Below are 72,089 nucleotides of genomic sequence, written 5' to 3'. Positions count from 1 at the left end.
CCATTTATCATAAGCTCAGGTAATGGTCACCAATCAGAACTTAGGTGTAATTTGTAAATGGTCTTAGCTAGAACATAAAAACCCACAGGAGGCCTCAGACATCAACCTACTCCTGTGTCATGACTACAGCAAACTCCTGCTTTCCCCAAACTTGGAAATGTAAGCATGAGAGCAGTTCTGATAGACAGAATCTTGTCATGTTTCCTCTGGCCGGGCAGAGTGGGAATCTTGTCGTGAGCACCTATTTAAGCAATGCTTACTAGGACCTTTAGGAATCAAGGTGGTGGTCTCTTCCCAGAGGGTCTGATGTTTGTATTATGGAAAAGTCAATACAGTTTCATTGGATGCATTGATGAGTGTGAGTCTTAGTAATGTATTGTCAGCCGTAATAAGCATACCTAATGGTAGATTGGTTTTATGCATGCACCATATATTGCAAGTTGGCAAGGGGAGTTGAGAGTTAGCAACTGGAGCTGCAGTCCTCCTCAGGAGATGTCAGGTCCCAGAACCTACAGGCCCTAGGTATGGGTATGGATTCTAGTTCTTTAAGAGAACATGGCTGGAATCCTGGGCTAGGATTTTAGCTGAACCTGAAGCTAAAGCCTGATTATGACCCAGCACTGACGCCACATGCCCACCTAAGTGGAGGCATCTAGTGATTCACTCAGCAAAGACACCACACCCTCTGCAAGGGGCAACTGGAAGACACCCTGAGAATACATGGGAAAAACAGGAGCACTAGAGCCTAGGCCACACATATTCCCAACATATGTGCTTCTCCATTTGTGAACTCCTTGGGCATCCACTTTTCCCACTAACATTCTGTGTATTTGTAGGACATCACACCATGGGTTTATGGGGGAGGTGTTTTGTTACTACTTTTCTGACTTTGTCATTCATAAAATGCCTTTGTTTTGAGCTAACTGTGTCCTCTGACTACCCCAAAGTGAAATACATTGGTGAGAGGTTGAGAGCTAGGAGGACAGAAATAGAGTATTTGGAACCTGGAGTATTTAACTCCAGGGAACCCAACTTGTGAGTGCTAGCAGGGGAGGATGGTATAGCCCAAAGGCTATAATATATCCCTCTGTTTCTGTAACTAAATACACAAGACTCTGCCTTTTGTTCAGTTCTTCGTGGACATTTTGTTGGTTGAGTTCATGTAAATGTCAGCCATGGCCAGCCTTTTGGCTCCACTCTTCGATCTCAGAGGTTTTGTGGCTCCAAGAAGCTGCAGCATATGTAAAGATGGTAAAACCATCTTGGCAGATGGGCTAAACCAAGTTTCAATTAACTGATAGGCCTCAACTCTGTTACTGAATTAGGCAGATGTGAATCACAAACATATGAAGACTTCCCCTGGCAGAATGGATAACGACAACAATTTGTTCCAATGTCCATGAAGGCAGCTGAAGCAGGCGTTAATAGAGCACTTAGAGCTTGGTCAGACACTGAAGATGCCAAGGTCATCTACTGCATCCTGGGCCCTTGCCAGTCATTCTGACATTTCTCTTGCTGCTGGACTTTGACTACTCAGGATGAGAGAGTGAGACTGATGACTTTGTACAACTCTGCCTCATTTAAATCCAACTCACATGCAACTCAAGACATGACCCCGTGATGTCATTGATCCTCTTTGAAAAGGAAGAGGTTTTGTAGGTTCCATCTGCAGGCAAACCAACATCAATAAGTCATATTTGGTAAGTCCAATGACACATCCCTATTTTCAGCCTTAACTATTGATCTCTGGGAAATGGCAGATTCTAGTATTCCTTAAACTTCTCTACCTGTTTATTATGTAATCTGAGAATAGTTCTCTTCCTTTTGAAGACAAAGCATTATGCTTTCTATAGCTTCCTTGGGGCGATGGCCCTTTGTTTCATTAATATTGTATGGATACTTTCTAAATCTGTAGCCCATCTCACTGTTTCAAAAGTGTATGTTATTGTGAAGTTATTAATTGCTCTGAATGTGTTGTTCCCATTTGGCTTTGATTGTAGGATGCCAATAAGTCTCTTGAAATATACAATAAGGGCTTAGTCCTTGATAATTTTATGTTCAATCTGTCTTGCCTAGAGAAGACCAAGGTATTAATAATAGATAATAATAAGACAAGGTAATAGTTATATAACAATAATAATTGTTAAGGAATCAAAACTCATTGATTTAATACAGATCATGTAACAAAATATAGAAAATAATCATTATTATTACTATAACTGTTACCTTATCCTCTTCTCATATTTTAAGAAATTAGATATGGATATAAATGGTCTGAGAATTAGTTGCTACATTGCTATTATTCTTTTATATTTAATATTTTATAGGTAATGGTATAGGTAAATAAATGACTTTATTGTAACTAAATTAGAGTATTGGAATGTGAGCTCATCTTCTATTGATTCACTGAAAGTATTTGAGAAAAATCCAATGGTAGATCACATGATAGACCTTGTCTTCTTCCTACATGATTTTCATTTCTTCTGCTAAGTCTCTATGTTTTGAAAGATTTTCCTTCCATGTACTGTAATTTAGAGATTATATGAGTTTTCATAGGATCACAGATTTAGAAGTAGAAGGGACCATAGAGGTCATAAAAGAGGGAGCTGAATCCTGGGAGAAGCTAAGTGATTTGCCCAGAGCTATAAACTTCAAAGTGTCTAAGAAGGGATTTGAACCCAAGTCTTCCTTTCTTAAAGTTCTGTGATCCAGCCAATGTTATGTCCAGACAGTTGTGTCTGTAAATGATGCTCAAATTCTAGTATTGTTTATTTCCTGAATTCTCAAAGATATCTTGGGGTTTGTGTTTGTAGTACAGGGATTTATCATCTGTTAGTCTATATAGGATATCAAACTTATATTATATAGTCTTAGCCATTCAATCAAGTGGTTACTTTTTAGGTATCCTCGGGGTGCTCTATTTTTGCAACCTGCAACGAAATGTACGATTTCCCCTATTTCATTACAAGATCCGTATTAATCAGTGAATCTGATTTCCTTACGGATAACCTTTCTGTCATTTCTGATGGCAGTGACAAATGATCCTAAATTATTAGCATAAACTTCTTCATTTCTATAAATAAATTTGTATGACTGAGTCATTTATTTCGTGCTTCTGGGACAGCTAGATGGTGCTGGTGGTTAGAGTGCTGGGCCTGGCCTCATCCTCCTGAGTTCAAATCTGGCCTCAGACACTAGCCGTGTGACCCTGGGCAAGTCACTTAATCCTGTTTGCCTCAGTTTCCTCACCTGTAAAATGAGCTGGAGAAGGAAATAGCAAACCACTCCAGTATCTTTGCCAAGAAAACCTTAAATGGGGCCATGGGGTCAGAAAACAACTAAAATGACTGAACAACAACAAAATCTGCTTCAATGTGTTGTTTGCATTCATACAGATATCATCCGTGGAATACCATTTCATTCCACTTTTGGATCTTAGATATTTCATAGGCACTGACTGGAGATAAAACACTTTTGGTTACATTAAAAAAATCCAGTGGGGGGGATATATGTATATATGCACCTATGACATATATGTACATACACATATACACTATACATATGTATATATGCATATATGTATATACACAGGTCACTGGATTCATTGGCATATAGCTACATATTTTATGTATATGCATATATACACATACATGCATATACATGTGTGTTTATAAATTATGTGTGTACTATACTTGTGCATGTGTACACACAGACACATACCTGTTGTCAGACTTTACTAATGTTCTATGAAGTAGGGATTGTCCCAAACATATTCTGTACATTTTAACCTATTTATTATGTGTTCTGAGAACATCCATCAATCATCTTCTTCCTTTTTGAAGTATTAATCAGTTAACAAACACTTATTAAGCACTTACTGTATACCAGGCATCGGCACTTAGGATGCCTTGTGTTTCATTAACATTGTAGGGAGCGAGTTTTTTTTTAAAATATCCTTTAAAGTTATCGTCTTCCATTTTACTGTGCCAAAAGCATCCCCTGACTGGTTTTGCACAGGCTAATTGCATTAAATGTGCATTTCCCATTATACATTATCTTCAAAATGCCTCTCAGTTTCTTAACATATACAGCCTTAGTTTTCTCCTTGAAAGACTTGTACTTGATACGTCTTTTTTCTTTCTTTCTTTCTTTCTTTTTTTTTTTTGGTGAGGCAATTGGGGTTAAGTGACTTGCCCAGAGCCACACAGCTAGTAAGTACTATGTGTCTGAGGTTGGACTTGAACTCAGGTCCTCCTGACTCCAAGGCCGATGCTTTATCCACTGCACCACTTAGCTGCCCCTTGATGTGTTTTCCTTGAAGACCATGGTATTTGTAGACAAGATACTTCACAAGTTCAATTAAATTCATATTCAAAGCCTTCAGTCTCTATCACTCCTTGGTGTATATGAACAATTTTGCACTTATCAAATGCAAATGATATTTTTATATCATTGGAGAGAGCTTTCGTGAGATGATGCTGTTTAATATGCTTTTTAGTGGAGTCATCCATGTAGTTCAAGTGATTAAAAGATATTTTGGTACAATTTCTTCTTTGTCTTGAAATCAATAATCATTTCTAGTCAAGAGGGATAATTAATAATGGATTTAAGGCTAAGTAGAACCCTACTTGGCTCAGATTGTCTCCATGGAAGATTTTACCACATTTTATATGAGTTGTTCTTAACATTACTGTATTATTAGTGTGGTATGTTTTAAATAGAGAGCAATTTTCCTTATGAACATCAAAAGCTCTAGGATTCTTGCCAGCCCTGCAATTTTTATATACTTGCAGTTGATGACTAAGCCATGAGTGTAGAACTGAGTCGAAGGCTTTTCAATGATCAAAAAAGGTAGTGTGAATGTTACGGTGCTTTCAGATGGCTTGTTCAATAATCATCGAATCACCATTATGTGGTATTTGACTCTTAGACTTGGGATTATTTCTATATAACTCTGCCCTTTCTTCCTATGATTCTTACTGTACCATGTACTCTTGTGTGCAGGTCATGAAACATTTTTACACTCTGTCAAATATTGTGGGGAAACGCATTATGGCTATAGCTGATAATGGATTTTCAAAAATAACTCTTTTAGCATAGCTGAGCTATGAGGTGGCTTCACACTATTAAACTTAAAAAAGCGTTTTTCAAAATTTCAGTTTTAATGTGTTCATCCTCTTTTCAAAATTATTTGAGACCTAGGCATTATTTTTGCAATTCATTTCACTATTGGGCAAGATTTTTGGTACTTTGTGTTAAGTGTAAGTTTTTAGTGACTTCAGATGCTTCAAATTTTCCTTCTTTGGATTTAAGTAACAAGTCAATGAGTGAATACTCATTTCATCTAATTCAGGTTGAGGCATGAAGTTATTTCTTCTACTTGTCCTGCCTAGATTTGCAATATATTGCTGTGTGACTCGGAGCTAAGGGTATTGTTGACAAAAAGTGGTACAAAGTCATTGTCTATAACTGGTAAGGTTATTTCCAAGTGTGTTATGATGTAGTAATGGCTCATAATACTCCAAAAACATTCGCATCTTCAATTCGTTTCCTGCCCACCTGCGGTTCGCCTGTTTTAGTGGCCAGAGCCATATGTCCTGAAACATTTCCTGCAGGTGGGTTATTGGTATTTCAGATTCATGCCAATATATTTTGCCTTCTCCTGAGGTGGAACCAGAATACAAAAAAGTACCACATGTTCTTCTCTTCTTGGTGTCAAAGTGATCTCCAAGATGGTTCCAAGTTGGGCCAGCCTGTAACACAAGGCCTGGGGCGCTAGCCCAATTAGTGGCATCACTAGAGCCCAACTGGCCATGGTTTCAGGTTTCCTGCCAGGCCATCATAACTACCATAGTGAGTGGTCTAGGGGCACTCAGAGACCCCACTGTCCATCATCCTGCTGGCATTCCCTAATTTTCCCATTACCCTCCCCTTACATGAACAATTGGTTGGGCTTTGAAAGGGTTGTTCTTATTCTTATTATTGCTACTGCCGCTACTACTGCTGCTGCTGCTGCTACTACTACTACTACTACTACTACTACTACTACTGCTACTACTACCACCATTTAATAGAATTAAATTGAAATGAAGGAACTAGAAAGATGAGACCAAGTTCCAGTGATTGACATTGCAACAAACACCAAGGAGGACTTGTTGGGCTGACCTGTGACTTGGTAAAAATTCTTCTTACTGTTGTTTTACCACATCTGTTTCCTTGTTGTTTGGAGCAGCCTCCTAAGAACTGAGAACTCATGTCAGGGGCAGGAAGTGAGGGGGGAAAGAAGCTGTGAGGCTGGCGCCTAGGGCCTGAGAGAAAGGTAACTTGAGTAGAAGCAAAAGGAAGGAACAGGCTAAGTGCTTATCCCGATTTTTTGACAGGAACATTTAATAAACACATACCCATAGTCCCAAAGAAAACTATAGAGCAAGCTCAGTCCTTCCTCATTTCAGGGGACATGTCTCAGAAACCCTAAGGTTGGAATATCATCATTTCAAATCAAGCATGGTCTATTTTATCTGAGCCTATGTTCAGAATCTCCCCAATTCTAAACTTTTTCTCCTGAGCCTCCTCTGCCTCTCCAGACTGGGAGCTCCCTGAGGGCAAGGAACAGGTCTGCTCCTCTGTCTCCGCAGAAGACTGGGCAGTCCCTGAGGACAAAGAACAGGTGTGATCCTCTTCTGAGTTCTGAGAAGGCATTTCTGACCCCCTACTACTGTCTGCTCTGCTCCTAGACTGTGTGGCTTCTCAAATCAGAGCCTGGGTCTGATTCCTCTCTGTCTCCCTCAGATTCTTTTCTTCAGTTTTTCCCACAATCCACCGGAGCCAAGTCTGGGATAGTAGTTTTCTCAGGGTAAATGTGATGATTGATTTACACTTATGTTCTGCCCCTTCACCTACCCTATCCCCATCTGCCCCAGCCCTTACTTCCTATCATTACATCAGTAATTTGTTACAGCAGCCATGAATGTGCTTGCTTTACCCTGTACAAGGGAGGATCAGTTTCAGGGGATCTGTGAACTTGGACGAGAAATAAAAAATTACATCCTTATTTTCATTAACCTTTAACTGAAATTTAGTATTGCCTTTGATTATTTAAAAATATCATTCTGAGAAAGGGTCTATAGGCTTCACCAGACTGCCAAAGGAGTAAATGACATTTAAAAAAAACAAACTACCTTTTGTAGACAGGAATAGGAAAAGTGGGAAGATTCAGGTTGGGATTAGAGTTAACACCAACAGAGATCAGATTTGAATTTCCAGGGTGACCCAGAGCCACCCTGGATCTGGCTTCTGGGGGAGAGAATCGGTGGAGGCAGCTCTTGCCTGGGTCAGGGTGGGCTTAGAAGGCCCCTAAATAGACGGACTCCTTTCCCTACCCCCAACTTCAGTGTCTTTCGAGAAGAGGGGTGGAGGGACCCTAGCTAGGGACCTTTCCTCCAATCGTCTTTGTTTACATTCTCTCCCCAATGAGCCCGAATTGCATTTCTATTTATGATTCAAGGGAGTTAAGGAATCAGGACTGACTGCGCAAGTCCTGCCTGTTCCCATGGTAACTTGAGAGGTTTTTTTCCTTTTCCCCCCAACTCCCCCCAACACACACACACACACACACACACACACACACACACACACAGAGCAAACCAACTTCCTCAGCCAAACCCAGCTTCTGGGTGACTGAGAGATTAAGGGGAAAGGAACGCCAGCAGAAAGGACAGCCTGGGTCCTGGCCCACTCAGCTGCAGGGAGAGCGAGGCCCCATTATTGTTAGGATAATCCTAATGAGTCAAGGATGAAAATGATGTCAAAGATCACCTAGTACAACCCCCTCAATTTATAGATGGGGAAACTAAGGCCCAAAAAGAGGTGAAGAGAAGATTGCCTATGGTTACCTAGCTAATAAGAATGGTCAGGAGTCTAAACTAGGTCTTCCCATCCCTGTCCTAGCACCCCTTTCACTGTAGCATACCACACCACACTGGCTCAGTGGCTTCCTCTCCCAGGGAGCCCTCAGTCCCCCTCAGTCCCCAGCAGGGGCAGAGCCCTCCCTTTGCCTTCCCTCCCCCATCTCCAGAAAACAATAGCTCCTTATGTTTCCCAGCTCCGCTCCTCATCTCCCACCCATTCCTCCATCCCCTCCCATTTCCAGGTCTAAGCTCCCTTTGGCAGGAATTGTGCATGCTTGAGCGTGAATCCCCTTTCTATCCAGATTAGGTCCTTTCCTCCAAAGAGGAAGAAAGAGAAGTGGATTTCCAGGCAAGCTCATCCCTCCCCCTCCCCATACATATTCCTAGCAGAGCTTGTACCTTCTCTAATCTCCCCTCAAGCTCCAGGCCCCAGTATGATTAGATCCCACGGCATCCCAGCTCCGGTCCTGGCCTTCTCCCACTGAGCTGCCTGGACCATCCTCAAGCTTTTTGCCAAGCTCAGCCTAGGGTCTGTTGATGGTGCCAGCCCCAAAGAAGATGTTTCTTAATTCCTGAACTAGCTCTTGGTCACCCGCTCTTCTCTCCCCTTGGCTCCAGGTAGGGTCTGGCTCACTGGCTCCTTGTCTACTGCTACATCCTACAACAAGATGAAGTCTCCTGGCTCCTCTTCTCCCCTGCTCTCCCTGGGGAGTGTATCACAGTGTTTTTACTGTTCCTAAGGACCAGGAAACAGACTGCCTAAAATAAATAACACACTTGGGAAAGTTAAGAGTCACATGGCATCTCTCACAGAACACTCTAGCTGTTAGTTTGGGGAATGAATGGATAGATTCCTCTGTACTAACTCCTTCTTTTCCTTTCCTGATTTGAAGACTGATTCCCTTTGCCTTTCAGAGGTGACTAAGTGAGCCTCGAATCAGGAAGAGCAGAGTTCAAATCCAGCCTCAGACAATTCCTGGCTGCGTGACCCTAGACAAGTCATTTAACCTCTGTTTGTCTCAGTTTCCTCAACTATGAAATAGGGATAATAATAGCACTTGCCTCCAAGGGTTGTTGGGAGGATTTATAAAGTGCTTAGAACAGTGCCTGGCACATAGCAGGAGCTTAGTAAATGCTTGTTTCCTTTTATCTTCTGTCATTCCCAGCAGGCCACCTGTTACTGTGAGGGCTTGATGCTCCCATTCCCAATTAGCTCTGGAGGCAGAAGAACTGAATTCGAATCCTTGATTTGCTACTTAAGAAACTTCAGCTGGGCCCTCACTGCTGCTAAGCAATCCTACTAGACTCCCCCCATCAAGTCCCTAACCCGCTCCCCACAGCAGCTCTTCCAAACCTTTTCACCCCTCCTCAAATCTCCCATGGCTCCCCTCCCCCCACCCCTCCCAGCTGAGAACTTTGCCTCACATTTTACAGAAAAACAATTGAGGCCATTCATCATGAGCTCTCTCTCTCTTCCTTATCTCCTATCACTCCCGTGCCTTTCTGTCATTATCTCTTCCTTTACCTCAGTCTTGTGTGATAATGTGGCCTTACTCCTTACCAAGGCTAACCCATCTTCCTGCTCAAGTTACCTTCTCTCCTCCAACAGATTATCCCCTGTCATCCTCACTCTTTCACTTATTTTCAGTCTCTCCCTCCCTACTGAATCCTTTCCTACTGCCTACAAACATGCCCAGGTAGATAGGAGGTGCAGTGGATAGAGTGCCAGGTCCGGAGTCAGGAAGAAGACTCATCTTTCTGAGATCAAATCTGGCCTTAGACACTACTAGCTGGGTGACCCTGGGCAAGTCACTTAACTGTTTACCTCGGTTCCTCTTCTGTAAAATGAGCTGGAGAAGGAAATGGCAAACCATTCCAGTATCTCTGCCAAGAAAACCCCAAAGAAAGTCATGAAGAGTTGAACACAATTTAAATGACGAAATAACAACATAAACATTCCCCTATCCTGAAAAAACCTTTACTTAAATCATTCTATCCCTGCTAATTATCCTATATCTCTTCTGCCCTTTGTAACTAAACTCACTGAAATGTCCATCTACAATAGATAATCTCCATTTTCTTTTCTCTCACTCTCTTCTTAACCCCTTGCGATTTGACTTTTAACTGCATCACTCTACCCAAACTACTTCCAGAGTTACCAGTGATCTCTTAGTTGGCAAAGCCAATGGCCTTTCCTTAATCCTCTTTCTCCTTGACCTCTCCATGACCTCTTTTCAGGCTTTAATATTCTTTCCTTCTTGATAGTCTTTCCTGGTTCTACTGCTACCTATCTGATCACCCCCTCTTGGTCTCCTTTAATGGCTCTCCTCCTGCATCATGCTCTCTAACTAACCATAGGTGTCCCACAGAGGTCCATCCTGGGCCCTCTCCTCTTCTCCCACTATATACTATTTCACCTGATGATCTCATCATGAATTTAATTACTATTTCTCTGATGATAATTATCAAATCTACCTTTCCTGCCTCAATCTCTCTGCTGACCTCCAATCTCACATCTCCAACTGCCTTTTAGACATCTGGAATTGGATGACCAGTAAACATCTTAAACTCAATATGTCCAAAATAGAACTCAATTTTCCTATTTATCCTGTATATAGCTTGTTGGTATGCATATGTTTACATGCTGTCTCTGCCACTAGATTGTAAGCTCCTTGAGGCCAAGTACTGTCTTTTGCCTCTTTTCTATCCCCAATGCTTAGCTCAGTGCCTGGCACACGGTATGCCCTTAATAAATGTTTATTGATTGATTGAGTTGAAATGCCTTAACCTTCCTGGGCCTCAGTTTCTTCCTGTGTAAAATGAACAGGGAAGATTAAATAATCTTTGAAGTCTCTTCTGAATCCTATTATCTACAGTGCTTGAGGACAGGGACTATCTTTGTGTCTTTGGAATATCTAGCACCCAATTCTGCAAACAGTAGGTGCTTAATAAATGTATTAAAGGAAGGAGTGCTCATTATCTTTAAGAGAATAAATGTCCTAAATTTGCTAATAGCAGGCTATTGGGGACATATCAGAGGATACTCCCAATCTGTCTGAGTCTATCTCAGTTGGTTTTTACTTCACAGGGAAGTCATTTTAGATCAACATCCTTGCCCTCCCATTCATTTTCTCATATCTAACCACCTCCATCCTTCCCTGATCACCACTTACATGCTCAGATCTGTTCCTGGAGTTTTAGGGGAGAGAGGAGAAGGGGAACCGTGAAGTCATAGAATGTCAGAGCTTTTAGGGACCACTCATTTTTAAAAATTCTTTTTTTCAGATAAAGATCCACCATCTCTCTCTCTCACTTTCTACCCTTCAAATGAGAAAGCAAGAAAAACAAAACACCTCGCAAACGTGTATAGTCAAGCAAAATAAATTCCTACATTGGCCATGTCCCCCCCAAATATGGTTCAATCTGCACTCTGAGTGCTTCAGCTCTCTCTCTGGAGGTGGGTAGCATGTTTCATCATCATGAGTCTTCTGGAATCATGGTTGATCATAATGCTAATCAGAGTTCTTAAGTCTTTCAAAGTTATTTATCTTTACCATATTATTATTTCATAAATTGTTTCCCTAGTTCTATTCACTTCCCTCTGCATCAGTTCATACAAATCTTAGGTTTCTCTGACACCATCCATTCATCATTTCTTGCAGCACAATAGGATTCCATAAAATTCATATGCCATAATTTGTTTGATCATTCCTTTTTGATGGGCACTTTCTTCAGTTTCCGATTCTTCACCACTACAAATAGAGCTGGTTGTTTCCCTCTTTTTCATATATATACTTTTGGGGTATAGACGTAGTAGTCATATCTCTGGGTCAAAGGATATGCAGCGTTTAATAACTTTTTAGGCAGTATTCCAAATTGCTTTCCAGATTGGCCAAACCAGTTCACAGTTCCAACAACAATGCTTCAATATGGAGTTATCCCTTCCACATCTCGGGACTTACATCTAATTTTCTCCTTACAGAGGCGTGGTGCCTCTGTAATCTGGAAAATCCCTGTAAAATTTCTTGGCCCTCGCTTTGTACCAGAGAAGTCTGATTTTTTTCTTTGTCTTTTGTGGGGTGTATATATAGTACCTCATTGTAAAATTTGGGTTAATTGCTATCTGATTTGGTCCTAGGCTCTGCATTGTCTGCTGGGCCTTGTGTGTTGTCTGCAGCTTCCACAAAACTCCCCCCAGATTCCCATTTAATTCTTATGTTGAACTGTGATGTATTGAAACATCAATGGGGAAAGTTGTGAAGTGGAAGGGATAACTGGACCTGTTTTCCCACAGCCCCTCCAGCATTTGCCATTTTCCCTTTTTGTCAGCTTTGCCAATCTGATGGGTGTGGGGTTGAGCCTCAGAGTTGGTTTTGTTTGCAATTCTTTAATTATTTGTGATTTCAAGGTCCCTTATTTTACAGAGAGTGAAGAAGGCTTAACGAAGGATAGGAACTTGCTCTACATTATAGAGTTAGTGGCAAAGCCAGGACTTGAAGACAGTTTGATAGCATGGATTTGGAGACAGAGGACCTAGGTTTGGGTTCCTACTTTGCTGCTCACTACCTACATGGCCTTGGGAAAGTCACTTAATCTTTCTGCTCCTCAATATCTACATCTGGATTCTTCCCTCCCCCTCATCCCACTCACCCCCATATCCAATAAATTGCCAAGTCTGGTTAATTCTACTTGTACAACCTCTTTCATATGCATGCACTTCTCTCTTCTAAAATGGCCAATGTCCTCCTTCAGGTTCTCTTTACCTCTTGCTCCACATACCTCCTAATTGGATTTCTGGCTTCTGGTTTTTCCTCCCTCCAATGGAAAGCCCTTCCAAGTTTGGCTCCAATTGACCTTCCCAGGTTTATTGCATATTACTCTATTTCTATATTCCAGCCAAAGTGGTCTATTAATAAATAGACCTGAAATTGACAGTTTCCTGAAATTGACGCCATCTTCTGCTTCTGCATATTTATACAGACCATTCCTCATGCTTGGACTCCATTCCCTTTTGGATGCCGATTCTCGGAATTCCTAGTTTCAGTAGGGGAAAGAGCCTTTCCTAATCTCCTTGGCTATTAGTGCCATCTCATTCCTCCTCAAATTATCATCTACATATTTGTCTGTTTATATGCCTCTTGAGGGCACAGACTGTACTTTGTTCTGTCTTTATATTCCCAGTGTCTAGCACAGGGTCTCGCATATAGTAGGCACATTAAAAAGCTTGTTGGATTATTAAAAAAAAGGGGGATTTGGTTAGATGATCCCTGCGATCCCTTCTAATTCACATCCTGGGATCCTACAAACCCAGGTCTCTTGACTCCCAGTTGAGGGCTCCCTCTAAATGTTCCCCGTGTTCTGAATGAAGGGTCCCTGGTCCAATTTCCCTCTCCCCCATGTCCTGCCCACAGATCCGGTGAAGTGTGGCATTTCCAGTGTGAATCCTTCCAGGCCCTTCATAGCAAACCTCAATTTCAGCCTCAGGCTCTGGAGCCCCCAGCTGCTCCCTGGGGAGCTGGCTTCCCAAATGCAGGGGATATTTTTAGTTCAGCTCAGGAGGCAGAGCTGACAGTGTCCCAAGTCAACTTCTTCACGGTGCTAGCCCTGCACACCTCACACACTCTAAACTCCATTCCCCCTCAATAGAAGGGTAAGTGCACTGAGATGCTCCCTACTTTATAGAAGGACAAACTGACCCCCAGACAAGGGAAAGGAGTTGAGCAAGGGATCTTGGTGTGCTGTGATATAGCCAGGTCCTTAAGATGGGTCCCTAATCTGTGAAGGACCAAATCATGATAATAAATTCTATAGTGCTGTAAGGTGATAAAAGAGGTACTTTCCCCACCGCAAGTCCATGAGTTAAAATAGTGTATTATTAATCCCATTTTACAGGTGAGGAAACTGAGGATCACTGAGGTTAAGTGACATGTCCATGGTCATACAGCTAGCTAAATGTTAGAGCTGGGATTGGAATCATATCTCCTGACTCCCCAAAACCAGCTCTCTTGTGTTTAAATCACAGATTTATGACCCCATTAGAAGTAGTTAGTTTGTGCAATAGATGGATACTAAGCCTGGAGTCAGGAAGACCTGAATTCAAACTTGGCCTCAAATACTTAAATAAATGGGTGACCTTGGGTAAGTCACTTAACCTCTGCCTCAGTTTCCTCAACCATAATATGAAGATAATAATAGCACCTCCTGGGGCAGCTAGGTGGCATAGTGGATAAAGCACCAGCCCTGGAGTCAGGAGGATCTGAATTCAAATCCGGCCTCAGACACATAAAACTTACTGGTTGTGTGACTCTAGGCAAGTCACAACCCCAATTGTCTCACATAGTAATAATAATAATAAATAATAATAATAATAATAATAATAATAATAATAATAATAATAGCACCTACCTCCCAAGATGGTTGTAAGAAACAAGATAATAACTGTAAAGCATTTAGTACAGTACCTGGAACATAATAGGAGGAGCTTAATAAATGTTTGTTTCTTCCCTTCCTTCCTTCCTGTTAGCATGTAAGAAGGAGGGCAGCACAGTCCACCTGGTTGAACTTTAGGTTGTGTGTTGGGGAGAGAAGGTGGAGAAGCAGAGTACACAGATTATATGGACTCTGTAGTGCTAGGCAGAAGCATTATAAACGGTGAACTATGATCAAAGGTCAGGTAGGTGGCAAAATGGAAGTGGATAGAAGATGAGTCAGGAAGACTCATCTTCCTGAGTTCTAATCTGGGCTCAGACACTTGTCAGCTGTGTGACCCTAGGTAAGTCACTTAACTCTGTTTGCCTCACTTTCCCCATCAGTAAAATGATCTGGAGCAAGAAATGGCAAACCACTCCAGTATCTCTGCCAAGAAAACCTCAAATGAGGTCCCAAAGAGCAGGATATGACTGAAACGATAATCAACAAATAAATAAACACAACAAAGATTGAGGGTCAGGAGCTCAGCTTCATATTCCCCTACCCCACTTGGACTGACAGTGAGGTCCTATGGTGGGTATCCAAGCAGAAGGACAAGACAGGATGGGACAGACTGCCCCCAGGGAACCCTATCCCAAAGCACAGCTCCCTCCCTAGTTCTCAGGATGGTTCCCCATTAACTGAATGGCTTGTCATCTCCACTTGACTGACAGGCAAATTTATTTAGCTAACAATGGCACTCCATGACAGCCCCTCCATTCCTCTTCTGCTTTCCCCCTCTACTCTCAATACCCCCGGGGCTCCAGCTCCCAGTTCTAGCTAAGTCCCAGAGCTCAGCCTGAGGCATTCGTGTGAGTGTTAGGGAGGGGGAAGGAGAGGTTTAGAAAACCCGAAAATGGAAGAAAGAATTTTTATAGGATCAAAAGATTTAAAGCTAGAAGAGCCCTTAGAACATAAACTATTAGAACTGGAAGTTTCCTTAGAAAGTCCGTCTAACCCACTCATTCTATAGATGAGGAAACTGAGGTCCAAAGAAAGGAAATTATTTCTTTTGATGTCAGATGCCTACCTTGTTTTGGTGCAGGGCCAAATCCATGCTTTTAAAAGGTCCCAGTGCAAGTCTTTTCTGATCTCTATCTCCCACCCTCATCCCATCCCATCCCATGGAAGACCAAGGGTCCTGATAGACTCAGGTACTGCCCTCTGGGAACTCCCCATATGGCTGAGGATACAAAACTGTGTGCTGGAAAAGTGAGACAAGACTTTTGAAACCTCAGCTGAGACCTAAGAGTAACATTTGAATTTATGGAAAGTAGGAAGATGGTATTTCAGTAGGGGGAACAGAGAGCAAAGTCATTGAACTAGAAATAAACCTAAAGTCAGTGGGGGGTGGTGAAAAACCCTGTCTGGCTAGAGAAGGTAAGGAAGTTGGAGGTGGGGAAGAGTGGAGTCAGGTTAAGGTTATATTGTGAAGGGAAAGGGGAAGGTCTCATTTTAGGCAGAGAGGTATTAGAAGAGGAGAAGGGTAAACAGTGCTGTAAAAAGAGCATTAGACTTGGAATCTGGGTAGACTTTAATTTTAATTGCATTTCCAGCACTTAAGTAGCCAAAACCTCAATCTTAACCTCAGTTTCCTCATGTATAAAATGAGGGTAATAATCCTTGTACAATCCACCTCACATGGTTCTTGTAAGACAAGTGTTTTGTAGACTGCAAGGTAAACTCTTTATGTTTAAGGCCCAAGGGCTTACATCCTCTTCCAGTTGACAATCGAGCCAGCAAGCATTTAATTTATTAAGCACCTACTGTGTACAAGGCACTCTGCAAAGCCTGAGCTGGTAGCAACTTAAAAATCAGGTGTTCTAGCCTTTCAGTGGTTTAGCCATTACCTTCCTTAATCAGTCCTCTCCCATTCCCAACTACTGTCCATTTTACAGATTTCCAGAGACTTGAGGCTAGGGAAGAATCTCCGTCTTAGGTTTCTGGATTCTGACAATGGTGAAACAATTTCCTTTCATAGCTGAATTTTGACAAATAGTCTGATTGGATGTTAATTAATTGCAAATTGAATGACATTACTAAAACAAAGAACTGACTAGTGTTTAGAGTAGTTGAATCTGAACTTTAAAACTGCAGGGAAATTTAAATAACAGATGTTTTTTTTTAAGCCTCCCGGTGTGTGGCAGTTCCCCCTCTGCTGGGATGTGTTACCCGAATAAAAATAGCCTCTTAATGAATAGCAGGTCTGTGCTTGACTCAGCAGTTACATAACTCTGAGGTGTTGATGGTCAGTCTTGTCCTTAGACTGACCCCTTTGCCCACCTGCATCCTCCCCCCTGCTCACTGCCACCTCAGAAACCAGGATTCTAGATGCCTGGCTTCCATAGGGTCCTAGATGATCTTCTTGGATCATTCTCTTAATTTCTCTAAGCCTCCATTTCCCTTTCCCATTGTGGAGGGTTCACTTCCCCCACCCCTTTGTGCTAGGAACCCTAGAGGCAGTAGGAGGCAACAGAGTAGAAATAACACTGGAGCATAGCCAGAAGATGTGTTCTAATCCTATCTCTGCTACTTTGGACAAGTGGCTTAACCCTGCTAGGCCTCAGTTTCCTTATCTTTAAAATACATTTGCTTCCAGTTCTAAATCTGGGGCCCAACACTGAACTTTTAAGGGGCAGAAAATAAGATGTTTGCCAGAAATGCTTCTTATTACAGAAAAGAAGGGAGGGTTCTCCAGATTTCCAAAAGGAGAAACTGAGGACCCAAACAAGGACTGATTCTCTTCCAAGGAAAAGCTGATCTGAAGAATCCAAACATGCACAATGACAAATCAGGATGGAATTGTTCCAAAGGATCCTTCCTTTTTTGGTTTCCTGAAGGGATTCACCACAGCTCTCCAAGAGCACTGGAAATATTTGGTGCTCTGCAAAAATTCCACTGATGCAGAATTCAGTTCAACAAGTCTCTATTCAGTCAGTGATTTGTTTGACAGGGGAGCTGAGCTCACCTGTGGGGGACTGAAGGGAAGAAGGAAGGCAAATGTTTGGGAAGAGGCTTGAGAGACAGGAGGCTGAAGGAGCTCATTCTAATAGCAGAGTGGTACCTGGAGCCCCCACTCCTCCCTGCCCCACTCAGGGAGCTAAGCTCACCTGTCAGGGAGTAAGGGGAAAGAGGAGGGGAGGTCTCCTGCAGGAGGCTTGAAGAAGAGCTGGAAAGTACAGAGCCTGGAACCCCTATTTCCTCCTCTGTTTCAGTGGTGATAGGGTGAGTTAGCCCCAGGGATTGGGGGGCAGCGAGCAGTGTTTCTCATTTCCTGGAAATATTACTCAGGTACCTTTCAGAGGCTGGCAGTTCTGCGGCTCTCTCTCCCCACCCCCTTAAGCCTCCAGCAGCCAGTGAGATGGGGTAGGGTGGGGAATTGCAAAGGTCAGAGCTGTCCTAAATTTGTACCCAAGGTTGTGTCTAAGAGCGATGTCAGTCAACAAGCATCAAATACTTACTATGTGCCACTGTGCAAAATGCTGGGGGTTCAAAGAAAGCCAAGCCTTCAAGGAGCTCACATTCTAATAGGGAGGACAACAAGCAAATAACTGTACATAGAAGATGGGAGATGTGGGAGATGTTATGGAGAAAGAATTAATGAGTCTTGGCATGTTGGAAAGAGGAGACATGCCCCCTAGTCTCAGGAGGAGAAGATACAATTTCTACCCATGGGGGAGATTTGAGGAGGAGTCCTTTGAAGGGGACACACAGATACCTTCAGAGAGTCACTGATCTGAAGGGGAAAGCAGGAGGCACCCATGTGACCATGCCTCAGGGATACAGTATAAGATCAACATCTATAACTAAAGCTACATCATCTTTCAGGGATCACTAGCTGGCTCCTGGAGGAGCTGTCCAAGGTAGAGAGGAGCCTGTTTGTACTTTTGGCCACAGTTCCAGATCCCAGAGATGCTCCTGAAAGGTTTCAAGGGAATGAGCAGTTTCTTCAGGCTCTTGGAGCCCGCTTTTAGTGATTTGTCCAGAGGGAAATGCAAGTTGTCTTCCTGGCCCCTCCACCAATGCCTCTCTAGTTCAGGAGGTATTTGAATATAGTTCCTTTTTAAGACTGACTTCTGAAAAAAGAATCATGGAGTGGTCCTGTGCAGAGACCAGCCTGAGACCAGTGGGTGGGATAAAGAGCTAACCCATTTCCCTGGGCCAAAGGTTAAGGGATGAAGGGGTCACTAGATCTGGGAAAGGGATTTGAGGACTATAAAGTCTGAGCTTTTCCTATTCTTCCCAGAGAATTCCCCTCCTCACTCTGAGGAGTATGTGTGTGGGAGGGGGGAACAGGAATTGACTGAGGTACAAAGCTTAGAGCAGGATTTAGAGAGGAAAATGATTCCAGAGATCACCTAGGATAGCTCCCCTTCTTTTTTTTTTTTTACAGAAGTGATAATTGAGCCCCAGAGAAGTGAAGAGACTTGACCAAGATCACACAATCCAATATATAATTATTTTATAGTATATTATAATTGCAATAATTATATTTATAACATATAATTAAGTATATACATATCATCTACTATGTTCTAGATAGTGAAGATACAAAGAAAAAAGCAAAACTAGTCCCTGCCCTTAAGGAGCTTACATTCTACTGGGGGATACACCAGTTATGTGTACATTTTACTGAGCAGAATAACACAGACTTGACTCTAGGTTCTCTAGTCCAGCCTTATTTCCACCACACCAAGCCTCCCCATAAAACATGGTCTCTACAATCATGGAACTCATTGTTAGTAGGGAAACAAGAGGAATACACATTTGCAATGCACAATATGTGAGTGCATCCAAGGGGGGCAAAGTGCTCTTTTAGCACTTGGTGAGCATTCCTTCCTCACATGATGTCCTTTCTGCAGCTTCTCTGAACCTTTGATTTCATCAGAACAATGCTGCTCACGTTGCTCGTGCATCTCGTTCCATGCTCAGCAAGGACTGCCTGCTGAGAAAATAGAGATGGTGAATACCAGGCCCTGTCCTCAGGGAGCTTCTAGTCTGGGGAAGAACTACTGAGGAGTCATAGAGACAGACCTTGACCTCTAGGAGCTCACATTCTAGGAGGAGAATAAGGAGAACCTGGCCCATGTCCTCAGGGGGCTCCCAGTCTGGGATAGACAGAATCCCTCTGCAGGAAGCATGGTGAGTAGGAGCTGGGGGAGGTGCCTGTGGAGTGAAGAGAATGGAATGATGGCTACTCAGGACCTGATTAAAATACCAAGCTATTCCATGTCCTCATCACTCCCTGCCTGTACTATTGTAATTACCTCACCAGTCTGTTGCCAGTCTTTCTACTTCTAATTCCTTGTATATAGACTCATACACAGCTCTCATCCATCCATCCATCCATGATATTTCTTTACTGAAAAAACTATCTATGACTCCCTATTACTGAAATCAGTATTACATTCAAGGCTCTTCAAGAGCTGGCCCCAAGCTACCTTTCTACCACTCCCCAAATGGAACTCTCTGCTCCAGACAGACTATCCTCTTTATACACAAACATCTTATCCTTTCCTATCTCTGAACTTTTGCTGACTCCATTTGTCCATCTACAATGCCTTCCCACTCTTTTCTGCCTATCTAACCTATCTTTCAATTCAAAGTGTCTACTATGTGTCTGGCACTGTTCTGGGCTCAGGGAATACAAGATAAAAATAAAAAACAGTTCCTGTCTTAAGGTAGAGGAAAAAACATGTATGAAGATAAATGTACAAAGTCAATACAAAATATAAAGGGCAAAAAACCCAACAACCCAATATGGCAAGGGTGGTGATGGGAAGGATAATAGTTGAGGGAATCAGGAAAGGATTAACATAGGAGGTGATATCTGAGCTGACAGGCTTTGAAGGGAATTGGGGATTCCAAGAGGCAGAGGTGAGGAGAGATATTGTCCTGGGCTTGTACAATGGTATGGAGATAAGAGATTGAAGGTTGTGTACAAGGAAAAGCAAGTAAGGCACTGGGGCTATATCATAGAGTGCATCTGAGAGGGAATAATGTGAAATAAGTTTGGAAATACAGGGTTTCATTTTGGTTAAAAAAAAAAAAGCACTAATCTGGGAGTCAGGAGACCTGAATCGAACTACAAATTAGACTACAGATCATATCTGGAGAACTGTGCCTACTTCTGGGCTCCGTACATTATTTTGGTTTAAAAAACTTTTATATTTCTGTGTTGGTTTTTTACATCATTTTTATTTCCCAATATAGCCCTCCCTTGCACAGAAAGTCATCTCTTGGAACAAAGAATAAAGAAGTTAGAGGGGGGAAAACTCCAGACAATTCAGCAAAACTAACCCCCCTCATCTAGCCACCTCAACTAACTGACAAATGTCCATACCCCCTGTGGTGCTCATGTGAGGCTCGTTGGGAAAGCCATGAACTGATCTAGGCCTCACTTTCCTCATCGGCAGAATAGGGAGAATAGATTAGATTACCTTCTCAGCCCCTTTCAGTTCTGAATCCTAAGATCTGTAAACACTTTAATATTCAAGGCCCTCCACAATCAGCCTCATCTCACATTAGTTGCTTCATGTTCCCCATATGAACCCACAAAACTGGCCTATTCATTTGCCCTCTTCCACTTCTACATATCTGCACAGGTTCCCCACATCTGGAGCTGTCTCTATCTCTTTTTGTTGAAATCCTTGTCCTTTAGGCCCAGCTCAGGCACCATCTCCTCTATGAAGCCTTCCCTGATAAGCCTACTTCAAAGTGCTACCTTCTTCCTCAAATTTTCTTGAGCACATTGTCTTGAGCTCATCATACATCTATTTGGACATGAAGTAGGAGGTTTCAGGCTTCTTGAGGACATAAATTATTGTGTTTTGATATATGTAGCCTCTCATAGAAGCCAACATAGGATCCTTTTTTGGAGGGGCTAGGGATAATGGCACTCTGGGTCTAATCAGACTTCTTTTTTTTTTGTTTTTAGTATATTTTATTGATGTCTTTTTTTTTCACAACTTCTTCATTTCCAGATATCCCCACCACACTCTGAAATAAGCCATCCTTTATAATATAGGGGGGGAAAAAAACCAAAACAGCTGACACAGTGACTCTCTAACATCATTCTGTTTTCCCAGCAGTTTTTGTCAAAGAGTGAGTTCTTATCCCAGAAGCTGGGGTGTTTGGATTTATCAAATAATAGATTACTATAGCCATTGACTACTATGTCTTGTATACTTAACCTATTCCACTGATCCACCACTCTATTTCTCAGCCTGTAATCTAACAGCATTCTGTACCTGTGGCCCCTCAACTCTCTACCAAAAGGAGATCCAGCATAGGATTCTGTACACAGTAGGTACTTAATAAATGGTATTTAAATTGAATTGACCCTTCAGGCTCTTCATTTTCAGTCTCTTCTAGCAGAGGCACCTTCTTTGGGCATACAGGTTGTTCTGAGAATGTTACATAGGACATGGGGAGCTCTGGCCCCAAAGCATCATCTTTTTCCTTCTTGAAGATGCTCTGCTAGCTCCCCGAGCCTTTCTGAAGCCCATCTCTGCCTTTCCTCGACTATGTCCTGTGATCCCCTCCTTCCCAAAAAAGTCCTTCGGTGGGAAGCTGTCTCCTCATCTGGTGACTACCTTTCCCTGGACACCCCCAACTTACAGAGTCATGGAATATAGACTTGCACAAGATCTTGGATATTGTCTGGTTCAACCCTCCTGTTTCACTAAGGGGGAAACTGAGGCTCAGAGAGAGGAAGGGACTAACTTGAGTTAAAACAGATACTAAGTTGTTGGGATTTGTATTTAGCTTCCCTGAAATCCAGTCCTCTTTCCACAATATCATGTTTTCCAATCCTGCCAAATCCTTTGCCCTCAACCTCCAAGCAAAGTGATTATCCTCAAAGGAATGACATAGTCATAGAATGTCAGTGCTGGGAGATAGTTTAGAGCTGGGAGGGACTTTAGAAAATAGAACATAGAAAACAGGATGTTAGAGCTGGGAGGAACCTTGGAGACCATGGAATCCCACACCTCCATTTTGCAGATGAAAAGACTGTCCCAGCTCTCATTGTGGCTTCCAAGAAAGAGAGAAGGGGGATGTCTAAATTCATTTGCTTGCTACTGCTTATCAGCTTTTATTTACTCAAAAATGAGGACAATGTTTTCTGGAATGCCTGCCTTCCCTAATGTTCCCTGCAGAGCTATTCCTCATTGGCAGAGCTGCAGATTGAGCTGTGGTACAAGGCAGTTACCCAAGCTGGGGAGGATATGGGGCTGGGAGGAGGGCTGCTTGGGGACCACAGTGGGTACAGCTTCAAAGACCTTTGGGCTCCAAAGCTTCTTTTTCTTCCTGTCCATCTCCCTGGGAAGAAGGTTGGCCTAAGATGGGTAGCAATCTACCCTTTGATGGAGAACATCGCACCTCCTCAGCCACCCATGGCTGGCCAGGAAGCAGAGGATGCCTATGGAGGTTGCCTGTCCTTACTATCCCTCTGCCCCTATGCTTTCCCAACCATTTTCTCAGTCCATCCTGACAATGACTCTGCTAGGTTGGGAAGGCAGGCATTAGGATCATAACAATCAGTCAGTATGACATAGTGAAGAGGGCATTGGACTTGGAATCAGGAAGACCTGGGTTCAAATCCCACCTCAGACACTTACTAGTTATGTGACTGTGAGCTATTATTCTCTTAATCTATGTGCCTCAGTTTCCTCATGCAAAATGAGGAAATTGGATTTACTGGCCTCTAAGGTCCCTTCTCGTGCTAAATCTATAATCCCATAGGAGGCCATTTGACAGACAAGGAAAGCTAAGGCCCAGGGAGATGAAGAGGTATGATAGCATAGTGAAATCCTAGAGTTGACAGCTTCCTCTTCTCTCTCTGTTTCCCAAGTATGATAGAAAAGAACACTGGAATCAGATGACCTAGATTCTAATCCTAGTGCTGACATTCACTACTTTCATTACTATGAGCAAGTGACTTCTCCTCTCTGACCTTCAGTCTCTTCATCTGTAAAATAAGGAAGTTAGGAGGCAATTAGGTGGCAGAGTGGATAGAGCACTGGCCCTGTGTCAGGAGGACCTGAGTTCAAATCTGGCCTCAGACCAAACACTTGACACTTATACTAGCTGTGTGACCCTGGGCAAGTGACTTAACTCCAATTGCCTAAAAATAATTTTAAAAAATAAATTAATAAAATGAAGGGGTTAGATAAGATAATTTTAAAGATATCATAATCCTCTTCTCCTAGCCCAGGGAGGTAACAAGGACCCTGAGGGGCTGAGTCATAAAAACCACACTTGAGCTCCAAAATTCAATAGCTGTGTGTGACCTTGGGCAAATTGTTTCGCTTCTGTCAGCCTCAGCTTCCACACCTGTAAAATGGGGATAATCGTTCTTGCCAACCTATCTCACTGCTGTGAGAAAAGCACTTGTAGACCTTAAAACACTATATAAATGGGAGCTATTATTATTAATTCTAGCCTTTCCTGTCCCTAGGGGAGCTCACAGTACCTCGGAGGCCTTTTCATAGCTTTTGCTGCTCCTAACAAGTGACAGAGCACAAAGACACATAAAAGCAGGAGGTTTCTGAGCCATCTCCAAGCTCCAGGTGACAGCCCTGGGCACATCCTGGGACTCAGAGGAGCCTCTTGGTTGAGGGTCCCCAGTTTTTCTAGTTCCCTTCCTGACTCATTTCTGGAGTGCTCAGTTGATCCCCATCTGAGGCACCTCCACCTCCTTCTCTTTGCTGCGGAGACACTAGAGATCTGAGGCAGGACCAGCATTGCAGTCAAATAGCTTGTGATGGTGCCTGATAGGCACTGGCCTCTGGAGAAGAGAGAGGAGGGCAGTCAGCAGCAGGTGTGGGAGCCCTGCAGTATCAGATTCCATGAGCCCCCAGTGACGTGCAGTCAACCCCCACCCTTTTGGAGGGCCTAATTGGGTCCCTTCCCTGGGGGGAATGCCAGGACTGCAGGGACCATCCTGGCCCAGAAAAGGGACCAAAAATGCACCTTCTTCTTGAGCAGAGGGATTTATTCATGACATTTCCTTCAGTCCCCCTAACTCAGTCCCCCATCCCCCTCACCGAGTTCCCCTGTTCCTTCACTGACCCTCCGTGTCTTCCTTGAGCCCTCATTACACCACCGAGCCTTGAGCCCTGTGCTCCCGCCGAACCCTATCTCCTCTCTTAGAACTCTCCTCATTTTTGATCCCCCTTGCCTTCATTGAGTCCCCTTTCCCTCATGGAAAGCCCATCCCTCTTACTGAGCGACCATACTCCTCACTAACTCCCCATTGTCCCTCATTCAGCCCACCACCCCCTCTCTGATCAAAAACTCTTCCTTTGAGGGTTTAAACCCTCGTCACTAAACCCCCATTTGCCTCACTGTGCCCACTATCCCCTCACTAACCCAAGCCTCGCCCTTCTCCTATCCACGGTCCGCACAATCCCACATTAATATTCCTAAGTCATAGGTCCAATCATGTTCAAAACACTCACAGTCATTCCACATTGTCTCAAGGATAAAACGCAGACTGACTCCTCTGGCATTTAAAACCCTTCACAATCTGGCTCCAACCCACCTTTCCAGGCTTATTAACATTACGCTCCTTCTTGTACTCTGGCCAAACTGAACTGCTTGCCATTCCAAGTAAGTACCATTCTATCTCCCGTCACCATGCCTTTGTCTAGGCTGTCCCCCATGCCTAGAACATCTCTCAAGATTCCCTTGTTCTTCAAAGCTTAAGCCAAGCGCCATCTTTTCTATGTAAGAACTTCCCTGATCTGTAGTCCCTCCAAGCTTTTACTGCTTTGTATTTACTTATGTGCATATGTGTTGTTCACCCTATAGAATACAACCTTCTTGAGGGCAAGGATTCCTTTGGTTTTTATCTTTCAATCAATGAATGAATCAACATTTTTGTAATGCCCTACTATGTTCCAGGTATTATGCTAGACCTTGGAAATATAAATACAAAATATACTTCCTGCCCTTAAGAATTCTATGTTACAGGGCAGTTAGGTAGTGTAATGGATAGAGCACAGGCCCCGGAGTCAGGAGAACCTGAGTTCAAATCTCATCTCAGATATTTGACACTAGCTGTGTGATCCTAGGCAAGTCACTTAACCCTAATTGCCTCCCCCCCAAAAAAAAATAATTTTATGTTCTAATTGGGGTGGAGATGAGGGTAGAAAATACAATGTGGTCACAGATGAAGTATAAGATACATACAAAATATGTTCAAAGCAAGTTGTGGGGGTGAAATGGGGGAGTGAACTCATAACTGGGACAATCAGGAAAGACCTTTTAAAGAAGGTGGCGTGATAAGTCTTGAAAATAACTAGGAGTTTCAGGACACAGAGTTGAGAAGGCATTCTAGGCATGGAGGGCCATCTATGCAAAAGTGTGGAGGCAGGAGATTAAATGTCATGGGTAGGCAAAAGCCAGTAGGAGAGTTTGGTTGTATCATAGAGCTAATGAGGGAGAGTGTTGAATAATCAACCTGGAATAAGCTGGAAACAGACCGTGAAGGACCTTTAGAGCCCTAAAGTGGAGAAGGGAAATAGTTACATGCTGGAGCTGTCTGTTTCTCCAGCAACTGTTATACATGCTTGTTATACATGATTGCCTAATTGATTGTACCCCAGTTCTCTTCCTGAGCCCCTGTCCTCTCCCTAAGCTTCCATCTGCCTCACAGAGCCCCTTCTCCTATTGATGAGCCCCATCTATGGCAGGGGCACTAAACCAAGCTCAGAGGGTCACAGTTAAAAACCGAGACAGAGGAGGAGGAGCAAGCCCAGGCCCTGCCCTCAGGGGGCATATAGTCTAGGAGAGACAGAGGAGGAGCAGACCTGGGCCTTGCCCACCCTCTGTGAGCTCAGGTCTAGGGAAGAGAAAGGAGGTGGTGCCGTCTTGTTTGGGACAGCTGCCTCTGTGTAAGTGGGACAGGGTTAAAGGGTAGTATCTGCAAGGATCCTTCCCCTTTCCTGCCCTGTGTGCCAAGGCATGTCCTTTGGTTTAAACTCGAGAACCGGGAGGAGAGGGAAGAGGGGAGGGTATGTCTGGCAGGGGTATTCAGAGAGAGAGAAGTTGACATCAAGTGCTCAAGCTTATGCTAGAATGTTAGATCCTTGAAGGTAATAACCATTTTGCTTTTGTCTTTGTATTCCCAGAAGCTGGTAAGGTGCCTGGCACACAGTAAGTGCTTAATGTATGCTTGCTGATTGATTGATACATGCATAGAGGTTTGATGCTATAGGGAAGACAGAGAGATGCAGTGTCTCATGGAATTCAGCAGGGACGATCAGACAGAAAACACATCTCCAGTGGAAGGCAGTGGGTGCTGAGGGCTATGAGGCCAAGGTAGGCACAGAGCTATGGAATAACCAAGGAAGAAGGGATTGTGCCACCCTAGAGGAACCAGAAAAGGCTTCTTGGAGGAAGCATCACTTGGCCAAGCCCCTGAAGTAGGACTTCAACAGGTGGAAATGAAGAGAGGGCATTCTAACTGTGTGATACAGGCAAGCCAGCTCTGAGCCAAAGTCAGAGAGATTGAGGAAACAGGAGCCTTCGGTGCTGGCAGGGGCCCTTCCCACCCAAGTGTCCCTTTGTGATCCCAGGCCTAGTAATCAAGGCCCCATAACTGGATGGCACAAACACATTTGCACACGGCACACTTGCCAGGGAGAGGTTTCGATCTCTCAGTTTCTCTGCCCAAATGCCCCCTCACCCTCACCCCACAGTTTGCCTAGAAGCTTGCTGAGTCCTGGAGTCTGTCCAATTTCCTAGGGAGAGGAGACTGAATTAGGGGAGACTATGAGCCAGCCTATGTTCGAACTGCACAGGCAGTTCAGGTGTGAGTGTGTGTGTGTGTTTGTGTGTGTCCTGGAATCCCTCTAGGCATCCTGCTGCCATAACTACCCGTGAGACAGCTGAGAGGGGAGGTGGAGGGCTTCCTCTTCTCTCACTTCTCTCTCTGAATCCCCCTTCCAGACATACCTTATCCTCTCCCCTCTCCCCATAGTTCTTGAGTTTAGACTAAAGGATAGGCCTTGAGACACAGGACAGGAAAGGGAAAGGATCCTGCAAGAGACTAACCTTTAACCTTATCCTACTTAGAGGCAGCTGTCCCAAACTGAAGGCAGCCCCTCCTTTGTCTTCCCTAGACCTGAGCTCACAGAGGGTGGGCAAGGCCCAGGTCTGCTCCTCCTCTCTCTCTCCTAGACTATATCCCCCTGAGGGCAGGGCCTGGGATTGCTCCTCCCCTCTGTCTCCGTTTAGTGCCCTGGCATAGATGGAGCTCATCAATAGGTGAGGGGCCTGTATGAAGCAGATGAAAGCTTAGGGAAAGGACAGGGGCTCAGGAAAGACTTGGACACTCAGGGAATAAGAGTACGATCAATCAATCAATAAGCATCGATTAACAACTGGTAGAGAAACAGACAACTCAAATTCAACATGTCCAAATGTAACTATTTCCCTCCCATTTTAGGACTTTTAGGGGCTTTTTGTTGAGTTTGGGATTAGAATCTCCAAGCCAGGCTGGGTCCATGACATTTCTCTGTTTCTCCCTCTTCCCAATTCCTTCCAATCCTCCTTCTCTGGGTCTCAGTAAAATCCTAATTCCCCATCCCCCAAAGGGTTGCCTCTATCCCATAGAGCAGGGCCTGGAAGTCAGAATCCCAGGTTCTAAATTAGAAGAAATCTCAAAGACCATGTAACCTGTACCTGAACAGGAATCCCCTTAACAGCATCCTAACAGTGGTCAGCCGGCCTCCATGAAGGAATCCCCCATTAACAAGGAGCTAACTCCCACTGGAGTTGAGACAGCTCTCTTGGGTCAAACAAAACACGTCTAATCTCTGTTCCCCATGGAAGCTTTTCAGATACTTGGAAGACAGATCATGCCTCCAATTCAGTTTCCTCTTCTGCAGACTAAACAACCTTCAACTGATCCTTGTATAACATGCCAGTCTCCAGTCCTGTCACAACATCCTGTTCTCTCTCCTCTAGTTTATGGAAATCCCTTCTAAAACAGTCCAGTATTGAAGCCCCAATCTCCAGACGTGGGTTCTAACTCACAGTGTGATCCTGGACAAGTCTTTTACCTTTCTACTTTCTTTGCCTATAAAATGGGGACAGCCTCACCTGCCTACAAATCTTAGAAAAATGGACTGGGGGAAAAAAGGCTTAATTGCAACTATTAATTATAATCATTACAATTATACTTTTCCTGCAGGCTCCACCCAGAAGTATGATGCAAATGAAATCCAGGCAGGATTCCTGACTTCACCCTCCCTCTGAAAGGTCTGGAGCACAATTTGGGAAGATCAGAAGATCCTGGGTCCCTTATTTCTTTGGTTAAGAGATAAAGTAGGTGAGTAGGGAGGGGTACATATAAAGAGAAAAGAAGAGGGAACCTTTAGGCTGAGCAAAAAGCCCTGCAGAGAGATGGTTGAAGCCAATGACAATTGATCAGGTTGTACAAATTCTGTTCATCTTGCTCCTACCCCAGCTGCTAAAACAGGTGTTTCTCTGTCTAGGGCCTTGTGGGAATTTCTCCTGTGAAAGGTAATAATTCCTCAACAATCTTGGGATCACGTGGTTTAGAGACAGAAGGGAACTTACAGATGACCTAATCTAACTCTCATCTTATAGATCTGATATTAGGAGCCCAGAGAGGGGATGGGACTAGCCTGAGAGGATGGAGCTAATGAGGAGCAGAACCAGCAATGGCTCTAAATGAGGTCCATGCCCTTCCCACATGCTTGAGTCCCATCTTGCCAACCAGAAGGACTTATGTCCTCTGGGTATCTCTCCCTGCCCAGCACAGTGCGGAGCACAGAACGGGGCATACAAAGAGGTTCTGGAAAATCTTGATGAGGAATTAACAGCCTGTTATTAAGGGCAGCATCAAAGCTAGAGCTAGGTCAGAGCTAAGCCCGAATTTATAGTTTAACGGGAAACTGCATTGTCAGGAGGATAGCTATTAAAAATGATAGCTGGAGGGCTTGGAGAGAGCTGGAGACCAGGCCTCATTCTCTTTTCATCACACTCATCCAGGATAGAGATGCAGCTGCTCCCCATGGCCTAAAGCAGCAGGCGACCTTCAGCCTTTGTAGAGCTATGCATCGATGGCCCCATGGCCTCCTTTCCCAGCCAACTTATATACCCGTGCTCCTGAACTGTGCTCTTGAGTACACTCAGCTGGTGAATGGTTGCTTCTGAGGATTGTTAATAATAATAACCGATAATTTGTTGTTCAGTCGGATCAAACTCTTCATGACCCCCTTTGGGGTTTTCTTGGTAAAGAAACTGGAATGGTTTGCCATTTCCTTCTCCAGCTCATTTTACAGATGAAGAAACTGAGGCAAACAGGGTGAAGTGACTTGCCTGGGGTCACCCTGCTAGTAAGCACCTGAGGTCAGATTTGAACTCAGGAAGACTGATCTTCTTGACTCCAGGCCTGGCATTCTATCCACTATGCCACCTAGCTGCCCTTGACAATTTATATACTGACTTAAAGGTTTTGAAAGTGTTTTGTAGACATTATTTCTAAGTAACTAGTTGATGCAATGGATGAAATATTGGGCCAGGATTAAATCTAGCCTCAGACATTTATTAGCTGGGTGACCCTGGGCAAGTCACTTGACCTCTGACTGCCTTAGTTTCTCCAACTGTAAAATGTAGATAATAATAATATAATAATAATGACTCACAAGGTCATTGTGAGGATCAAATGAGATATTAGTAAAGTGCTTCTCTGACCTGAAAGCAATAGCTATTAAGTGTCAGAGATGGGATTTGAATGTAGGTCCTCCTGACTCCAAATTCAGCACACTATACACTGTCTAGAAAAGGCTTTGGAAAATTCCACACCCTTCCCAGGCATGAGCAGACAAAGCTTAAGGGTCAGAGCCCCAGCACTAGAGCCCAAGCTTGGGTCCCAAATGCCTTAGCCTAAAATCCTATGTCTCACTCTGCCTCCTTCCTGATATCCCCAAAGAAGCCCAGAATGAAAAAAGGAATTCTCTTTGGGCTGAGATCGAGAAAGGCAGATGGTCTAACCCAAAGTCCCTCATGATCAAAAGTGGGCAAGAAGCCATTTGGTTCCTGGAGCCAGGATGGGAGGGTGTGGTGCCGTGGAGTCTCTAGGGATACAAAGAGAGGCAAAAAAAAAAAATGGCCAAACAGTCCCTGCTCCCAAGGAACCAGCTGCTCCTGGTCTAATGGAGGAGACAGCATGCAAACAAACATATACAAACAAGATCAAGACAGGATAAGTTGGGGATAGTTTCAGAGTGAAGACACTAAAATTAAGGAGGACTGGGAAAGGATTCTTGGTACAGAAGATGGGATGCTAGCTGAGACTTGAAGAAAGCCAGGGAAGGCAGGAAGCAGAAATGAGGAGGGAGAGAGTTCCAGGCCTGGGGAACAGCCAGAGAAAATGTTGCCACTCTAGAGATGGAGTGTTGAGTTCAAGAAACAATCACAGAGACCAGTGTTGCTGGATGGCAGAGTCCACTGGGGAGTAAGGTGTAAGAAGACTGGAGAGTTGGGGAGGAGCCAGGTTAGGAAGAGCTTTCCAAGATGGAGGATTTTATAATTGATCCTGGAGGTAATAGGGAGCTACTGGAGTTTATTAAGTAGGGGAGTCACCTGGTCAGACCTTTGGTTGAGGAAGATCACTTGGACAGCTGAGTTTATGTCACTCCCACTTTTCCCTCTTTGATTTGTCAGCCTCACCAGCTGTTAAGCCAGGTTGAGACCTAAGTCTCTGTCAGTGAAGGGTTTGTTCACTGCTGAGGACAGCCTAGGCCCTGACCCTGGTTACAGAACAAACCTCTGTCCTACCAACTGTCTCCAAAATGCCAATGATCTCACAAGGAAGGGTTTCAGCCAGGAACTGTGGATGGTTCAATGCACTTCACTCCTCCTGCAGGAGTTCAGACCCCACACCCTATTGACAAAGAGTCTGGGGGTCTTCTTATATATAACCTGTGACTAGGGCAATGCCCCCTGGTTAACTAGGATAATAGAATCAGACTTTTGCAGCTAGGAAGGACCTTAGAGATCAAGTCCCCCAGTGCTTTCATTTTACAGATGGGGAAACTGAAGTTTTCTTTCTTCTGGGTTTTTTGCTTACTGTCAATCAAAACAGGTTAACACAGAGGAAACCCAAGGTATGGGGTGTGGAGACGGGGGAAGACACAGCTGATCCTGAGACATTGTCTCTACCCAGACAGCTTCTGAGAAACAGCCAGGCTGTGCCAGGGATGAGAGAGCCAGGGGGTCCAGCCCAGCAGGAGATGTTTTATAAGTGAATAGTAGACTTTCTGAAATAGGTCTGGTGTGGCGATGGGGCAAGCAGGATGAAGGGAAGAAGAGGAGAGCTCCATGCTTTTTATATTTTCCAGTTATAGCCTTCTCTGCCTCACCAGCCAGCCTGAAAACCTCCCTCCCCCGTTTCCCCAGCAGACCCTTCTGGGGAAAGCAGCCATTCATGGGCCCCCAGTCCCCGCCTGGCCTGCTGCGCTGATGGCCTTGAGGCTGGTATAAATAGAAGTCTGAATGCCTTAGTTACAATGGATGGCTCACCCTCACCCTCCTCCTTCCTCTCCCAGGCCCCCCTCCCTACAGCTTCTCAGCCTCTGCCTCCCCCAACTCAGCTGAGACTCTGTGTGGACAGAACTGGGGTATGGTGCCTAGGCTAGGGAACCACAGACTGATGCCCAGACTTAGCCGGGGGAGGAGGGCCGATAGTCAGCATCCTATGGGCCCCAGGTCCAGAATCCCAAAATGTCAGAATGGGAGGGGCACCAAGAACACTGCATGTCAGAGGTGGAAGTGGCCACTTCAGTTCCTCTAGTCCACCCCCTGACTTCGCAGAGGAAGAAAGTGAGACCCAGAGGAGGGCCTGGTTCAAGACTGTACAAATGGCAGAGCCAAAGTCTTTAATCCAGGCCTTCTGACTCCGAAGGCCAATGTTATTGCCAGCATCCTCCCAGGCTCCCTTCTTTTTTTATTTTATTATTATTATTATTATTATTATTTTTATTTTTATTTTTAGGCAATTGGGGTTAAGTGACTTGCCCAGGGTCACACAGCTAGTTAAGTGTCAAGTGTTTGGTCTGAGACTGGATTTGAACTCAGGTCCTCCTGACTTCAGGGCCAGTGCTGTATCCACTGCACCACTCACCTGCCTCCCCTTCTTCTCTTCCTGTTGCCCACGTCCCTCTTGTTGGGGGAGAAGGCAGCTCCTAACCTGCTTCATTCCAAGTAGTGGCCAAGTGAATGGGAGGATGCAGTGGAATGGAGTCACTAGGGAGGCAAAGAGAGGCAAAAAAGCCAAGCAAGCAAACAAAAAACAAACAAAAACCAGTCCCCACTCCCAAGGAACTCATAATTTAATGACGGAGACAACATGTGGACACATATATATACAAACAAGACAGAGACAGGATAAACAGGAGAGTGGTATCAGAGGGAGGACACTCAGATTAAGGAGGACTGGGGAAGGATTATTCCTGCAGAAGGTGGACTCCAGAACAATCTGTATTTTCAAAGAAAGGCCAAGGGAGGGCACCGCATAACTTCAAATGAATGAAACTATAATGGTGGAAATTCAGGCAGCGGTGGGAGGAGCTACTTGGGGCCAGGAAGGACTCTCAAACACCCTCTAAGGCTAGCCCTTCCCCAGGCTGGTTGGACGTATAAAAAGGTCTCCAAAGAAATGAGGTGGTGATTACAACCCAGGGACCGCCTTCTCCTTGCCATTCACGCCCCTCCTCCTATCAGAGACAAGAAGGGAGATAGGGGGCCTGTGCTTTACCCCTGCTCCTCTGTAGGTACTAGAGCTGGTGAACGACAGCTCTGTGCCTCGGTTTTCACACCATTTGAAAAGGGTCATGTCCCTGTTCTTTCCTCAGAGGGAAGGAGGGGATGGATGACCTTCCCTGTCCCTTAATAACCAGGATTATAAGCAAGGAGCTGGGCCAGGGCTCCTGAACATGGACAGCAGCCACAAAGGGCCTTGAAATGTTTTGTTTGCATTTCTCCCTGAGCACCAAGAGCAAAGGAGCCTTGAGTGGGAGAGCCAACCGTGGGCCAGGCCAGGGGCTCTTTTTGTAGGCCCTGCTCTCTCTTCACCCAGTTTCCCTGAGCTGCCCACTCTGCGTTCCCAGGCTGGGCTCCCAGATCCAGGCTGTCTCCTCCTTTTGGGGAAGTCCTTGTCCCGACTCAGACATCATCCTTCCCAACAGCTGTTGTCATGAAGAGCTCTCCGGCGTGTGGAAAGTGAGGGGAGGGGCCGAGAGCGGCCGGGGACCCCCCCTTCGCTCGTAAGCCTCCTTTGCTTCAGCATTCTTCCCTGAGCCCTCAGGTTCTGCCTCTTCCTCCTCACTCTGGTCCAGCTCATCTTCAGAGCTGGGGCAGGGAGGCAGGATAGGGCCACACTCCAGGTTCACGTAGCCACTGTGCAAGTTGACGTAATGTTCACCCCGTAGGGAGGCCGAGACACACTCCACCTCCCTCACCAGCACCCCAAAGGCTGGCCGCTCTGAGGGGACAGGATCCCAGCACTGGAGCATCACTTTATACCTGGCAGAGGAGGAAGGAGATTGGCCCACACAATTGCCATCCCTCCCAATCGAAGCCTCCTACCCCATCTTGACAAGTGCATCTTCTCCCTGAGCCCAGGCCCCAACCCAAGTAAGACTAACTAAATACCAGATCTTGATGGGGTTCTTATGCATCAACCAGTCCCACCCTCTTTCTTTTTACAAAGGGGAAAACTGAGGCTACAAGATAGGAAAAGAATCACTCAAGGTCATATTAATTTAGGGCAGAGCCGGGTTAAATTCCAAGCGTCTCATCTCCCAGGCTAATGGTCTATCTTCCCACTCTATGACATGAGGCCTCATTTTGAATCCTGATCTATCAATCAGGCTATATGACCTTGAGCAAGGATTCTTCTGGGCCTCATCTCCTCCTCTATTAAATGAGGTGACCAGGTGGTCCCTAAAGGCCCTTCTGGTTCTGATCTATAAATCTCTGACTCCAAAGAAGAGCATTAGAATCATCTAGGGGGTGTCGAGTTTAGAGCTGAAAGGGACTTTTTCTAGTCCAACCCAGGAGGAAACGGAAACCTAGAGAGACCTGGGTATTCTGACTCCCAGCCCAGTAGCATCAGCCCCATCCCCTCTTCCCTCGAGTGAACTGTGCCCCACATCCCTAGTGCCCTCCTGGTACTCACAGGGCGTCAGGACAGTACTCAGGCTGGGGTAGGCGTCGGCCCTGTGCCAGGAAATGGGTAATGTCAAAGGGGTCGATGTTGGGATATGGGGATGCCCCTCGAGTCATCAGCTCCCAAAGTAGGACCCCAAAGGACCACTGGGGATGAAGAGGACAGAGTATTAGGAGAGTCAGTGGATAGCCACTTCAACTATTGTCTGACTCTGCAGGCTGAAAAGGGTCCTCCGAGCTCCCCACGGGATCCCCTGGCTATAGATGAGGTGTTCCCCAGGCTTACGACAGGCCTTATAACCTTTAAGTGGCCCTCTACGTTTCTTTCTCTCCTCCCCCTGGATCCTCAAATTCCATCCCCCAAAACTATCCTACCGAAGCCTTTGCTTTTGCTCTTCCACCCAGACTCCTTACAGTGAAACAGTCCCTACTTGACAGAGAGGAGAAACCGAGGCCTAGGAATGATAGCATGTGGGTTCCAGAATCAATCCCTGATTATCTGCCCGTGGGAGACAAGAAGGGAGGAGGTGAGTCACCTTGAGGACTGTCTGTGGCAACTGTATAATATTCATATTCATAACAATAATGACTCATTCTAGAGCACTGCGGTGTTTGCCAAGCATCAAGTGACCAAGTATTATCACCCTGACTCTGCCACTGATTAACTGGGTGACCTTGAACGCCAATGTACTTTTCTGAGCATCAGCTACAAAATCAGGGTACCATCACCTGTACCTCCCAACCAGAGCTCATAAGGCTGCTGGAAAGAAAGCACTCTTAAGGATGCAAAGGTAGGCGACGCTCCCGTCACCATTTTTAGCTTAGCCACGATGTGGGGATAGCCAGTGCCAAAATAAAGCAAAGGATTTACAGCTGGAAAGGACCTCAGAGATCCACTAGTCATTCTATAAAAGGGACAACGAAGGCCAGAGGGTTTAGTAATTTACCCAAGATCACACTGCCAGTAATTAGCAAAGAGAAATGAGATTCGGTGGTATGGCCCCTCGGTTGAGGTAGATGGATCTGGGAGGACCACAGATGCAGAGCTGAAAGGGATCTTGGGGCCCATCTAGTCTAAACCCTTCATTTTGCAGGTGAAGAAACTGAGGAAGGAAGGGAAGGGTCACTTGCTCAAAGTCAAACACGTAGGATTGTACCAGGCTGAGAGGAGGCACAGTCCATCCCACTTCTTACCACATCTGATTTGGTAGTGAATTTGTATGTCTGCAGACTCTCCAGGGCCATCCATTTGACTGGTAGCCGGGCATGACGGTGCCTTCTGATGCTGTAGTACTCCTTGTCTAAGATGTCTCGGGCTAGGCCAAAGTCAGCCACCTTTACTGTAAATGTCTCATCCAGCCTGGGGAGATAGGGGACAGGGGCCCCTAGTGTTTTAGTATAGGGACTGGGGCTGGCCTCTCTCCCTCCCCAACTATGGCTGGCTTGGGTCAGGTTCCCTGGAATGGAACCACAGAACTGGGAGGTAACTTAGTTCAACTCCTTCATTTTACTGTTAGAAGAACTGAGGTTTAGAGAAGGGATGTGACTTGATCAAGGTCACACAGTGAATATGTGGCAGAGCCAGGGTTCAATCCTCCATATCAGCAAAACTTCTTGGAGATTTGAAGGGACCTTTGAGACCCTGTCCACTCCCACCTTGCTCCTGGTTCTACATAAGGGAGTCAGAGAGGAGATCTTCCTAAGATCTCACATCGAGTTATTGCTGGGATGGGGGCTGGTGTCCCTGGAATCCAGCCACTTTTCCTTGGCACCATATTAAGACTCCCTGGCTCAAGTCCTGCCCCTCGGTTCTCTCTGCCTTGGCTTGGTTGCCCCCTTGTCTCTCCTGGTAATTCCCCAACCTGGCTCCTCACATGCAATTCCGAGCTGCGAGATCCCTATGAACAAATTTCTTCTCAGCCAGGTAGGCCATGCCTCGGGCCACCTGCAACCCGAAGCCAATGAGATCCTTCACTGTGGGGTTCTGAAAAGACATCACAGCAGTCACTGGGTAGAAAGGTGTAGTATTAGGGCCAGGTTCTCCTAGGATGCTCAGAGACTTTGCCTTTTGCTTTGCCTCTTAGAGATGGCCTGGGCAGCAGGATGACTGTATGGTGAAGTTTAGGGAGAAACAGACCCTCAAAGGGCTGTGCATGGAGAGGTTGAGTGGGGGAAGACCCCAAGGCCTATAGCATGTGTTGGAGACCTTGGGCAAGTAGGGGAAGCTGTTGGTTAGAGTTGAGGTCCTACATCAGGTCAGAAAGGAGCCCTAGGGCAGAGCTGTAGGCTTTTCCCTAGGGCCTTGGAAGAAGAGAACCTGGGCTCTGGCCAGGGAGCCATGGCCCTCTTGGCCTCAGGTGGATGGAGGCTGAGGCCTATAACCTCAGGGGTCACAGCGTCTAGGACTGACTGGGAGGAGCCGCAACAATCATTTCAGAAGGAAGGCTGGTGGTGGTCTGGAGGTCACTCACCCTTTTGGGGGAACGGATGAAGTGTCGCAGGTCCCCGTGTTTCATGTAGGGCAGCACCACTCGGGGGAGGCCCTCAGGGGGCAGCAGGATGCCAATAAGGGACAGGACGTGCTGGTGACAGAAGCTGCGCATAAGCAGGCCCTCCCTCAGGAACTCTTCCACCTCCTCCATCTCTGTGATACCTGCAGAACACTCAAGCTCTCAATCCAGCTGAGGCCCTGCTCAGGGAGGCTCTCCACCAAGGGAGGTCAGAGAGGACCAGCCCCCCTCCCCCAAAACAAGCATTCACCTAAACGTCTGCTCTGCTCCCTCAAAGACGGAAAGGATTGGAGTGTCACAGACTCTGGAGATGGGGTATTATGCCCATTTTACAGAGGGGGAAACTAAGGCCCCCGAGAGAGGTAGAGACTTGCCCAAGGTGACCCAGGCCGGGTGACTCCAAGTCCAGGGCTTCTTCCCCTGCACAGCAAGAGGAGAAGATGTGGTCCCTTCTTCCTCCCCTAATAATCTTCCCCGCCCCCTCCATTCCTCTCTCCACTGGGTATCAAGTAAAGACCTGACTGCAAAGTCAAAGGGATTCCAGACGGGCTGACCCAAGCACCACCCAACTGGACACACACACACACACACACACACACACCCTGAGCATACTCACGATTCAGTGATTTGATGGCACAATGGATCCGATTCTGGGAAGAGTCCACATATTCCCCATGGTAGACAATTCCAAAGTGGCCTGGGCATGGAGAACAGAGGGGATCCTAGTGAGGTTGGGAGAGGCCAAGGGCAGGAGAAAAGCTTCTCAAGGTACCAGAAAGGACCTGGCTTTAGCCCCTTCCCATTCCCCTGGGCTCTGAGGCCCAACCCTATCCCCCTGCCCTAAGTCCTCATGCCACCCCCCCCCCGCAAAGAGTCCAACATTTCCATTCCCCCAACCTTGAGCCCTTGGCCTGGCCTCCACCTACAAGATGGCCTTCCCAGCTGTTGACTTAGTCACCATCCCATCCCATTCCATTCCCTTCCCCTGGCTCAAACCCCTACCCTGACCAGACCACAAGACATCCTTGTCAGCTCACACCTTTGCCAATGATTTGGTCCTCATGTGTAAGGATCCGCTCTGGGGGAATGAGGACATCTTTCACCTCAGTCAGGAGGTCTGAACTCAGTTCCCCCACACAGATGGACTTCACCCTAAGGAGGGGAATCCCAGAAGTACTGCTGTTGCCTGTGGATGATGTAACCTGAAGATGGCCAGGTTCTCCTGTGGGGCTGAGGGCTGCAGAGAAGTGAAGAGGAAGGGAAATAATAAGGGGCTGAGGGAGCAGGCCCCCTGCCACCCCACTCCTTGTTATTACTTACCAATGCCGTTCCTGTAATCAGAGCCTGATCGGAGCAGGGGCAGGGAGACAGCTTGATGATTCCTGTCCAGAGACCCTGGTGGGTCCATGTAAAGAGAGATTTCTGTGAGAGCAACAACCCCTCTCAGAGCTATACTAACAACAGTGCACCACTACCCCCAACCAGTGGTGCAGGGCTTTCCACCCCAGAGGGGCGTGCTGGGAGGCAAAAGACTTAGATTTTAGTCCAGGCTACATTACAAACTCCATGTACAGCCTTAATTAAGCCATATCTCTCTGGGCATCAGTCTACCCATTTGTAAAAAAAGAAATAACCCACCTTCCCTGCCAGTGAGGGAAAGGGGCAGTCTTTTAAAGATGAACTGAGGGTTGCATCGATTAAGGCATTTCCCCCCAACATATAAGCACAAAATGATAATGAGGCCTGTTCTTTTTTTTTTTTCTCTTTCTCTAAGAGGGGAAAAGGAAGGAGCTACTTAGTTGTCAATCAGGAACATATGAGTCAAATCCCAAGAACTCATTAGCAACCGGGAGACAGTGTGACAGTGGTGAAGAAAGTAGGAGATTTGGAGCCAAGGGACTGGGGTTCAAACCCTAGCTGTGCTAATTAGCACCTGTACCTCTTTGGGCCTCGGTTTCTTCTTCTGTAAGAAAAAGTTGAACTTAGACGACCTCTTATGTCCCTTCCATATTTAGATCCCTTTATTGACTAAGAGGGAGCCCTAGGCAACTGGAGGTTGGGATGTATCATCTTCAAAGGGCCCCAGCCATTCTCTGGGGAGATTTTCTAGACCAGCAAACTACCTAAGTCTCCTTTTTATGGGGTGGTTCTTTACTACTCTGCTATTTTGTGTTTTCCTGGGACACTAAAAAGATTTCATAGCAGGAATCTAATCCCTTGCCAGTAAACCCAGGCCTTATGTTATTGTGTGTTCTTCTCCTGGCTCTTCTGAGCTGAGGCCACGACTAGACGATAGGGTTCTCTCTCTGTCAGTTGGTCATCCGATCGAGTGACTCACTAGACATTCGTCTCTCTACCTTTCCTATCCTCAGAGACTCCAAAGCACAGATCCCAGCAGTTGGCTCTCCCCTGTACTTCCAGGTGTATGGAATAAAGGTTTTGGCATCTTTCCTGGTGGCATTGTAGACATGCTTTAGAAAAGCCACACACTGAGTCCACTGATGCCTCAGTGGCCATAGCAGATTCAGCAGGGCACAATTAAAATGCTCAGGTTGAAGAACCCCTGGGAGATGGATGCCATAACATAATGCTAGATTTCTTCATTTCTTCCAGGCTAAGCATATCTTTGAGCAACATAATCTCAGAATCTCAATCTTGGTAGAAATACATGTTGGCAGAGAAGGCATATACTGAGATAGACTTCCCCCATCCTACTTTGGCAACTATGGAAATCATAGTGGCTGCTGGTTGGGCAGCTATGCCTGCATCCAACAGGGGGATCAGCCTGTCACTCTTAGGACACAGCTACCATTGAAATGAACTGTGCTGAATGTTATTTTGGGCCCCTTCCAGAGATGAAAAACCAATCTTGGCTTCACAAGCCTATGCTTGCTTATATTCCCCAGGTAAACAGCTCACATCCCTAGTTGTACTTTCCTTTGAACGCTCCAGGTACACAGATTTCATACTTCCTGTGCATTTCTGTTCCCTTTTGGAGCCCACAGAACCATTTTGTGCCAGATTCAGAGATCCTCTTGGCTTGGGGTGCCCATAATCACCCAGGGGGACTTTCATAGCCATGGACTGGCAGGCTTAGATAGGGCTAATTGCCTTCTCACATAGTATCACAGGATCTTAGCTAGAAGGGGTCTCAGAGGTCAACCGGCCCAGCTCCTTCATTGAAGCCAAGGGAGGTGAAATGATTTGCCCAATGTCACACATCCTATGTAGGATTGCTTATCTTCTGATATATAACCTCATGGTAGAGTTCCAACAGCTACCACTTCTACAACGGGTGTATACCTTCGCAGGTGTTAGCTCTGATCACTGGCGGTCACCATTACTCAAAAACCCATTCTCTTTTAGCTGGGTTTACCGGCTGTCATTCATTTCATATCGAGCTAGAAGGCCTGGCCCAAAGCTATAAACTTTGCTTCCACCAACTGTACACTCTCCAGAGGAAGTCTCTGGTTCTTTGCCCTGCTTCTGTCTGTTAGGGGTCCTGTTTCCTCTTGTCACAGACCAACATCAGCAGCCCCCACCATCCAGATAATTGTCATTTCTGATCCATGAGGATTCATGGGATGGGGCATCTACATTCACATTGGTTCTTCCTGTCAAATAATGCACACCAAACTCAGAAATGGCTGGGGCCACAGCTGGTGGCATCCAAATGAGCACTTGTCAGAATATAGGTCAACAAGTTGTTTTCTGTTCTTATCTGAAATTAGCTCTGTACAAATAGTCCCAAAACATTTTAGAGACAGTCCTCTTCAAAGCCAATCACACCAATTTATGCATGGGAAAACAGCTCTCCCTGTCCATTGGCAAATGCAATTGGCTTCCAGTGATCATTGATCTTCTGGTACAAAACTGCTTCCCAGGTTATCCAGGCAGGAATTAGTGTGTGACGTAAGAGTCCTGCAGGGTGCATAAGGCAAGTTATCAAGTCCATGTCACTTTTCTCATCCCAGCAATTGCCAAAATGTGCCAGGCAGTCTGGGCTAGGTCTTCTTCCCCTCCTTCTCCCCTTCTGGTTATTTGGCAATGATCAAATTTTCTATACCACCAGCTTAGGGAGGGATATGGACTATGGGGCCTCAGGATGATACCATTCTTCTGAGTGGTTCCTGAGTGTCCTTCATCTCTGAGAAAGAGATTTTCTAGAATTGTTCTCAAAAAGGAGGTGGGTGGTGAGCAGGGTCCCCTGTGCACATGCTGCATCTCATTCATACAATGAAAACACTTCATGCTGGGTTTCTTCCTTAGATAACCCTTCTACTCTCCCGACATTGGAAAGTCTCTGACATTGAACTTCTCCAGACCTGCTACCAAAGATGTTGGGGCTCAGAACACACTCTAGGGTCACCACTTGCTCCAGTCCTTGGTGTTTTTTGCCAAAAGTATCCCCTTGGTGTTTTTTGCCAAAAGTATCTTGTATCATCCTAAAAAGTTCTACACAGGAGGCACAAATGATGGAGATTTCCAGATATTGCACCCTAGCTATCTAACTGTAGTTATGCACTAGGACAGGTATTCATTCACATATCCAGTGTTAATCCCTCCTTATGCATATGCCCCAGGATTGCCCTGGGAACAGTGGGGAGGGATTTACTTGCTACATCTCATGTATCAAAGTTCTCTATGTATCTGTTTTTCTTGTCCCCTATCTAGACCGTAAACTCCATGAGGAAATAAACCATATCTTACCTAAATGTATATCTCCTCCAACTTGTCAATCAACAAGTATTTATTAAACACTTATTATGTGCCAGGCATTGTGCTAAGCACTGGGGGATTCCAAGAAAAAGCCAAAAGCAGTCCCTGTCCTCAACGAGCTTACATTCTAATGGCAGAGACAATGTGTACATAAAAAGTCACATACAACACATCCACAAAGTAGGTAGCAGACACTAGCAGGTGGGGACAGTGAGGTGTGGGGAAAGGCTACCTGCATAAGGTTGGCATTTGGGCTGAATCTTGAAGGAAGCCAGGGATTCTAAGGGTTAGAAGTGAGGAGGGAAAACATTCCCGGCATGAGGCTCAAGCAATGCAAAGGTGCAGAAATAAGAGGGTCATGAGAGGAAAAGCAAGTAAGTCAGTATGGATGGACCTTTGCATGAGTTAGTAGAGGTGTGAGAAAACTGGAAAGGAAAGAAGGGGCCAGGTGGTAAAGGTCTCTGAATGCCAAACAAAGGAGCTTATTATGTTTTATGCTAGTGGTAATAGGGAGCCATTGGAATTTATTGAGTGGCAGGGTGGGGGACTAGGGGGGTGGGGGGAGGGTGACATAGTCAGACCTGCATTTTAAGAAGAGCACTTTGGCAGCTGTGTGGAGGATGGATTCGAGTGGGGAGAAATTCATTCTGCACTCAGTAGATACTTAATAATTTTTTGATTGATTGATAATAGACATGCAAGTTTTCTGAGTCATCATGCACAGCATAATGGGTGCTATCATGAATTATAATTTTCCATTGTTAGATTCTGGTCCCAAGGGCATAGACTTAGAATAACAGGACCCCAGAGCTGGCTGAGATCTTAGAATGCAGAACACAGATTGTCAAACCTGGGAGGGACCTTAAAACCCAGAACATAAAATGTCTAACGTGAGAGGGGCCTCAGAACCCAGAACACAGAATGTCAGACCTGGGAGGGGACTTGACAACATAGAACAAAATAAAATGTCGGAGCTGAGAGAGAATTTGGAGATCATACAGTTCAACCTTCTCATTTTAGAGATGAGGCAACAAAGTCCCAGATAGGGGAGGCGACTTGTCCAAATTTACCTGGAGTCAGTGGCAGAGACAAGAGTAAAATGCAATTTTTCTGACTCCCAAATCTGGGGCTTTCATGAACTTTTAGATCTAGGCTGGGGGGAGAGGGAGATGGGGAGTGTAACAGGGTGAGACTAGAGATCTCTTCCTTCAGACTCAGTCTAAGAGCTGAAAGGGACCTCACCTCCGAGGGCGACCTGAACCCAAGCAGGAATCTCTTTAATAATGTGCCCAACAAATGCTTGGAGACCTCCACTCACCACCTCCTGAGACAGCTTATTCCTCTCTGGGAGGGAACAAGCATTATTAACTGCTTACTAAGTACCTACAAGCATTGTTAAGTGCCTACTATGTGCCAGGCACTGTACTAAGCATTTTTCACAAATGTGATCTCATTTGATCCTCACGACAGCCCTGCAAGGTAGGTGCTATTATTATCCCCATTTTACAGATGAGGAAGCTGAGGCAAACAGAAGTTAAGTGACTTGCCCAGCTAGTGAATGTCTGAGGCCACATTTGAAGTCAGGGCTTCCTGACTCCAGGACCAACACTCTATCTACTGCTCCACCACCTCGCTGCCTCTAACTATTGGGATGTTTTTACTCACAGAGGCAAAATCTACCTTTTCCATTCCTATCCTTCTGTCTAAATTCTGTCCTTTGCCACCCATGTCAGAACCACAAAAGTATAGGGGCCAGACAGTTAAAACCATCATTCCATCGGGCCCATGAGCACCAGTAGGGATGATGCCACCCAAAACCTGTTCAGTCTCCCAGATTGGTGGGGGTTGGGGGGTGAACAAAGGTAAGGGTGAGGCAAAGATGAGGTAGACAGAGAGACTCACCCTGCCTCTTAATCTTCTTCTTCCACAACCTGAAAAGCACCAAGGATAGGAAGCACACCACCAGCGTGATGACGACGATTAAGAACACAACGATGAAGACTTGTGGGAACTGGGAGCGTTGTATCACGTCCCCAACGTGCCAACATTGCCCATTAATGCAGACCTAGGAACCGACCAGACCCAGCTCAGACCACCTGGGCTGGGAACCGAGCCTTGGCTTAGCCCCTGAAATACTTCCCACTTCCCAGTGGTCTCCCCTTCACAAAGACCCTCCTTTGGGCCACCTTTACCATCCAACCATTGCTAGCCCACTGGTAACTTGGACTGTAGCCCTGGTTTCCCTGGATTTTCCCTGGATTTCAACTTATGTTATTATGGGGGGGGAAGAATTTAAGCCTCCATGCCACTCCCCCAGTGTGCCTTCCCCATGTCCTGATGACGCTGCCCAAGACTTGCCGTGATCCCATTGTTGGGGCTACTGAGCAAAATCATTCCCTCCCAGGTTGTAGAAGATCCGAGATGGTAGAGGTGAGTCCAGGGTTTAGGAGCCCAGTATTCAAGAGCTTAGGCCTCAATTGTTCTCTCCATACTCCTAGAAAATAGCTCTCCAGTTCTACCCTTGGACTGGGAATCCGAGGTTCAGAGAGACAAAGAGTGGCTGAGACCCCAGAGTCCCAATCCTTCAGCCTAGGTGCCCAGAAAGCTCCCTACCTTCAGGGGAACTCCATGATGGGGGATGTGCAGGGTAGGAGGAATATAGCAGATCACAGGGATATTCTTCAGGTTGGTCCGACAACTCTGGCCACCCACAGTCATGTTCACATCCATGCAGGAGGCCACAGCGCTCAGTCCAAAAAACTGCAGGGAATCCCATCCCCTTGTGAGCATGAGAATATGTGTTTTCTACCCTACTTCTCCAACCAAGCCCCTTTTCTCCACAACCATTTGGCTCTACCCAAAGCCACCTCTGGTTCCTTCTTCCTTCTCTGCTTCCCATTGGCTTTCCATTCCCAGTAGGCCAGGGCTCTCCCTGAGAGCCTCCCAGATTGATTTTTTTTTTGGTAAAAGAACCCATTCTTTGCCTCATTTTTTTACCTAGCCTTAATCACCGAATAGGTGTTGCCTCAGACATACTGAGACCTGGGAAAGAGCTTAACTTAAAAAGGCCAAGGCCTCCCACTGCATCTGGGGCCGTCTCCAGTCATCCTGATTTATATCATGGCTCCGGAGGAGAGAGTAAGGCTGGTGACTTTGCACAGCCTTGCCTCACTTAAATGCAATACACTTGCAAGTCACGACCTCTCCTTCCTGATGTCATAGTCCTCGTAGAGAAAGAAGGACAAATAACAACAACAAGACAACAAAGACTCAAGGGTCCAGGAACTTAAGCCTCATCTGCTTCGATTCTCCAGCCCTCATACCAACCTTTACTTCCACAGTGCCCTGCTCAATCTTCAGAGGACCTGGCAGAGAATGGAGTAGGGGCTTGGGGTAGAATGGGAAGTTGGGGCTGATGTAGAGGATGGAGCCATCCCCACCGATGCTCAGATTGCCCTGTACCTGCCCCGGGCCTGGCAGATTAGTATAGTCAGGAGCCAGGCACACACGTTCAGTGGAGAGAGTCGTACTGTTGCATTCCTGAGGACCAAGGATAGAGAGGCTTGTGGGCTGGTCAAAAACCTAGCTCTTGACCCAATATATAAGGGAGGTCTTAGCCCCTGGAAAGGTAGAGAGGCACCCACCCTCCACTTGACCATCTTTGGGGAATAGCCTTGGCAACATTTCTCATTACCTAGGATGGCGATTGAAGGCCAGCATGGTTTACACATGTTAAAGTGGAAAGGAAGGAAAGGAAAAGATCTCAGAGGAAAGTACTAGTGGCCTGCTCACCAGGTTCTCCATTTCTGTGTGCCCATCTGTGAAGGTGGTAGTCATCCGCCAGATGGCATCCAGATTCTGGCCCCGGATAGTAATACGGGAGCCACTAGGGAAGGTCAGAGAAGGAGACTTTATTTTCTACCCTCCCATCTCCCATATGAATACTCTGAAAACCAGGAAGGAGAGGTGGAATCAATTGTACCTATGAATGCCCAAGTCAAGGGGAGAACTAGGGCCTACCCAAAGGATTGTGGGGTCCTGGGAAGACATAACCCATAGGGAAGCATGAGCCTAGACTCAGGAGTCATTGATCAGCTCTCAGTATCCTTTCAGGGACTGGGAGCCCAGATTCTCATTTAAGGGAGGAGAGGGGAGAGAAGAGAAGAGGGAGAGTAGATAAAGTGAAAAATGGGGACTCACGGATAGCTGCAATTAGGGGAGATGCTGAAGATTTGGGGATTGTTCCGATACTGGAAGAGCCAAGGGGTAGGGATCTGAGCATCCCCAATGTACAAGCTGATGGAGACGTTGGCCTGGTCCCCTCCTGGGGGCGTGCTACACTGAAGCTTCTCTTCATCCATTCTGGGAGGAGATGAGAGGAAGGAAAAGATTGAAGAGCTGGGAGAGGGGGAGTTTCAGTTGGGCTGCCTGTCCTGTCCTGATCCAGCTCCTTCTTCCCTCCTCCTTCTCTCTGAGAACCTTTTCCTGCTCCGGGCTGGATCCCTCTTAAAGTTTCTACTCAGCCATCATCACCACCTCCTCTGTGTCTTGTCTGACTCTCCCACTTGTCTAACAGGGTTAAAGAACCACAGCATTCTTGAGCTGCAAAGGGCCTGAGTGAATTTAGTCTGATGCACAACTGAACAGGAGCCTCTACAACAGCATTTATATAGCATTTTAAAGTTTGCAAAACACTTTACTTCTCATTTGATCCTTACAACAACACTCTGAAATTTATGCTATTATTGTCCATGCTTTAAAGATGAGGAAACAGGATGAGAACTATTAAAAGTCACTTGCCCAGGGCCACATGGCTAGTGAGAGTCTGAAGCAGTATTCGAACTCAAGCCTTCCTAATTTCAAGTGCAGTGCTCTATCCATTACACCACTTAGTATTCTTCCCAACCACTCTGCAGTATTTGGTACAGAGGACCACCATCTATCTTCTCCTGGACACTCTTTCCTCTCAAGGTTTCCTTTGGTCTCCTGGTTCTCTTCCCACCTGTCTAACTGTTTCTTCTCAGCCTCCTTTGCTGGTCCATTGTTTGTATGCCTTCTCCTAACTGTGGCAGATATCCTGAGGCTTTGTCCTAGGTCCTCTTCTCTTCCCTTTCTACATTTTCTCTTGGTGCCATATCGACGCAGATGATTTCCAGGTCTATATATCCAGCCCTAGTCTTTCTCCTGAGCTCCAGGGTTGCAGCAACTACCCATTCAACACTTTAAACCAGATGTCCCGTAGACACTTCCAACTCAATATTTCTAAGACAGAACTCACCATTTTCTCCCCGAAATTCACCCCTCTTCTGAACTTCCCTATTTCTGTCCAGGGTCTCACCACCTAGTCCCTCATGTTATTGTCACCCTCAGCTCTTTACTCTCCCTCATCCCACAAATTAAATCAAATTTTGTCCTCCAAAACATCTCTCTCATCCAGCTAGCTGTTGGACAGGATAGAGCACTAGACTTCCAAGCTGGGTGGCCCCAGGGTAAATCACTTAACCTCTGTTTGTCTCAATTTCCTCATCTGTAAAATGGGGATAATACTAGAACCTATCTCCCCGGGTTGTTGTGAGAAACCAATGAGATCATAATCGTAAAGTACCTAGCATAGTACCTTGCACGTAGTAAGTATTATATAAATGTTAGCTATTATTATCATGATTCCTTTTGTTTTCCAGAGCCACAACCCCAGTCCAGACCTTCACTGCCTCTGAATTGGTCTCCTAGCCTCCAGGCTCTTAACTCTCTAATCCACCCAGCTTCCGAATGATATTGCTAAAACATAGATCTGACTAAGTCACTTCCTTGCCCAAGAAACTCCAGTGGCTCCCTAGTACCTCTAGAATCAAACGCAAGCTGCTCCGTAGGGCATTTTGAAGCGCTCCACAACCTGGTTCCAAACTATCTTTCCAGCCTTATTACATTATTACTTCCCTTCATACACTCTAAGTGCAGTCCAATTGGCTTTCTTGCTTTTTCTCAAATATACTATTTGATCTCCTGTTTCTTTGCCTTTTCATAGGCTGTTGCTCAGGCCTGGAATTTACTCTCTCCTACCCTCTGATTCTTAGATTCTATTCAAAGCTCAATGTAAATGCCACTAGTTTTGTATATAAACTTGTAAATGCATGTGTGTGTACACATTATCTCCCTACAGTCTTCAGATAGAATGCAAGCTCCTTAGGGCAAACGAATGATTCATTTTTGTCTTTGTATTCCCAGGGCTTAAGCACAATAACTGGCACACAGGAGGAGCTTAATAAATGCTCATTGATTGACTGCTTGCCCCAAAGAAAAAGAATACATTAATAGCAACAAGTACCCTCCAACCATTCCCAGTCACCACCATTCAGTGCCAATGCAGTACTCACTTTTTAAGGCGGCACTCAGTACCGTTAATCAACACCCGATGACTGGACCCCACATTCAGGTTTTGCCCTCTGATGGTGAGCTCAGTACCACCAGCCCAAGGGCCAAACAAGGGCAAAATGGATGTCACCACTGGCTCCTACTCAGGGACAAAGGAGAAAAGCCCAGACAACACCTTATCAGCAACTCAACACCCAATACTTGGGGTCAGTCTCCCAGCACATCCCTGTCACCTTCCCATTTTCACCCACAACAGTAACAAAACTGACTTACCACAAAGGAGAAGCCGCTCAGGACAGAAGACCCATTTAGTTGAAACTGAAATTTGGAAGCTATCCCAGGGACGGTCAGGGTGACTTTGGCAGGACCAGGAGCCTGGGAACTTGAGGCCTCCAGCAAACACTCTAGCTGTTCCACGTAGTCCTTCTTGGAGCTTGGGAGGTCCAGGGGAAACATCAGGGCAGGTAAAACCCTCCCTCTCCCCAACTTCAAACTCTCTCAACCTGCATCTTACCCACCTGCGACACTCTCTAGCCAACAAGTCAGCAAGCATTTATTATGTCCCTACTATGTTCTAGGCACTTTGCAGAAAAACTAAGAATAAAATTAAGAAAACTAAGAATACAAAGAAAGGCAAAAAATCCCTGCTTTCAAGGAGCTCACAGTCTAATGGGAGATACAGCATGTCAATAACTATGTATAAACAAGACATGTGCAGGATAAATTGCAGATAATCAACAGAGGAAAGCAACTAATGTTAAAGAAGATCAGGAAAGGCTTCTTGCAGAAGGTGAGACTGTGAGTAGGATCTGAAAGAAGATAGGAACCAGAAATGCGGAGGGAGAGCATTCCAGGCATGAGAGAAAGCCAGTAAAAATGCACAGAGTTGTGTGAGAAAGGATCAGGAGTTAGGCTTCCACAACAGAACAAGGAGATTCTGAGAAGGCCTTCCAAGATCCTATGGATAGCCCCTCAACCAATCAGAAAGTGCCCCAAACATTCTGCAAACAACTAGTTCCTTAAGAAAGAGTCCTGAAGGCTAAACCGGTTGGGTCAAAGGCAGGGCAAAGGCTTTTCTTCACTTCAGCTTGCTTGATAAGCTTATTGAAAATTAACTGACACACCCTGGGCGGAGATAGCCACCATTTTTGAACATTGGACCCGTGAACTAACATGAGGAGGAGGAACATGGAGGAACATGACATGAGTGGTTCAGGAAGAGTGTAACTCAGATGAGTTGGACCAATCCTAGCCCTGGTGGGTAGAGTATGGATCTTACCAACCATTTAAAAGTTGATTCTACCACTGTACCAGTGCAAACGTGCTATTGGAGTGGTGTGCCTGCTTCTTGCGAGAAGCGTAATGAAGGCTTTCCTTCACTCATTCCTGTAAGTAGATTTTTGTTTCAGATTTTTCTAACAGTTGAGAGATAGATTCAGTTCCTAGCCTGGCATTCAAGGTTCTCCAAAATCTGGATTCGCTCTACCTTTTTAGCCTTGTCTCCAAATTCTACTTATCGTATCACCTCCTATCCCAATCTGCCTGAACTATTTACTATTTCCCAAATATACTTTAGCTTTTGCTCATGCCTGGAATATCCAACCCTCTGCCCTATCAAATGACATAATTAGTGTAAAGCACTTAGCACAATGCCTGACACATGCAGGCACTTGATAAATCCTTGGGCAGCTAGGTGGTGAAGTGGATAGAGTGCTGGGCCTGAAGTCAGGAAGACTCATCTTCCTGAGTTCAAATCTGACCTCAGACACTAGCTCTATGACCTTGGGCAAGTCACTTAACCCTGTTTGCCTCAGTTTCCTCATCTGTAGAAATGAGTTAGAGAAAGAAATAGCAAGCCACTCTAGTATCTTTGCCAAGAAAACCCAAATGGGGTCACGAAGAGTTGGACATGACTAGAAAAATAAACACTTAGTTCCCCCTTTCTCTAGACCTATTTCTGCTTATGGAAATAATATCTATCCTCAAGACCCAGCTCAAATGCCACCTCCCTCGGGGGGGATTTCCCTTCTCCACCCCTGTCCCTTCCGCTCTTGCTAGCTCTAACACTATACTCCTATCTCTCTTATGGACCTAATCATAGTGCTTCATATGGCACTTTTATGTGTCTATTTAACTGTGACTCCCAGAAGTCAAAGACTGGGTTTTAATCAATTCGATGAATTTTTATTAGATGCCTACTAAGTGTAAGTGTGCTAGGAATACAAAGAAGAGTGCTTACTGCAAATCAAAACAACTCTGAGGTACCACATCACACCTGTCAGATTGGCCAACATGACAAAACAGGAAAAAGATAAATGTTGGAGAAGATGTGGGAAAATTGGAACACTAATGCATTGTTGGTGGAGTTGTGAAATGATCCAACCATTTTGGAGAACAATTTGGAACTATGCCCAAAGGGCTACAAAAATGTGCATACCCTTTGATTCAGCAATAGCACTTCTAGGACTATAACCCAAAGAGATCAAACAAATGGGAAAAGGACCCACTTGTACAAAAATATTCATAGCAGCTCTTTTTGTGGTGGCAAAGAATTGGAAATTGAGAGGATGCCCATCAGTTGGGGAATGGCTGAGCAAGTTGTGGTATATGAATGTAATGGAATACTACTGTGCTATAAGAAATGATGAACAGGCTGACTTCAGAAAAACCTGGAAAGACTTGTATGGCCTGATGCTGAGTGAAGTGAGCAGAATCAAGAGGACTTTGTACACAAAACAGCCACGTTGTGCAATGACTAATATTGATAAACTTAACCTTCTCAGCATTACGAGGATCTAAGACATCTCCAGAGGCCTCGGGATGGAAAATGCTGTCCACATCCAAAGAAAGAACTATGGAAGTCAAATTGCTATCACTTATTTTTACCTTCTGTTGAGTTTTGTTTCATCTTTCTGATGTTTCCTCCTACTGGTTTTAATTTTTATTTACTACTTCACTAATGTGAAAATATGTTTCATGGGTATGTAAATGTAAAGCCTGTATCAGATTGTGCGCCATCTTGGGGAGGGTGGGGCGGAGGAAAGGGGAGAAAAATTTTCAACTCAAAAGCATATGGAAGTGATTGTTGATAAATCAGAATAAATTAATAAAATTTAAAAAAAAAAGAGTGCTTACCCTCAAGGACAAGACAAATATGCAGAGAACTACAACACAATTTAAAACATGTGTGCACATGAGGTAATATAGAAAAGGAGGAAAGATTAGGGACAGATTGATCACTTCCGGCTGGGGGAGAGGGTGAATCAGGGAAGGGTACATGTCAGGGGTGACTTGAGCTAGGCCTTTAAGAAAGAGACTGGAATAAGGAGTGTTCCAGGCATGGAACAACAGCCCTTGCAAAGCAGGGGAAGAAAATACCCCAAGACTGGGCAACAGCCAGTAGTCCAATCTGTCTGTACCACAGAGTGAAATCACATTGCAAAAGGTAGGCTAGGGGCAGCTAAGTGGTACAGTAGATAGAGCACCAGCCCTGGAGTCAGGAGGACCTGAGTTCAAATCCAGCCTCAGACACATGATACTTATTAGCTGTGTAACCCTAGGCAAGTTACTTAACCCCAATTGCCTCACCAAAAAAAAAAATTAAAAATTAAAAAAAAAAAAGGTAAGTGGGAGCCATATTATAGAGGCCCGTTGACGCCAAGGTAAGGAGTCTGTATTATATCCTGCAGGCAATGTGGAGTTTGTCCTTCATTCTCAAAGAGGACCACGACATCAGGGAGATGACGATAGGGAGCTATTGAAAGAGAGTCTACTGAAGTGCAAAGCGACATGCTCAGACTTCAGCATACAAAGATGGTGATTTTGGAGAGAATACAGGAAGGGAGACCCCATAGGGGATTGTTACAGTAGTCCATGGGCCAGATAAGGAAAGCCTCAACCAAGGCAGAGCTGGTAAAAGGAGGATGAATGGGAGAGATGTTATGGAGAAACAGGACTTGTCAGCTGATTGGATGTGGATGGGGTCGGGGTTGGGGGGGTAGGGGAGAGAGGAGTCCAAGATGGCTCTGAAGCCTTGGACAATTGGATGGATAGGGGCGCCAGGAACAGAAACAGGAAAGCTGAGATGAGGTATAGGTTTAAGTGGAAGGAAAAAAACTACTAATTCAGCCTTATTTACCTCTGTTTCCCCCCACAACACCCACAGCACATGGCCCTGAACATAGCAGGCACTCAGTAAATGCTTGCTGAATTCTGAATTGTTATTACATATCATCCCTCACACTGATGTAGCTTCCAGAACACCCTCCCATCCCTCCTTAGGTCCTCGTGAACAACTGAGGGAGAGGGAGGACTGGGATTGTTATTCTCATTTTACAGATGGGGAAACTGAGGCCTAGAGAAGCTATGTGATGTACCAAAGTTCAAACAAGAGACTGTATTGGGACAAGAACCTGAGTCCCCTGGCTCCCACCTGGGTGATGTGACAGGTGGGAGGGGGCAGAAGGAAAGAATAGGGTGAGGTGCCTACAGGGGCAAAGGAAATCAGGTCCCTAGCAGGCCAGGAGTGAAGGGTCACGTAAACATACCTCAGGTGGGAGGTAGCCATGGGCAGCACCTTGCAGAGGCTCTGGCCCACAGTGACTTTCTGGGGAGCCTCTGAGTCCACATCCTGGAAATGGCTGTAGAAGTTAGTGCCACATAACGTCAGTTTCGTGCTGCCCCTTGTGGGTCCAGATTTGGGGTGGAACTGTAACAGACATAGACCAAGCATGTGTGTGTGTGTGTGTGTGTGTGTGTGTGTGTGTGTGTGTGTGTGTGTGTTGGAAGGAACAACTCTCCCTTCACCCCAAGGTTTCCAGATCCTAATGAAGTGGGGGGAAAGTGTTCATCTTAAGGACTTGAAGACCTGCCAGGAAAACCGATCAGTCTCATTTCATCACTCTCTGGCTGCCCCAGCCTATAGTTTTCTCTTCCTCTTCCGCCTCATACAGCCCATAGAGCATCAGGTTTTAACCTGGGGTTTATGAACTTTTAAAATGTTTTATTTTATTATTATTTTATTAATTTTCCATATGTTAATTGTGTTAATTAATTCCATAAATTGACAAAATTTATAAATATTATTAATATTTCCATAAATACTTCAATATAATGGGTTTTCTTAGTAAGCTGTGTATTTTATTTTATACCTTTTAAAAGTCCATAGACTTCACCAGACACTGCCCATGGGGTCCACAACACACAAAAAGGTTAGGACCCTTACATTAAAGCCTCCCTTGTATGGTTATCCTTTGGTTTCCTATGCATAGTAGGTCTCCCCAGCCAAACTGTGAGATCCCCGTGGGCATGGCCTGGGACAGTTCCTCCACCTCTAGTCTAAAACTGAGTTCCCTAGATGTATTGGAGAACTGGGGGCAGATTTTGGTCAGGGCTGAGTGACTTGATTTTAATATTTCTTCCTGAGTTGGTCCAGGAGAAAGAATGGCTGATCTGTGAGGGGGGATAGAGGGGCAGAGGCAGGAGAACATACCTCAGTAATGTGAGGTGGGCAGGACACCTGCTGCCAAGTACCTGGACACTCCTCTTGCCGGGCACAGACATCCCCGCACCAACCACAGCCCATGAAGTGCTCAGCTGTCAGGCATTTTCTACAGGTCACGAAGTGGTGGCAGCCAGGGCCCTTGATTGGCACCTTGAAGACCTGTGGGCAGAAGTAGGGGCATCGGTCATAGTCAAGGAAGAGAGAGACGTAGAGAGGGAGAGAGGGGGAGAAAAGGTGGGGGAGAGAGAGAGAGAGAGAGAGAGAGAGAGAGAGAGAGAGAGAGAAGAGAGAGAGAGAGAGAGAGAGGAGGGAAGAGGAGTGAGGAGGGGGAGAAGGAAAGGGAGGAAAGGGAAAGAGGGGGAGAGGGAGAGAGGGAGAGGGAGACAGAGAGAGGGAGAGGCAGAGATAGACAGAGGGAGAAACAGAGAGACAGAGAGAGAAATAGGGAGGCGGGGGAAAGAGGGGGTGAGGGAGAGAGGGAGAGAGAAAGAGATCGAGAGGGGGAGGGATGGAGAAAAAGGAAAAGAGAGGGAGGGAGAGGGAAAGAGAGAGGGAGAGGGAGACAGAGAGAGGGAGAGACAGAGAGACAGTAAGACAGTGAGAGAGACAGACAGAGACAGAGATTGCACCTGTCCCTTACTCTTTGCAGGTAGGCAGCTTTGGGCCAAGGCTGGGGACTCTAGCAAGGGAACCTGGAGAGGCTCTGGTTTATCACCTGTCATAGCATGGACACCTTACTTATACTTCTCCTGTGTCCTTACTATGCACTATTGTATATTATTGTTATCTATTGTAACCTGTCTTATTCTTCCACTAAACTGAGTTCTATCAAAGCATGGACCAGGTTTTACCTGTCTCCCTGCTTCCAGTCTCTCCTTTTCCTTGAGTCTTCCTCCACAGGGTCCCCAAATAATCTTTCCAAGGCATATCTCTCATCGTGTCACACCTTCCCTCAAAAACCTTCAGTGGCTCCCCCTTGTCTACTAAATAAAGTATAAGCTTCTGATCCTGGCATCCAAGACCTTCCTTATTTCATTTAACTCACCTTCATGCACCCCAAGCAAACTGAATTCCTGTAATAGACTCCTCTCTTGATCCACACCCCATACTCCCCCTTATATCCCCATTTCCTGAAGTTCTTCCTTTTATTCTAGGCCCATCTCAGTTGCTGCCTACCTTCACAAAGCCATCCTGACTCCCTGCCCCCTCCTCTGTCTTCCTCAGGTTGGCAGGATCACTGCCTCCTCAAATTTCTCAGAGTATTTTTCTTTTCCAGGGCCTGACTAGATCTGACTTTCTTATTCCCCTTTACATGTTAGATTGCAAGCTGATTAGATTGCAAGTTCCTTGAAAGCAGGACCTGCATCTTGTCTACCTTTACATTTCTCATGAAGCACAGGGCCCTTCCTGTAACTTGGAAGGTGCTTAATAAATGCTTCTGTATTGGGAAGGTGCTTAATAAATGCTTGGCTTAATAAATGCTTCCTGAATTGAGATTAGGCCTTTTTCCTTAGGGAAGGAATAGCCGGGACCAGAGGGGCACTCCCACTCCCCTTTGGTGATGCCCTCCTGCATGGAATGAGGGAGATCCATCCAGACTTTACTTTATTCCCAGAGCTGAAGAGCAGGTGGTCCCCAAGGCGGCTGACATCTCGATGCACAGGCTGGGAGGAGCCCAAGGAAAAGTTGGACACGTAGAGCAGGTAGTTGAGTGACCTGAACAATTTCACCTGGGGCCAAAAATTAACACAAACAATGAACAGTGCTAGAGCACTTTATGACTTACAAAGCACTTTACGATTATCACACCTAACATTTACATAGCCCTGAAAAGGTTCCCTGATACTTGGCACATAACATCTCATTTGATTCTTACTTACAACAACCCTGGGAAGTAGTCACTATTATTATCGCCATTTTACAGATGAGAAACATGAGACCCAGACAGGTTCAGTGACTTGCCCAAGGTCAGGGTAAGTCACACACACACACACACACACACACACACACACACACACACACACACACAGAGAATAAGGTGATTTCTACCCAGCTCTCTTGTCTCCCAGCCCAGAGCTCTTTCCTCCATACATTGCTTCCTCTTTGCCAGAAGAGAGATAGTGGCCTTGCCTCCTATGTCTCATTCCCCAGCAGACACTGTGTTCAGTCATGCCCTCATCCTCACCTGTAGGATGCGCCCATCAGCAGTGCCCATGTGTGCCACAGTAGCATTGCCCTGATGGATAACGTGGATGGCTGTAAGGAGAACGCTGTCTAGGTGTCCATTGAGGAGGTCCACTCGGGGGTGGTTGGTGGGGATCATTGTGGGGTAGTTCCAGCAGCTCACATTGGAGCCCAGAGATGTTGTTTTAGGCTGCAGAGAGGATGGAGGGTTGCCACAGAGAGGGTCAGCAGAATCAAGAATAAAAATGAAAACTCATGTCTATAGCTCTTGGAGGTTTCTAAGTGGCTTCAGTGGTTCCCCATTATCTACCAAATAAAGTGTAAATTTCTGATCCTGGTCTTGGAGGCTCTCCACATTCTATCAAGCCTTATTTCATTTAAGTCACCTTATGTACCTCAAGCAAACTGAAGACACTCTCTGTGTTCCCTTCTTATCCTACCTTCCTTTACCTCCATGTTCAGCCAGCTTTATAAATATACTTGATTTCAGAGATGCTGAAATTAAGTCCCAGAGAGTTTAAGTTGTCTGAAGTTACACAGCTACTCAGTATTAGAATCCATATTCAAACCTAGGTCTTTCCTGAGACCAAAACTTATTCTAGGTTGTCCCCCAATATTCTCTTACTTTCCAACTCTTATTTCACCCTTCCCCCTCATCAAAGACCCATTAGCCCAACAAAGCAGATTAGGGTCCTGAAAGAAATGCTCACTTCAGAAGCCTCCTCTTCTTCCTCCTCCTCTTCCTCTCAAAATCCATTCTGCCCCCCTCAACACACACACACACACACACACACACACACACACACACACACACACATTTCCTGTTTCCAATATTGCCACAGACTTTGCTCAATCCAAGGCCTGACTGAGCAGCTGTGTCAGGGAATAGGGAAGGTTGAAATGTACTCCATGTGTGTACAGCTGGATCACGCCTCTGCTTGTGAAATGAAGCATCAAGTTCAGACTGCCGAACCCCTTCCTCTCCTCCACAGATCCCCTTATACAACGTCCTTAGACCGGGGCGCCTCAGGGCCTCAGGGACCCACACTCAATGGAAAGGGAGCAAATGTCCAAGGGGGCACGTTAGGAATACAGAGGATCACTGGATTTAGAGTGAAGAGATGGTAGAGATGATAGAATACAACGTCTTCCTTTTTACAAATGAAGACAGTGAGGAGCAGAAAGGAAAGTGACTGTCCCACAGTCATCCAGCTAGTTAAGGAGCAGAGTCAGGATTTAGACCCAGATCCTTTGTTTCCAAATCTGCCCTCTTGCCCAGGAACATATCCAACTAGTTCTTGCCTTGGAGAGCCCCGAGACCCTCTTGGGGGGAGGTGCAAAAAGGGATGGGGAGTGGGCTACCACTCCAGGAAGGAAGTCCCTACAAAATGTTCTCAGCGTGACTCAGAGACAGGTAAGGCTCTGGCTATGACAGGCCTGGCTTTCCAGACACCAAGGCAGCCAGCGACACTCAAGCCCTGCCTCACCCCAAGGGCTCCTTTCTCAGGAGTCCAGAGAACGATCATCAGTTCTTCCAGCCCCACCCTACCCCTTCGAGGTCCCAGCAAATATTACTATTAGCCCTCCCCCAAACACAGACAAAGCAACACAGAGCTGGGTCTGTACAAAACACCTCCCTAGCTGTTTTTATCACGTGGGATCCTTGCAAATGATGAAGGTAACAGAGAGGGCACCCCCATTTTATAGAAGAGGAAACTGAAACCCAGAGAGGACAAGGTTGGGGAATCAGAGGCAGAGCCCAGAACAGAACACGGACCTCCTGATAACCAGGCAAAGGCGCTTTCTGCCCCTGGAGAACATTTGGAGCTGGAAGAGAACCAAGAGATTATTTTGCCCAACCCCCTTCTTTTTATAGACGAAGAAATGAGTCCCCTTTAGATGACTTGCCCAAGGTACACAAACAGGAACTGTGGGAGGCAGGTCCTGAACAAACCGAGGCCTCAGACTCCAAATCCAGGCCTAAGTAAGCACAGGAATGACACAAGCCTGAACACACACTCCCAGTCACTCCCGCCCACTTCCCCTCCCCCACCAGCCAGTCTCAGGAGGTGGAGCAAGCAGATGAGCAAGGCTCCTGGAGCCAGGCACCATTGTCCCCAGACCTATAGACAGGAGGGAGATCAGACCCTCTGCCTGGGAAGACTGGGCCTGGCCGAAGGTTGCCCAGACTCCCTGGGCTGGCTTTCTTCCCTCCTCCTTCCCTGCGTGCCCTCTCTAAGGAATCTTGGGGAGAGGCTGGGATGGGAGGGAATGGGGTAGACAGGCCTGTGCAGCTGAGGAGGCAGCTGGGGTGGAGGCTACCCGCAGACACAGGTGTCTGCGTGCCACACCCCCACCCTCCCCTCCTCCCCCACTGCACCAGCACAAACTAGCTCAGCCAGGATGAAAACATATGGGTGGGCCCCACCTTAAGCACTGGCTGGGCCTATTCAGGATTACAATTAAATCGAACCTTTATAAAAAAAATAGACTCTATTTCCCATAACAGTCACAGCCCTTGGGGGGGGTGGGGAGGGGGGAGGGCAATGTGGTACAGTAGAAAGTACACAGGCTTTGAAGTCAGAGATCTTCCTGAGCCTCAGTTTCCTCATCTGTAAAAGGGGGCTGGACTAGATGGTCTCTGAGATCCCTTCTGGCTCCGGATTGTTCAATCCTAGGTCTGTGGTCTCTAATGGGTCTGCTCCAGACTGGGGCTACCAAAATCAGAACTAAAAAAGATTCTCCGCCTCAGCTCCTAATCTATTTTGCCTGTGTCCTGGCCACAAAGTCAACCACGGTCAAATCTATAAGTTGGCCACATCCTAGTCTAACCACTAAGTAATTGGGAGTCAGGAGATGATGGTTCTTCCATTTACTGTGTGACCCTGGGCAAATCAGGAAAGCCTCTGTTTCTCCAACTGTAAAATAAGGGGCTTGGACTAGACACCTTCTAAGGTCCTTCCATGCTTGATCTAAATCTCTGATCCCAGGAATGGGGGTATCTGCCCCAAAGCCAGGGGAGCACTGGGAACAGCAATGGTTAAATCCAAAAATGGAGACTGGAACACTTCGGGGACTGGTCTGTAAAAGGTGGTGTGGGGCCAAGGAAGAAGCTTCTCCCACAATGGAGCTGGATATGCCCGGTCCCTTACTGCCTGGGGGTCTGTTTCTTCACTAGGAATGATCTGTGTCATTAGTAAAAAAGAAAGGACATTCCCTCTAGCATCATGGCCCGCCAGTGCTGCTTGGAAGCAGGGATGGGCTGAGTGACTCACTCTCCAGCTACTGAATTGAGGGGGCGGAAGGAAAAGGAAGGGCTGGGCTGACCTTGCCTCCCCCCCAAAAGAGACAGGTAACATTCCTACTTCACTTAATCTTGCTGAGCCTCAGTTTCCCCACTGGTAAACTCAGCATTGGAATTTCAAAACAACAAAGTTTGATGGAAAGAATTTTGAAAGAAATAAGGATTAGGAGGCCTTGGTTCTAATTCTGACTCAACCAGTAACTTCTTGAGTGGCCTTGCTGAAATTACTTAACTTCTCTGAATCTCAGTCACTTCACATGTATAGTTGGGATGAGACTAAACATACAGAGGCAGCATGATTCAGGGCAAAGAACTCTGGGAAGTCAGAACACCTGGCCTCAAGTCTTGGTTCCATCACTTAACTATTTGACTTTGACCAAATAACATCTCTCTTCGTCTCCTTTCTCTCCTTTTGTAAAATGTTAGGTTTAAAAGAAAAAATCTGTGGTGGGGCTTTCTTTTATGAACAAAACAGAAAAGCATCCCCTCATCCCATTTGAAGATCTGTAGCTTATTTCAAATAGGGCCCATCAAAGTCCTCTTGTGTTTATTATCCTTTGTTATTAAAATAAAATTTTAATTGCTGTCTTTTGTTTTGACATCTGAGAAAATGGGGATATGAATCTCAGCACTGCCTTCCTTCCAGGGTTGTCTTGAGAATCCAATAAGCCAATGTCCGTGAAGAAAATTCTTTGGAAAGTACAAAGTTTGGAACTGATGGGAAGGTCATGTGGACAATGGAACACTGAGAACTTTAGGTGCTAGTTCCACAAGTGGTCAGTGGCAGAGTTGAAGCCAGAACCCCAGGGAGGTTTGTTGTTATTTTATTGATTTTAAATTCTCTAGAGTTTAGCCCAGAAAGTTTTCACCAGGAATCTATGAAGAGATTTCAGGGGATCTGTGAACTTGATTGTAAAAAAAAAAATGTATCTTTATTTTCACTAACTTCTAAGTGAAATGTGGCATTTCCTCCAATGATTAAAAAACCTGATTCTGAGAACTCCATAGGCTTCAGCAGACTGCCAAACAGACCTGTGATGCCAAAAACCTCACATCTAGTGAGACCCAGAAGTTAACATCTAAACTCAGAGACGGATGGCAGTTGGTTTCTTCTGGCCCCTAAGCAGGTAAATCACTTAACCTGGACACAAGGGGCAGCTTTCCCAGCTATCCAACCAGAGAGAAGCCTGGAAAGCTAAGATTTGCTTTCTCATAACGTAGGCCAGCTCCTCTCAGACTACAGGTATGGAAGGTGGGGAGGGGAAGTTTCCAAGGGGGAGGCCAGAGCATAGTGTTTGAATTTGAGGGCTGCACTCTGTCAGTGTTTAGGAGTTTGGCCCCTCATGAAAGAGAAGAAAGGCAGATTTGAAGTTAGAAGACCTGATTTCAAATTCTGCCCCATTACTACCTGAGTGACTTGATTTATACTTGAAAGGACCCTCAGACCTAGTACAATACCTCACCAAGAGGAGGATGAGGAACGATGAGGTATCTGGGGGTCCCCCAGGAAAGGGCAAAAGAGGTCTGGGCCCTTGGGGCAGCTAGGTGGGGCAATGGATAGAGCACCAGTCCTGAAGTCAGGAGGACCTGAGTTCAAATCCACCCACAGACCAAACATTTGACACTTATTAGCTGTGTGACCCCGGGCAAGTCACTTAACCCCAATTGCCTTAAAAAAAAAAAAGAGCCCTGGGCCCAACCAATACTAGAGTGGCATGGAGCTTGACAGCATGTGCCAAGAAGGGAGGTGCTGGTGCTCCTTCACACACAAGCACACACTCCACCCACCCCACCTGCCTGGCCATGTCCCAGCAGAGCTCTGCAGCCATTGCTCCCAACCCCAGGATGTTTACAAACTCCTGCACCCTGGCCTCAGCACATGTAGAGAGGACTCTGAAACCTCCCAAGTCAAACCTAGAAAGGACCCTGGAGTCCCCACCCCCAAACCTAGACCCTCTCACCCCTAATCCTTTGAGTCCACCCTTTGGGGAAGGGAGACATGGACCTAAGCCCTGGAACTTAAGCCATGAACCCACCTTCCTAGGAAAGGCTTAGACCGGGCTCCTAACCTATGTCAGCACCAAGCCTTGGCTAGTGTTTGTTTGGGGCAGGGGCTTTCTATCCTCAAAGCCAAGGCCCCTGGCCCCATCCTGGGGGCTGCTTATTGCACCAAAACCCCCAGTCACACAAAGCCCAGAGACCATCTCCCTGCTCCAGGGAAAGGGGCACTGATGTAGCAGGGGACAGAGTTCTGAGCAGCAGCATTTGGTACTGAAATGCTGCCAGATGGGGAGGCAGAGGACCTAGGTTCCAATCACACATCTGTGTGACCTTGAGTGAATCATTTTTACCTCATTTGGGTCTTAGCCTTTAACTCTTTTCTGTAAATTGAAGGGATTAAATTAGAGGAGAGGTTCTTAACCTTTTCTGTATCTTAGGCCACTTTGGCAATCTGCTGAAGCCTATGGACCCCTTCTCGGCATAATGTTGTTATTTTAGTTCACAATTGAAGGAAATACTAAATTTCAGTTCAGGGTTAGCACAAAAAAAAAGGGAATTTTTCCCCATCTAAGATCACAGTCCCTCTGAAATCTCTCCACAGATTCCCTTGTGGGGTTCATGTGTCCCAGTTAAGAACCCTTGGACTAAATGATCTCTAAGATCTCTTTCAACAATAAAATCAATGATTCTAGAGGTTAGGCTTGGGAGGTGTGTCTTCCAAAAAGGACTTAGACCAGGCTCCCCAACAGGAAGAAAATAAATTGTCCAACTCTTGGGGAGATAGTAAGGGTCCTGCATGTGGGTGGGGAAATGAATCCCAGAAAAGGGTTACTTGCCCACCGTCCTGGTAGCTGGGTGGGTGGGGAGGGGAGAAGAGTCAGAGCTCAGGCTATGGTGTAATCAGCCTTTTGTGTAACCTTGGAAACTACCTAATAAATCAAGGGAATGGGGCCAAGGCAGAGGGTGTGGCTGGGGTGGGGCCAATCTAGAGGAAGTGTCCTAGAGCTGGGGCCTATTTTTCCCTCTTCCAAACAGATTAGCTAGGATTCCTGACCTTACCACCCCTCTACACTGCCCGGCCCCGGGCCCCGGCCCCCCTACCCCCAGAATCCGACAACCTCACTTTCCCATTTCTTTGCCATGGCTCTAGACCTGGAAGGGAAGACCTTTATATCATCTGATCCCCTGATTATAACCGTTTTTTGTACCACAGACCTCTTCTGTAATCTGGTGAAGCCTAATACGCTGGGACTTCTTGCCTTCCTCCATGATTGATGGAAATGTTAAATTTCGGTTAGAAGTTAGTAAAAATAAAGATGTATTTTTCCCCCATCCAAGTTCACAGCGCAGGTTAAAAACCCCTGATTCTAGTCCAACCACCCCACTTTTCAGATGAGGAAAACTGAAGCCCAGAAAGGCAAAGAGATTTGCTTGGTGTTGCACCAGGCAGGGCAGGGATCTGAATCTAGGTCCTCTGATGCCAAATCCTGGGGAAGGAGTAAAAGGGTAAGGAGTCTCTCCTCAAACTTTGCCCTGGCTCTAATTTTCTCAGCCGTGGAAAGAACCCAGACAGGATTCTGCCCCTTGAGCACCTCAAACCGGTGGAGTTTCCTCCTTTTGCCACCCCTCCCTTTTCCCTTCCCGACCTTCCTCCTGCCCTAGCTCTTCTCCCTTCCCCTTCTCACCGGATCTGGGCAGTAGCTTTGGGGCTGAAAGAACTCCATTCCTCGCTCCACACGCTTCTGGTTGGCCTGAGACCCACAGCATCTCTCCATGCCACTGTCAATGAACTCATTCAGTTTGGTTATGGGGAAGGCGCAAACAGCCGATTTGTGGTGGGGGACTCGGCTCCCTCCTGGCTCACCGCAAAGGCCCCAAACAGCACTTTCTGGCCCTCGGGGACACCTAGATCCGTTGCCAGTGAAGACCCCACGCGGGCCACATGGGCTGCTTGAAGCACATTATATGTTTCCTCCTCGGTGTTGGCCACCTGTCTTCTTCGGCGCCGCCTCTTGTAAGAAAAGCGGCAATCGAGGACCAGCTCTCGGTATTCCCCCAGATCCGTCTCAGTCGCACTAAGTCGCACTAATCGAGTGTGGAAAGTGGTAGAAACTTTCAAGGACTCTGGCTGAACTGTTAGGAAATAGACATAGCCGCCAGAGCTGAAGGTGTAGACGTATTCAATGGGATAGGTGGCCAGGTATTCGGGCAGCACAGACAGAGCAGGGGAACCCGGGGCAAAGCCTTGGAAATTTGATTTGAGTCTGCGGATGGACACAGATCGGGGACTATAGCGGGCGGCCACCGTCTGGTTCAGGGTGGAGGCCACGTAGAAGTAAGAAGACCGGCCTTGCTCAACCACAGTCACCTGGGTGCCTAGCGGGCTGGCTACGCAGTCGGGGCAATCGTGAGGACTGTTGTCTGAAGTGGACCAGAGGCAGGAGGTCTGGCCCAAGTGGACTGTCCCATCACGAAGCTCCAACTCATGAACAAAACATCGACCCAGCAGGGAGGAGCTACAGCTGTAGAGCCAGGGTAGATCAGGATCCAGGACGAGCACGGCGTTGTCTGTGTCTCCGCCGGGCAGTGAGGGCTCTGACCCCTCACATGCTGTGCAGGACTCGCAGCTGGGGTGGCCGGCGGGGCCTGTGACCAGTGTCTGGAGCAGCTCCAGCCTGGCATTCAGCATGTGCAGATGGTTCCTAGTGGCCACAAAGATGGCCCGCCCTTCGTCATAGGCTACCACTCTTTGGATGGGGGCAGCAGCCTCAAAACTGGGCACCACGTACTCGACGCTGAAGTTTCGGGAGGCAGCATACGGGATGCGTGGACACTGCCACAACTCCCCTAGGGAAGGTGGCCCCTGTGCCAGGAGGAGCAGCAGTAGGCGGAATGATAAGGACCCCATGGCCGGGGTGGGAGCTATCAGCTGGTCCAAGCAGCAGGCGTGGCAGGCAGCATCCTTCCTAAGCTAGGGAGATGAGGAAGGATCAGCAAAGATTTTCAGCCCCTCTAGAAAGGGCTCTCCAGGACGGAGCCACCCAGCTTTCCCCTTTCCCAAGACAGTCAGGCTGTGAACGATCAAGACTTGGATTATGGCAGATTCTTCCTTAGGAAAGGGCCCCACAGTGCAGGGTCTCCAGGGGAGAGGGGGGATGGGAGTGGAGTGATGGGGCTCAGCTCCCACTGGACAGGAGTGCCCCTAAGATTCTTCCCCAAAGTTGGTCTGGTCCTGAGTGCTGGAAGAATCGCCCTCCCTTTCCTCTGTTCTCCCTCCCCCCCCCCATTTTCCAAGTAATGGGCCCTTAGGAATCATACCTGTGATAGGGGCAGGGGCTGAGGCAGCCAGCCAGAAACGGGAGGGAGCTGCTTGAGTCTCAGTATCTCCCAGCCTGGCCCTCTTAGATCACTCACCTGTGGCCTCTTCAACTCAGGCAGAATAAGGCAAGATTGGCCTTGCAGGCCGGGTTGAGGGGCTGAGCCCAGCCTGGGAGGGCAGGAGGGGGGCGGAGCCCAGGAGGAGGGGCAGCGGCAGAGGCTGGGCTCCCCGGATTCCGCCCCACTTCCCCTGCAGGAGCCTGGAGGCTGGGGATAGGAAGGTCCAAGTCCTTCCCTTGAACTCCTCCAATCCCTGACAGACAATGGGGGAGGGGTGGGCATCTGCGACCGAGCTCCAGTCTCCAGAGCCTGCTGCCGGTGCTGAGAACTGTGTCCAGGGGCTTTCTTTCCACTGGGATGGAGAACCAGAGTCACACAGACCACTGAAGGCAGCCGGATAGAGCTGCCTTAGAGTACAGAGCCCTGAATCAGGACTCAAAAAAATGTGAATTCAAATCCTGTCTCCATTTGCTCACTATCTTATCCTGGACAACTCACTGGTGCCTTGGCTCCTTCATCTGTAAAATTGAAGCGGTTCAGACTAGGACTTTTCAGCTCCCTTCAAGCCCTAATTCTTAGACTCTCTAGGGGAGGAAGTCAGAGAATTATATCATTCCTCTCCTCCCCAAACTCCTCAAAGGAGTCAGAACCCAAGTCTGACTCCAGCAAGGAAGAAAGGAAGGGCACTGCTCTAAGAGCAGGCTTGGGAGAGCAGTGAAAATGAGAGGGGAGAGATATTGGGGCTACTGCCCCCCAAAAGGGCAATGAGTGCCCTGTGTATGTATCCCCTGGCTGCTGGGGTCTAGGGCCACATTTTAGAATCACACTTTAGAATGTCAGAAGTGAAGGGACCTTAGGGAGCAGAGGATCACAGATGGAAGGGAGCTTCAACGGTGTCTATTCCAAGCCCCTTCATTTTACATTGTGGTTATAAAATTTGTCCCGTTCTATTAAGTCAGACTTGACAAATATGTCGAAGGGTCCAGACCACAACACTCTAGAGTATATGTAGTTCTCAACTGATTTTAATGTATGTGTGTGTGTGTGTACGTGTGTGTGTGTGTGTGTGTGTGTGTGTGTGTACACACTGTGGTTTTCTAAGTCAACATGCAGCCCATAGGGATCCTTACATATCGTTTAGTGGTCCTGTTTTTATTTGAGTTTGACACTCTTGTATTAAGTGGAGAATCAGGATTCAATCTCCGATCTTTTAACTCTGCCTCTAGTGTCCTCCATTTCCACACACTGCCACACTGGTACTTGTCCTCCCCCCAAGAACGGCCCTGAGCATCCTCAAACAATTCTTCAAGGGCCCACATTTGTGAAAAATGGAGTCAGAGTGGAGAGAATGGGCCCCAGGTACAAGGATAGCACCCCGCCCCCGCCCCACCATGTGGAAGATGGGCCACTTGGCATGGAGGAGGAATCACATGTTTATGAAGAATGGACCGTACAAGGGCAGAGAATGAGTGAATCTTAGCAGTGAAGAATGGCTGGCATCGGGGTGCCTAGGATGTGTATGTGTATGGATGTAGATAGAGACAACTGAGATGGGGAGGGCAAGACAGAGGGCACCTGCAAGTTCCATTTCACTCATCCTGACCTGAAGACCTTAGAAACAGGTCTATAGAATCAAAATCCTGGCCCAGTGAGGTCAAGAGAAGCCTGACAGAAACAGAGAAAAACAGACGGGTAAAAGCAAAATGAGATCAGAAAAAAAAAAGAAAAGAAATGAAAAAGAAAGATTGGTGGACCAACAGAAGGTACACACCCCTCTGACCCCATGATGGGGAAAATGCCAGGGAAACCTCAGAAACCCTCTTATCACCTCTTGTCAACCTTCTTGAGATAGGGAGGGACAGCAGAGAAGGTCAAGCCTGAAACTGGGTAAGTGGTGGTAGAAGGTGGGAGGTAAGAGGTGGAAGGAGGGAGGAGGGAGGAGGAAGGAGGGAGGTGGGAAGTGGGAGGTGGAAGAGGGAGGTGGAAGAGGGAGGTGGAGGAGGGGCAAAGGACGCTGGGCTGGGAGTCTAGAGACCTGGGTTCTAATCCTGGACAGTCTTCTGCTGTCCAGACTATGATTCTCTCTGATTCTGTTCTCCAGTCTCTGTGTGTCTCTGCCTCTGTTCTCTCTCCATATCTCCTTGTCTCTTTCTATCTCTGTTTCTTTTTCTATCTTTGCATCTGTATCAGCAAGAGCAGTTGGCAGGCTCGGCCCAGGGGATACAGATTTTTCAATTTCCGCAGCTGAACGCCCCCCTCATTTGGCCGCCTTCCTGGTTGGGGTGGGGTGGGGGGAGAGTCAGCTCATATCATTTCCTCCCCCCCTCCTCATGGCTCACGTGTCCTCTACCACCACCAAAGCCAGCAGTCCTGAGGGTGCTGGGAAGCTGACACTGCGTGCCGTCATGTCACATGGGTTCCCTGAAGGAGAACTTGCTTCTTCTCAGGCACCCTCCTCACCCACATACACATGTGAACACATAGTTACATGTGCAAACAGAGATGGACACACAGGTATATAAATGTATCAACATGCATTACACATGCATGTTCATGTGTACACATGAGAACACATGTCTAATATCAGGAGCCAGCATTTTTGTGTGCTTTAAGATTTGCAAAATATTTTCTTAACTGTAATGTGAGGTAAATACAGATATTATCTACATTTTATAAATGGGGAAACTGAGGCTCTGGGATATTAAATGAGCTCCCAAGATCACTTAACTAATAACTGTCAAAATCAGGATTCAATCCTGCTTCTCTTTTGGCTTCGCACCTAGCACACTTGCCTCTACATTACAGTCTCTCATGAGCCGGCACACACACACATACACACACACATGCACACACACACAGACACAGACACACAGACACACACACACACACACCCCTTGGATCACACAAATTAATTATTCAGTCTAGGAACTTCCCCCAGCTCCACCTCTCCCATAAGCCATGTGGAGTCAGCTGGGTGTCTGGGGAGAGCCCCGAAGCAGGGCTCTAGGATCTCAGTCTCATCTCTGACTTCTTGCCTTAGTTTACCCATCTCTGAAATGTGAAGAACCTGTGTTCCTCAGGGCCTGTTGCAAAATCTTGGGAATGAAACGGCCTCAAAGACCCAGGACTTGAGGGGAGATAGATAAAAATTACTAGAAGGGCAGAATCTGGAACTCTCAGTCCCTTCCCCCCTAGAGGATGTCCAGCAGTATTGAGAACACTCTAGGAATAGCCTCCTTTCTAGCTTGCTCTGGGCTTCCCCTTCTGCCCTAAGTTATCTGTCTATCAAATAGTTTCAAGTTGGTACAAGGAGAAGGTAGGGAAGAGGGGAAAGGGGTGAAGGCTTTTTCTCAGGGTGGAGGGAATTGGTGAGGGTGAGACCTGGAGAACCCCCTTTATATGGAGTCAGAAAACCTAAATTTGAATCTGAATCCTGCCCTTGCTTATGTGGTATTGGCCAAGTTAGTGAGCATTTATAAAGCGCCTACTATGTGCCAGGCACTGTGGCAAGCAGTGAGGATACAAAGAAGTGTAGAAACAAACAAAAACAAACCCAAACCAGACCCTGCTCTCAAGGAACCTCTCTTGCTCCCAGTTTCTTTATGAAAAAAGAAAAGAGACGTTGATTTATCAGGGGTTGTTAACCTTTGTGTGACCAACCTCTTTGACAGTCTGGTGAAATCTATGGACCCCTTCTCAGAACGCAATACGTTACTTTATAAAACAAAATACATAGGATTACCAACGAAACGATATTGGAAATAGAGTTATCGGAATATTTTTTTAAAAAACAAATTCCTGGGGCAGCTAGGTGGTATAGTGTACACAACACTGGAGACGGGAGGACCTGAGTTCACATCTAGCCTCAGTCACTTAACATTTACTAGTTGTGTGACCCTGGACAAGTCACTTAACCCCAATTGGCTCACCAAAAAAAAAATTCCTGATCCCCAGGTTAAGAACCCTCGATCTGATACTTGACAAAACCCCTTCTAGATATGTTATGATTCCTACTGATTTTATCCTCCCGAGAATGACATTTTCTAGGGAGAATTCCTAGGGAGAAGACTGAAGGAAAAGCCAGTATCCTGTTCTGTTTGATTTGGGGGTGAGTGGGGGAGGAGGGAAGTCAGAATTGCTAATATCTTCCAGAAGGAGTCATGTTGCATAGTAGAAAGAGATCTGTTCCTGGAATCTACCCAGGATTAGCTGTGTGACATTGGACAAGCTGCTGTCCCTCTCTGAGATTCTTTTCCCCTTATCTGTAAATGGTAGGGGCATGGTGTTCAGATTGACGTAGAGAATCTCACCGGGGTCTATTTCAATTTTAACAAATTTGTCAGCTCTCCCTCCTCCCCTCCCACCCCCCACTCAGTACCACTTCAATTAGGAACTGGAGGACCTCTTGACAGGCTCGTTGTTTAAAGAGGGCCAGAGGCAGAGATAGCCCAGCTGGTCCCCTTCCCCAGAGCTCCTGAATCAGGGCCTCCTAATGCCCCTGAATGAATTGTCTCAGGCAGCACTGCTGATTCCCCCATGCACATGCATCCCTGCAACAGCCTGATCCCAACAGCCACCAGAGGACCAGCCCCCATTGCTCCTCACCTCCCCTTCTCCTAAAGAGTCCCCCCAAAACATGCCTTACAAGAGGGTGTGTGTGTGTGTGTGTGTGTGTGTGTGTGTGTGTGTGTGTGTCTGCAGGGTTAGGACTTGGATGTTCCAGCCATTTTCATTTTCATCATTCTGCCTGAGACTCAATTTTCCCTTCTGTAGAATAGGTGACATTTCTTGATGAATAGAATGGGGGGGGGGTAGAAATCTCTAAGGAAAATGATTTCAGATTCCAGGGACAGAACATAGCTCAGGCTGTGTGGGATGGGCTTGAGGGAATTAGTCCCATTCAGTCTTCCCCTTTAAATTACTCCTCCCTCCTAAATACCATAGAGTGCTGCCTTCCTCATGGCCTTGCTCCTCAGAATTACACATTCCATTTCCTCAGCACTGAGGCATTTAAATTCTCCCAGCTGCCTTTATATGTATTTATACAGAGTCCCAAAAGTCTTGGTGCAGTTTTAACCTATTATTAAAGCTGCTTTAATACCTTAAAATGACACCTTTAGTTTTAAGCTATTTAAGCTTTAATGGTTTAAAACTGTACTCAGACTTTGGGGATAATGTGTATTTAGGAGTTTATGTTATTTGCTACAGGGATTATACATCCCCTTCTCAGAATAGGAGCTCTCAGAGGATGAGACTATGTCTCTCACCCCATCACAGCTGCCACCCCTTTTAAGAACTCTCTAAAGTCAGGGCCAGTGTCTCCACTCTCAGACCCGGGCTCCCTAAATAGCAATCTCAAGTCCACGGGCTCTGTCCCTGATAGGCCCAGTAACTCAGTTTCATCTTCTGCAGGTGGGAAGGAACCCTATCTGTCTGCCCTAAGGGTGTCCAGGGATCTTACTAAGAACTGTCCCTGGGGAGCTTAAAAGCTAGCCTGGCCCAGAGCCATCTCCTGCAAGATCTTGGATAAAGGTATTGATGGCTAGCCTGCACATCTGGCTCATTAGATTTGCAGATGACAGAAAGCTAGGAGGGCTAGCTAACAACAATATCTGCTAGTTGGCATTTCTGTGCCACTTAAGACCAGCATAACACTTTACATACATTATCTCATTTGACCTGCATAACAACAACCCTGTGAGATTGAGGCTATTATTACCCCCAGACCCCAAGTGGATGGGAATCAAGGAAGGGTGACCTCCTCCTTAAATTATTGTGTATTTATTTAACTGTTTACATCTGTCTTCAGTAGAAAGTGAGCTCAGCCTAGGGGCAGCCACCCAGCTGAACTCTCTCAGCATTTCCCTCCAAACAACTTTAAAATAATGCCTCAAATCAAATTTTGGAGGGGCAAAGCCAACAAAAGATAATGGTGAGACATTTTCCCAGTCTAAGAAAACTTAAAAAGGTGGCAGAAGTCCATGACACCAGTGTGGAAGCCTGGCCAGAGCCCACACACCTGCAGCTGCAGCAGCAGCTTCCGGAGCTCTCAGCCCAGAGACAGTAAGGGGGTAGGACAACTGGTCAGAAAGTATTACAGAGGACCCTTTACTGGCACTGGGTACAGCGGGCACTGATTGGCAACTTTACTGTCCATACACAGTTCTGGGTTGCAGTTCCAAAGAGCAGAGGAGCACTGGTAGTCAGTCACAAGGGAGCAGGGGCCCTGGTCACAGTTCTGAAGTAAAGAGGAGTGATAAAGCTTGTGGCTGCTAAGAGACCAGGGGCCCTTCCTGGGTAAAGACCAGGAGAGCAGTAATCACACCTCTCCCAGGATCATACCACCTTGGAAGCACCAAAAACTTGTAGACCCCGCAGAACTAGCTCTGAAAACAGTAGCACAAAAAAAGCTAGAAGCTTGGGGTAGTGCCTACACACCCCAAGATGAGCAGAGCGTAACTCTAACATAAAGTTCAGTGAAGAAATAGTCAAGAAAAAAATGAACAAACAACAATTAAAAAAAAAGAATTTTACCATAAAAAGCTACTACTGTGGCGGAGAAAACCAAGACATAAACTTGGAAGAAGACAACAATGTGAAAACAGCTACCAAAAAAAGCCTCAAAGAAAAACGTTAATTGGACACAAGGCCAGCAAGAATTCCTGGAATAGTTAAAGAAAGAGATAAGAGTGGTAGAGGAAAAATTGAGGAAAGAAATAAGAGTGATGCAAGAAACTTATGAAAAGAGAATTAACAGCTTGGTAAAAGAGGCACAAAAAATGCTGAAGAAAATAACGCCATAAAAACAGAATTTGGCCAAATGATAAGAAGCATAAAAATTTACTGTAAAGAACTCCTTTGAAAAAAGAAAGCAGAATTGGCCAAATGGAAAAGAAGGCACAAAATCTCACTGAAGAAAATCATTCCTTAAAAATCACTAATGACAAAAAAAAATTACTAATGACTCCATAAGACATGAAGAAACAATAAAACAAAGTCAATAGAATGGAAAAAATAGAAGAAAATGTGAAATATCCCATTGGAAAAACAACTGACCTAGAAAACAGATTGAGGAGAGATAATTTAAGAATTATTGGACTACTTGAAAGTCATGATCAAAGAAAGAGCCTAGATATCATATTTCAAGAAATTATCAAGAAAAACTGCCCTGCTATTATCTTAGATACAGAAAGTGAAATAGAAATTGAAAGAATCCACCAGTCACCTCCTGAGAGAGATTCCAAAATGAAAACTCCTAGAAGTATTATAGCCAAATTCCAGAGCTCCCAGGTCAAAGAAAAAAAAAATACTTCAAACATCTAGAAAGAAACAATTCAAATACTGTGGAGCTGCAATCAGGATTCCAAAAGATTTATCAGCTTCCACATTAAAGAAGCAAAGGACTTGGAATATGATATCCCTGAAGACAAAGGAACTAGGATTACAACTAAGAATCACCTACCCAACAAAAAGCCTGATCCTGACCATAATGCTTGGGAGGAGAGGAATGGGGGTGGGGTAGATACTTGAAACAG

The 72,089-nt window shown here is 46.1% G+C and overlaps 1 protein-coding gene across 1 annotated transcript; it reads right to left on the bottom strand.

The window, feature by feature from the left end:
• Positions 1–32,728: 32,728 nt before the first annotated feature.
• Positions 32,729–64,730, bottom strand: MST1R (macrophage stimulating 1 receptor). The gene is given in 22 exon segments (XM_020999111.2): positions 32,729–33,938; positions 34,594–34,730; positions 35,778–35,943; positions 36,458–36,567; positions 37,055–37,236; positions 37,710–37,790; positions 38,133–38,330; positions 38,414–38,515; positions 43,715–43,877; positions 44,426–44,572; positions 45,140–45,352; positions 45,605–45,698; positions 46,013–46,174; positions 48,187–48,323; positions 48,458–48,617; positions 52,732–52,892; positions 53,676–53,846; positions 55,292–55,417; positions 55,873–56,061; positions 62,862–63,004; positions 63,007–64,147; positions 64,591–64,730. Coding segments are annotated over 21 exon segments (4,251 nt in total). The 5' UTR covers positions 64,085–64,147; positions 64,591–64,730; the 3' UTR covers positions 32,729–33,607.
• Between the last annotated feature and the right edge of the window lie 7,359 nt (positions 64,731–72,089).

Source organism: Phascolarctos cinereus, unplaced genomic scaffold (assembly GCF_003287225.1).
Source record: "Phascolarctos cinereus isolate Bilbo 61053 unplaced genomic scaffold, phaCin_HiC Scaffold_4;HRSCAF=312, whole genome shotgun sequence".
Classification (NCBI taxonomy): domain Eukaryota; kingdom Metazoa; phylum Chordata; class Mammalia; order Diprotodontia; family Phascolarctidae; genus Phascolarctos; species Phascolarctos cinereus.
Note: the sequence above shows the minus strand (reverse complement) of the source record. Positions and strands in the feature narration are given on the sequence as shown.